The sequence below is a fragment of the Pipra filicauda genome, unplaced genomic scaffold, assembly GCF_003945595.2.
Source record: "Pipra filicauda isolate LSUMZ 115617 unplaced genomic scaffold, ASM394559v2 scaffold142_size1944046_pilon, whole genome shotgun sequence".
Taxonomy (NCBI): Eukaryota; Metazoa; Chordata; class Aves; order Passeriformes; family Pipridae; genus Pipra; species Pipra filicauda.
This window is the reverse complement of record NW_024103907.1, coordinates 25,430-93,270: the sequence shown is the minus strand read 5'-3', so window position 1 is coordinate 93,270 and position 67,841 is coordinate 25,430. Positions and strand designations below refer to the sequence as shown.

Sequence of the window (67,841 nt, the reverse complement as noted above, 5' to 3'; positions counted from 1 at the left end):
GGTCTCTTTGTAATATTTCTCTGTCCTCAGAGAGGCTTGCAACATTTTCCTGCCCGGGATCCCTTTCAAATGGACTGAACAAATGACATAAGCTTGTACCATCCTTTCTCCCCTTCCCCATCTACACTGAATGGAGCTGGTTCCATGAGATGCTGGCTCACAGTGCCCCCCGTCCTGTAGCAGAACACTTAATCCCTGTGACAGTATTTCTGTTGAACCTGAACAGACAGATAACACCAGCCACTGGTGCTGTAACACTCCTGTGCTGTAGCCTCCTGTGCCCCAGCAGTGGGAATATACCCATCACGCTGGACCACTTAGCACAAAATACCCATGGGGGCTTCACCAGCGGGAAGTCCTCACTTGAGCCAACATTTCAGTGTGGCTGCTTTGCATCAGATGTTGTTGGCTTATCTGCAGCAAGCTCTGGAGGCGAGGCTGGCATGGGTGATGTCTTGCCTCAGAACCTTAGGGTGTGCCAGTGCCCCCATCTCCTGGGGCGGACCTGGCCCAAGACACAGCTCCCCCCCACCCTGGGAAGCCACTACAGTCCTGGTACAGGGCTGGCTTTTCTCTCTCTGCTGCAGAAATCTCCCTTCCTGTGCTGACTCTTTACTGGTCTTGAGATTTGCTGACAAAAATGCTGTCCTGAGTGCTTGGCTTCATTGTACTTTATATCTGGAAAATCTCAGCACACTGAGCTGACCCCAGGCCTTTTTCACCTGGGTTGTGACACTGCAACTCTCACCTTCTCCAGCTTCTCCATGCTGGCTTGTTTACAATGCTTTCCTTGGCCCTCATGTCATGTCCATCTCCTGCTTGCCCCCATGTCATGTCCAGTGACCTGCAGGGAGCTTGGCACTCCACTGTGGTGACTGCTGAGCCAGACCTCTTGTGGGGGCAGCTGTGCTGGATGGGGGCAGCTGTGCTGGATGGGGGCATCTGGGGCATAGTGAGTAGAGGCACAGCTTTGTTAGGAAAACACCTGCCTGCTAAACATCAAAGGTGATATCTTCCAAATACCAAGAAAAAGGTAGCAAACATTCCACTAGGCATGGCTGAGAAGTTGCTAGGTGTGTCAGAAGCCAACTATCCTCTTACTTCCTGATTTTCATTAGAAGAGGGGAGAGAAACGTCTCTGGAATGTAACATGAGTCACAGCTCTCAGATTGTAAGTGCCTCCAGCACTCACGAAGCTCAGTGTCCCCACCACTCTGACATGGCACCCTCACAGGGGCAGCACCTAATATCAAGGGGAATGCAGAGGGAAACCAGGACCACCTCTTTGGCCATCACCCCACTGTCCCATCAGATCAGTCATGGCATGAAAAATGCAAAATGAGTTCCCTCCTATCAAACTTCCTCATGGTGAGTGTCCTGGCTGACTATGACCACTGCAGCAGGGTCTCACCAGCACTATTCACCATTCCCTCACCTGGGATATAGCCCACTCCCCATTTGCCCTGGAGCTCCTTCCTTAGTACAGACAGCCAAGAACCAGCAGTGGATTTCAGTGATGTTTCAAGCCTTAATTCTCCACAGCTATGTACTTCTGCTGAGGAGGGAGTAGGACACTCATTGCTCCTTGCAGGTATCCGAGGACCTGCTGCACCCCAAACGCTGGGAGAACTCAAAGAGGCACAGGGCTGTGCTGGAGGGAGGGCTGGTTCTAGGTGACTGGGTACTGCTGCAGCAGTGCTCACAAAAAGGGATTATGTTTCTTAAATCTTCTTCCTTAACATTCCTCAACTGGACCTTTCTCAGTTACACTTTTATTTTTTAATGTTCCCATTTCAGACTTGAGCATTAATCTACAGGTTTAGGGACTTTGATTCTCCTTTGGTCTGGTATGAGGCACCCAAGAGTGCCATCAACACTTAGCAGCTGCTCCAACAAATATTTGGCTCTGGGACATGAGCACTAGACTCTCTCACAATCTTGCCTGTCAAACTGTTAAGAGGGAAAGTCTCTGAGGTGATTAGTCAACTAATATATCTAATAAGGGGTTTAAGGAGCAATCCATTACATTTAACAATTCTGAGAATCATTTCCCTTTTCGTGTGCTGTACAAGAGACGACAGTGCAGGGAGCAGTTGGCTAAGCATCGAATTCTCCCACCACCAACTGAATAAAGCTTATGTAAGTTTATCATCAATTTTACTTTGGTGTAATTGATTGCCCAGATGTGTGAGAAGCTTTTACATACAGTGCACTTCCTGCTGCTACATGCTTGCAGGCTGGACTGCTGCTGTGGAGGCCCAGAGAAGGAGCAAGCATTTACTGCAGCACAACAGGGATACGCAAGGAGTTCATCACTCTCTATTTCTTTGCAAAGGAAAAGCATAAACTAGTTCTGGCTTTTGGGATAAAAGTGTTTTGAAATGTGCTCAAGCAATGACTTGTAAAGGGAAGAGGGGAAATTTGGCTTACATCTTTTTGTTTCCTAATTTAAAAAAACACCAGAAACTTGTTTTAAAAAAGTCTCTCTATGCTCTTAAAAGTGGTTGTCAGCAATCTATAAGGAAACAACCTATTCACCAAGTTATAGCACCCTAAGGAGGGAAAGTTTTAGCCAGACTATATATAAATATGCATTTTGCTCCTGATAAAATCTGTTTAACTCCAGCATCTAATAATATTTGGACAAAAAGATCTCTTTGTTAAAGCTCATACACTTTTACTTTCTATAGGGATCTTATAATGCATGTTCCCCCTGGTCACCAAAAATCAGGTAAGGCTAGCATTTTCTGCAAATTTATCTTCAGCCGTTACTTGCGTTACCCCTCCGAGTCTGTGCAGCCATGGTGGTTTTCTTCAGGAGGGGTGATGCTGTGCTTCAGCTGGCTGTGCCCTCAGGTCTTACGGCCCAGGCTCACCCAGCTGAGCTGCTGAGGCTCTCTGGTGTTCCAGCCCCCTCACTTCGCAGCAGGTCCAGCACAAGGGACAATGTGATTCACAGCTCACTATGAAAAAATATTTGTTAAATGGAAAGAACATATTGTAGTAGAGAGGATCACAGCTTGTGTCCCCCAGAGCATATGGATGCAGTGCTGCTGGGGAAACGAGAGCCTTTGTGTGGTGCTTCATGCTGTCAGTCTTGCTTGAGGCAAGTGAGCTTGAGAGTTACTCCTCCAGGTATGGTAACATGAGTTCAGCAGCATCAGCCGAGCACCATCAACAGAGAGTAGGTGTGATATTCCTGAGCAGGCAGAAGCAGGAGAGATCCTGTCCCCGTGCTCAGGATAGTTTGGAGGAAACCAGTCTGCCACAGTCTTGCCTCACCTCACATCTCTCTGCATCATCAGACCATGCTCCCCCCTCCAACACAAGAGTGTGCAAGCCCAGTATTAAAAAAGCCTCTTGCAAATTTAGCTGCAAGTAAGGAGGCAAAGGAAGTTTTAGGGCTTAATTTTCCTCTGCTGTGTCTATATGACCTAGTTGGGACAAAAGACTTCCAAGGTTTATTTTGGTGAAGCCTTGGTGAGATCGAGTGTATCATTTGGAGGAGAATCTCTCTCCATCTAGCTTATATAAGAAGATGGTTTTCACCCTGGAGATAGTATTCAAATACCATGCACCTGCTGTAAGCTCAGCAGAAACATTCTTATTTTGCCATATTAGTCTTGCTTTGGGGCCTGATTTGAGACCCATTAAAGGAACTCAAGCCTTGTCCTAGGCACTAACAAGCAGGCCCTTAAAACACACCCAAAAGGCCACGAAAAAATAAAAATAATCCATTCACCAGCTTTTCAGGCTAAATCTCAAATACATTTAGCACTGAACTCTTGCTGCAAATCTTGTGGGGGGATAAAACAAACAAGCCTTGGTCCACTGGATTGCTTTAATAAAAGGTTTATTGGAAATATTTTTGTGCAGACATACAACAGTCAACAATGCTGTTCAAAGCTACAAATTGTCTAAGTTTTTTGAACCTTCTAAAAATACAAGTAAATGACCTTCATTTGTATTCAGTCTGGAAGGGAAACAAACTTCACTGTAATGCGATGCTGTATTTAAACTACCAAAGGACATTAATAGGACCTGAAAATGGTAACACTTCTAGAGGAAAAAACACACACACCACTGCTGCTCTGCTGGGAGCCAATTAAACATCCCCCCACAGCATCACTCCTCTCTGCATATCCAGATTAAAACGTCCCCATCTGAAACAATATTTAAGCAATTCGAGTACAGATATGACAGACAAGTGGGCACATGACTTGGCTCGCTGATGAAAAAGATGCTGTTAAGATCCTGTCACTCAAGACGCTGAGTATTTGACCTCCCAGTGCAATAGGCTGCACTTTGGGGGCAGGAGGAGGGACAGGGGGAGGTTTTCAAATCAGACAGTTCTTCCAACACACACATGCACACAGTCCCAGAGGGCTTGGCTGCCTCGTTGCTGTATATCTGGAGTCCTTTCTTTTTTTTTTTTTTTTCTTTTTTAAAGAGTTTAGAAACAACTTTGAGCAACTTTCCAATCTATGAGGTCTTGACCGTAAGAAAAGCAAGTACCCTCATTCCCTTCCTGAATCAAAATATCAACCAGAAGGGCAAAGGAGAGCATATGCACAGTCTGGTAAACTCCATGTTTTCTAAGAAACCCTGTTTTGAAATTGATTAATTTATGCCAAGATGACATCTGGAACATCTTCGCAGGGAAGCCACCCAGTAAAGTAGTTAGAATCAAAATAATCATGTCTTTCTGTTAATGTTGGTTTTTTCCCTTGGCTTCATCACTCCATAATTACAAGGTGCTGACCTTCCAGCTATGCATAGGGACAATTTGGCAATGTATTAGACTTTTCCTCATCATTAGACCTCTGTTTGACTGCCCAGAGCTCGGCTTGACCACACAGAATTTGTCAATTACCCACTTCTATTTCTCTTTAGTAACTACAGAGATGCTGAAGGAGAACGAACCCCTTGTGGCAGACTTCAGGAGAACTTGTCTCACCTTCTTCATATATAAAGGTAGCCTTTGGATAAAGACCAGTACTCAGCTGCTTTACCTTCTGTCCACACCACAAATGAGCAGGCCATGAATACAAATGAAACAACTTCTAGGCTTCACACTCTATCACAAAAAGATCCAGGTCCCCAGATTAACAAGTTCCTTGCACTGGCCTGAGGGACAGGAACCTGCCCAGGAGCAACACCTAAGAAGTCCCATTAACTCTACATGAAGGATTCTCAGTCAGGACTGAAATAATTTCAGTGCTCAGTTCTGGTGGGTCCATGAGGAAAACAGTAGTTGGGAAACAATTTAGCAATCTGTCATAACCCATGAAACAACCCACTAGAGCCAAAGTATGCTAAGCAGGGGGCACTTCTGGCAGGGACACCTTTCCTTTTTCCAAGCCCAGGACTCAGCTTGGTACCAGAGAAACTCAGCTTCAGGAAGGAACCAAAGAAGAAAGCTTTATCACAGCACTTCAGGGAAGCCTGAGGAATTCCTCCCTTCTCTAACCTCTAACAGCAGCAGTGGTCTTGGCCAAACTATTCTGTTTCCCAGTACCTTCACCTCTCCAGACAGCCAATCCGAGAGCACATTCCTGGCCAGATAAACTCAGTCAGGCTGTCAGGGCTTTCTGCAGGTCACCGAGAAGTGATCACCTTTGGGATTCACTTGTGGGGCCAAGCAGCACAGGGCATTTTCTGGTTTTCATTTGCCAACAAAGCTCAAAGCCTCCATTAATCTTACTGCTACATATGGAAAAGGTACAGAAAGAGTTATTTTCTGTACCCATATGGACTTATTTTGATGTCTCCTATTGTACTGACCTGTCCTGTGGCTTTCTCCAGACACACAGCTCTGGTCACAGATGCTGAAAGGTGGTGAAGGCTCTCTTGGGTGTCTATAGGATACTGAAGATGAGAGATTTGAGCTCTTTCCTTCCTGGAGTTATTCAGTTTTGAGAAGTCAGTATAAGCAATATTCTAAGAGTAGGAAAAATAAAATGGGAATAGAGTTGTATTAACTGTGTTATCAAGTCTACAAGATTTGCCCCAACCCCACAGAGGACAAAAAAGCTTTTAAGAAAAAAATCAGTGTGTATGGTTTCACCAATCCCAAAAGCTCAGCACCAGGAAGAATAAGCTCCAGAAAGAAACTGCCTCTCTGAAAGCTCAGGTCATGTCAAAGGCTTCACCTCACCAGCACTAACAGGTAACTTCCAAGGAAGCAGGGGCTATGCTCCTGGAACAGTTCATTTTACCCCTGCTGCTGCTGGCAGAGTCCCACTGGCCACTGTCTATGATACAAAAACAACTATGCTACCGTGCTGTGGAACAGCCAGCTCCCTGTGGCTGCACCTCTCAGCCTGGCTGAAGAGCCACACTTCAAAATGGGATCTCCTGCACAGAGAGCTTTTGAGGAACAGTGACATGCCTGCAGATAAGCAACATGCCAAAGAGAAGCATCACTGTCTGTCAACTCGCTTGCCCAGTGACATGATTGCTCACACAGGGTCTGACCGGTGGGATGAGAGTGGGCTGTGTACAAGTCCAGCCATCAGATTCATGACCTCCTGAGCAGCGTGGAGGGACAGTTATGAGTTATGGCTAGGAACAACACTTGGATTTGAATTCAAATCTCATTTGATAGGCACTTTAGCTGTGCCTCTAAGAGCTGCCTGCTGGACAGCCTCAGGGCTGTGCCCAGGGGACCCTGCAGGTACAAGGTAGGGACAAGGGTCTGGATCTACTTGGTGCTCAGCATTCTCGAGGAGGCACAGAGCTGCAGCATAGACAGACTCTGGAAGAAATGAGTAAAAGGGTCCTTCCTGACAGGACAGAAGGAGTCCAACTGTCTAGACATTGAGGAACATATGCAGGGTCAATGCTGTGTTTCATAAGCAGAAGCAAACTGCTACCCAGATATAGCAGTTATACAGCACAGGTATAGCACAAATTCTCCTCTCCGACCCCTCAGGTATTTCATAACATCATTGTTTCTTATTAGACTCAATAAGACACAAAGAGCTTTCCTGCAAACTGGTTGAAGTTTAACGCATTGATACTGGGTGGATCCAAAACTAAGGTAAAATTATCCTCAGTGCTTAACACTATGAGAAATCTGACAAATCTGAAGTGCTTCTTGGGGGCAAACACCCACTGAAGGGCTGCTCTGCTTCAAACTTGAGCTGTGAGGTGTAATAGCAGAAGTACAGTCAGAGCATTTAAAAATGAAATTAAGTAATTTTTTACAAAACCAAGGGACAATGTAAATAGGACATCACTAATTTTCACTGATGACTGGAGGCAATGTGAAACAGCAGATTTAGTGAGTTAGCCCAAAAGGACAAAATAAGCTTGTAGGACAGGGACAGTGTAAGGTCCATGCACCTCTCAAGCTCTTGGGTTCTCCATACAGGGCCAAGTTGCACCCAGTGTGGACACTGACTACGTCACATTCCCTACATTTCACACATTCTGGTCCACCTGAGCTTTCTTATTTATGACTTTATTATTATGACTGTTTCCCAGCAAACACACTCCATTACATGCTGTAAAAATAATGTAATCTTGGTAAGAGGAGACTTCCCTGCAGCATCTGCTATTAGCTGCTGGTTGAGGCAGGGGACTGCACAGTTTTGGCATGCACTGAGAGGCGTGTGGTCTAGTGAAGCGCAGATTAGCGAGGTTTGACTGTTATCTTAATTTACAGCCCATATAGTTCATGTTAACTCTACACACATTTTTAGATACATTAGCAGTTTAGTTTGACCTAGATACTTTTATTGGTTATTCGCCATTTCTCCTTACTGACTTCCCATGCTTAGCTCCCTACAGCAAGACCTGAAGCCCTGTCAAGGAAAAGAAAATGTCAACAGACTTCTCAGCAGTGCTTAGCTCAGGCTCCCACTCGCTGGCTTCAATTTGCTACTAGGCAGTCATTAAAGGAACAGCAGTTTATATGCAAGCAGTGATTCCAGTGTTACAAAAAGCAGCAACTAGATCCACGTTTAATTTAGGTAAATCACCACTCCCTTCTGAATATTCAAACCCACCTCCTTTTGGTCAGTGCAAAGAGCTGCCCAGGAAATCCTTTTCTGATCAATCCTAGGTAGTTAAGCCTGGACGGTAATGCAGAAATCTCCCATTCCTTCTGCTCTGATACCCTGTCTAGTTGATAACACTTTCACACAGTGCTTTCAAAGGCTGCTGTTACTGCTACATGCATTTGCCTTAATGAACAAGGAATTCTGTTGATGCAGAGCAGCTGCCAGTCTCCTTTTGCTGGAATACACCTCATCATTGTTCATGAAGACAAGCAACTCCAACAGCCAGTCTACAGCATATTACAATACATTAATTCCCATAATGACTCCAAAGAACAAGAAGAATGCCAGGTCTTGACCCGGGTGGGTTCTACAGAATTAACTCAGCTAGAGATTAAGGCCTTACAGTGATGATAAAGTCTGACCCACTAGCCCCAGTGTCACATACTGTATAGCCCTGCGACAAATCCCATGTGCAATTCCCATTGAGCTGACAACCAACACACGTACCTCAGTCTAAGCCACCATTCACTCTGGGGAGGGTCTGTGTTTGTGACACACACTGACCTCAATTTACAGGGAGGTCAAAATGATACAGCCCATAGTCTGCACTAATAAAATAAATCACATCAGATGACAGCTTCTCCTCCCCAGCATTTCCCATTATGTTCTGTAAATTTTATTGCAGTAAGTTAAGAACAGAAAAGACTCCAGGATCCCTTCTATTCTCTGCTTAACACGTTTACTTGCCCTTCTTCATTACCCAGAGGTTTTTAAAAGTTTCTTTCTGCATCCTCATGAAAAGCCTCCAAATTGTTTACATACCAATGTTTGGTGTGTGGCTTAGAGTACAAAGACTAAGCTGATCTTATTTTGTCTTGGTGGGAAGTTAATTTTCCTTGTGTTTTTACAAAAGGAAGAAACAATTAGCAGTTCTGAGGAATGGCTTACACCACACATTTCCTAAATAGATTTGGGTTCTAAATAAAAGGAAGTGTTTAACAGGTTATATCAGCATTAAGATTTAGAAGCTCCTGGGATCAGGTTTACTCTCCCCTTATTTATTCTATGCACTAGTATTTGTGCCTTTAAACAAAATTTATCTCCCAGAAAATACACACATCCACACTTGGCCCCTTGACATTCATGCCTATGGCAAAATTATTTGCACGTTTCCCCTACTACATAATTGTCTCATTAGCACTGCAGAAAGAAGGTGATGACTTTTTCCTCTGTGCCATCAACTTAATCCAAGACCAATCCTGACTGGTGCTGCAGGAGCAAAATTTGCCTTTTTTAACACGGAAGAGGACTCTGAGCCTTTGAGGTGGCACTGGGAATTGAATTATGACACTTGAGCACTGGCATTTACTCACAACCCTTAAGGAAGATTAAGCCAGTTGGCCAGTCTGGTGCTTTCCTTTCCTTTGCTAAACATAAATATTCATATTCAAATTGCTTTCGGATATATTTAAATTAATAAAAAAATCTGGATGACGGTCAATAGGGCAAAAAACAACGCCAACTTTCTAAATACACAGATGTAGTATATACATTAACCACAAAACCTGGCTTAAACACAGCAGTATTTACTTTATACTATTCAGAAACGTGGCTTGGCGACTAAAATTAATAGAACTTGTCTGGAGGACAGCATAAGCTTTCTAAGAGCTCTTTCAGCTTTAACTTATGTGCCAGTTTTTGCCTTTTTTTTTTTTTCCCCCCAAATTCCAATCTATGCAGCAGCACGCCTGTCCCACTGGCACAGCAAGGTTGTGGAGCCAGCATTTCTTCCAGGGCTCACAGGTCTGAAGCCTGTGAAGCCTGTTGATGGATCAGATCTAGAAGAGGGACTGGTTTGGTTGAACAAACAAACAGCAGGTCTTCTCTTCACAATGACCAGCTCTGTTTGTGTACATGTGTGTGCACACATGTGTGTAAACCCTTCCTAACTTTTCTTCACAAACCTATCCTACCTGGTCAGGGAAATGCTTCTTTAGGGTTACAGCATCAGCCTCTTGTGTGGATGCATATCTTCATATCTGACAAGATTATACCTTTAAAGTTCTCGCTGTTTTGTTCTACTATTAAAGTGGGAATGGGATTATGGAGGGAAATCCCTAGCTACATTGGAAGTGCACATCCAAATACATCATGAAGCGTTAGGAGGCACCTATTTGAGTTAATCTTTGTGTACAATGCCATGCACTCAAGACAGCTGCCCTGCCAAGCTCTCTGACTTCCACATCTTGGCTTTGTAAGTAAGCTATTAATTGGGTTTCAGAAAGCTAAGACAGATCCCTAATAAATCTTGTAAGAGGGCATGAAATATTCTAAGTAATTGTTTGCTATCTTGTGTTATTCTGTCATAAGAAGGCAAATAAGCATTTTTAGCTACAAACTGTGTTGCAATCAAAAATTTTACACCAAGTGGTCTGTTGAAAATTTCAGCCAAATTAGTAAACAGTGAATACCAGAAGGAGTAAAGTCTGCATGCAGTCGTGTGCACTTGGTCTGTGTGTAACAAAACAGGAAATCTCAGCACCCCGTTCCAATTAAGCAAAGGCTTGTTTCTCATGGAACATAAATTTTCTGCTTTTCTCCCAGAACAACCTTATGCTGATGTTTTAAATAGTGGTAAAACATTGTTTTTAATTTCACACCTCACATAGCACAGTCAAATGCTTCATAACAACATAAACAAAACTTTAGGCAGAGCTTTGCAACTGAAGTCAAACAATGATTTCCCCCCACATTATGTACTCAAGGTTTGCAGGGAGAATACAGAAACTTGTTGGCTAAGGCCACAGAAATGAGTTCTCTGGTGTTCTGACTGCTGCCACCAATTCTAGTCAAGAATGTGTTAACAGTGGATGCATTGATCCAAATCCCATTATTCCCACCACCCATCAAGTAAAAACCATTTATTCTATTTCTGTTCTCCTTTTGGTTGTATCGTAGGATCGAACAACTTGCGACTGGGAAACAACACCGTGTTCTTCTTGAGAAAATGCATACCCATCTGAAAAAGCAAAGGAAGAGAAAAAATTAAATCACTAGAGTAGAGCTCAAGGGCACAGCCCATTTTTAGAAACAGTTTTAGGCATTACTAAAGTTACATGATTGAGACTGCAACCATCTTCATTTCTGTGCTGCGCTTCTGATGCTTACAGCTGTGCATTGCATTGCCCACGTGGCATAGAAAGGATGACTGCTGCCAGCTTCATCCTGCTGCTCCCCTCCCCAGACCAGTTAATTTATACAGTCATGACTCCCTCTGTGTTAGCCTTGAAAGCTACAGATTGATTTGAACACACGTGTACTCCTACAGTGGCAGAGCTTCTTTAAAGACTTTAGAGAGAAATAGAGATCTGCATTTCAGCTCGACTCTTCTACAGTTTGCTTGATATCAGCAGTTCCTCTGGAGAAATATGGAAATGTCTAGCCTGCAACTGGATCTTTGTCACATCCTCCTCTTAACTCCATTCATCCATATTTTGCATAGAGCAAACAAACATATTCTGGAGGTCTTTATTTTGTTAATCCTGCTAGCTAGCACAATCCTTTGGTCTCCCTAGAAATTACTCAGATGAAAATAACCACGCGCATGATTTCTTTTAAAGTACTGTGGACAAGGCAAGTGACATTTTTGACATCATCTGCAGAACACCACAATGCTGGTACTACAGTCACAAAAGCTAATGGGCCTACATGGTGAAACACCAGACAGACTTGCAGACATGACCCTACAGAAAATTCTGAATGAAAAACTATAGCAAAGTACAACAGACTTTGTGATGCCAAGGAAACGTGGTTTTCAGGTGTAAATGGGTAATCATAAAACATAAGAAGGGCAGATTAGCATAGTTACAAAACCAAAGAAATAGGAAAGTCACAGGCTACACCTAACCAGATAATGCTTGGTAGTAGAAAAGCAGGCAAGACTTGGGAGAATCCAAGAATTAAACCATGGCTAACTCTCCATGGGCAACAGTCCATTTCCCCTGAGGAGCTCTGGAAGCAGGAGCTTGAGAATTCTCAAATCCTGCCTGAGATTTATCCCAGGCTAAAAACCACATAATCAGATAAGGACACATCCCAGTTACTAACCAGAGACCTATCAAATGCCTTTCAGAAGTCCTCCCTTAATTCTCCCCCCTACACCAGGTACTGAGGTAAGGCTGGAGCACAACAAAGAGGGTCTGTGTGACAGAAAGGCACACAGGGCTGAACACCCTCTTAAGACAGGAGGGATATGAGGCTCCCAAGAAGTTTGCTGCTATAGACTAGACTTTCTCCCCGTGGGCCTGAATGCAGCCTTCTTTGAAGCAGGTGACCAGTGCTGGTAGCCAGAAGCAGTCCAGAAGACCAGAAATTAACTGTATCCTGTGAGGCTTGTTAAATCTTCACCTTAACAACCAAGTTGGGACCATGTGACTCAAGCAGAGATGCTCAAGCAGTCCTAGATCTTTTCTTTGGCTGATGCCTGTACAGGGAGGGTGGTCAGCAACTCCTGTACAGCAGTAAGCTGCTGAGAAGAGAATCCTGCAACACTACGATTGACCACTAGATAACGTGTAGGGTTTTTTCTTCCCTCACAGAATACAGGGAAATGTCCCCTCTGAAGCCACTGGTATTCCACTGTAGATTCAAGCTCTTAAGGCAGAGGGCACGCTCCCTTAGCAGGAGAGGTTAGCTGACCTGAATCACAAGTACAGCAGGAAATCTTTGCCACTAAGTGGAGGGGATTCAAACAGAAATACATCACTCCAGTCACATCTTCCTCTTGGATTGATTGCAGGACAGCATGAACCTTGATTTGATTACATGATTGATCATCCCAGTGTCCCATTTTATTTTCCCTGACCAATTCCATGCCAATATACATACCCCTACAGAGGCACAGGTTGGTTTTTCCTGCCTCTCGTTGAAGGTTCACGAAGTGTAAACAGTCTTTTGGAAAAAAGTACGTCCATGCTGGATCATTGCAAAGGAAATACTACTTATAAAAGAGGCTTTCATTTAAAAAGGAGTAGATTGACACTTAAACAAATACCTCCAGTGGGTTTCTTCCATGTTAAGGGCCAGCATCCTGTTAGCTTTTTTGGCTAAATTCTCAGTGGTAAGTCAACTTAGTCAAAGACTGTAAGCTTAAGCCCTAAAGACTGAAGCCCATGACCCATAACCTGATATTTGCATTGAGATGGCTTTCCTGTATTTACTTATCCAGTAAGATCATCCAGCACAGTGAAGTCTTCCATTGCTGTGACTACTGCAAATACAGCACTGACCACACAAGTGTGTGAAGACCATCAGGCCCAGGTATCTTCCTGCCTATTTCCTGTGCTAGCATAGGCCTGTAAACAGCCAGGTACCCCAATCACTCCACAATGCCAATGCAAAAGGCAGTCAAAGAAACAGGTTCACCACTCTCACATCAGTAGAAAACACCTTGACGTGACAAAAAAATTTCAGGCTACAATCAGTTGTTAAGAGTACCAGGGGTATCCTTACATCTTCATGTTCTCCACCCATCCTGAAATACCAGCAACGAGAGTTTTGTGTGTACGTCATGGGAAAGACTGTGACCCTTGCACATCACCTACTTAGTTGAAGCTCAACATTTGGCAGTTCATTTAAAACTTTTCTGTAGATCTCCATACAGGAAGATGAGTTCATATTACATTTTTCTATTCACATTACAATTAAAATTGAACTTCAAGCTGTGTAGGCAGCTTACTGTGCCTTGTGGAATCAAAATGCACACATTTTGATTCCACATCCACACTCCCCAAGCAGCTCTACATTTCCACTATTTTTAGACCCCATCCAAAAACAATGAAAGTTTCCATCTGCCAGTTACTAGGGAACTTTCCGGAAGTTTGAACTTTTCCCCCAACTCTAGTTTTAAAACCACACCTATAAGCCTGCCCTGGGAACAATGCCCTCATTGTTCAGCTGTCCTGCAGCAGCCCAAAGAAGGAGCACATTTCTTTGGGGCTTTCTGGGCACAACCCACTCATGGCTGTCACAGGAGGAAGGGTCTTTGTACTCAGAGACTTTCTATTAATGGAGAAAAGGCACACTTTTGAATATCTATCAATGGGGCTCACTTGTTAAGAGGAGATTCACATTCTCATCAAATCTAAGGTTTCATTAGCACCAGATATTATCAGACAACCTACTCAATTTTGAAAGCATCCTGTTGGGTTTTCTTAAAGCTTTGATATTCTACTAGTAGATCAGAATCTAGTCTCCCATTAGGTTTCTAATTTAACACACTCTTTTTCTGTTTACTGCAATGGCTATTCTGGTCTGTGTGATGCTGGACTACAGCAACCATCTCCATTGCATGTGCCTTGAACACAGACAGCAACTTGTGGAAGCTCAACATACTCATATACATGAGCATACTCATGTGCAACAACTTCCAAGACTAGGACCAAGAAAGGGTCCAGGGTGGTCTTTTTATTCCAGAAAATCTCTCCACAGAAGGACCGCCTACAGGTCTAGTCACTTCAGGGATTTATTTTCGAGGCCTTCTACTCCTTGCACTCTCCTCTGATACACTCAAAGTGTTTGTCTCAGGATTTCTTTAGGCCAGCCGGTAAAAGGGCAATTTTCACTGGCAGCCCATTAGAACCTTTGCCTGCTGCAGCAGTTCACTATTTCATACATGCTGTGGTATTATGGTTTAGTATAGTCCAAAGTATAATAATGCCCCCTTTTGTTTGCCTTTGGAGAAAAATGCCCAAATTCAAATCCACTATAATTTTTAAGTGGTTGGTGAGGATGGGAGGGACTTAAAAAAAAAAACCAAACAACCGGACCCTCTTTTAGTAAATGTTGCTTCTTAGGTAGCAAAAATCTCTCTGATATAAGAAAAATCAATGTTAGGGTATCAATTGACCAGCCAAATCTCTCTCAGGCAAATGTCTGGTTCTGCACAGTTTTTAAGGATATTTGCTATGATGTCACAGTTCACATTTACCAGTTAAACAGTGAATGCTAACTCAGCTTTGACTTCTCCAGCAACCCACTCCCACTTAACCTGGGAAAGGGAGAGCTGCTTAAAATCTTGAACCGTTTGACTAATGCTTTCAGAAATTGTTAATTTCTCTCCTGATAAACTGTGCCTGTGTTTTCTAAAGGACTGAAGAGTAATTCCTGACAAATGACCCCATCTCTTTCATCCCAGATACTAACCTACTGATATTTGCATGTAGAAAATAGAGTCAGATGCCACAGCATCAAATCTAAACTGATTATTCCTACTTCTTTTTCTTAAGTTGATTTTAGAAAATTGAAACTCCACTTAACATCAACAAACATGGAAAAAGCTTGGAAAAAATAAAGAATTCAGATTATATTTCAAACACATGCAAGATAAGAGGAAAAGGAGTCTAAAAACATCTCAAGTAGCTACCCCTCTGTTTTTCAAATCAAAATGCATCAGCAGAAAAGTGAGAGGAAGAAGGTGTCTGCTAGTGGTGAATAAATAGTGGGATTAGAGCCCTCAGCATGAACATATTATTATTATTTATTATTTGTCAGCTCCCATACTGTGAAATGAACCTCAGATGACAGGTGCTTTTTCTCCATTGATTAATAAGGTGCAAACCATATGCTCTGTGTTCAGATTTTCTCTATGCAATCACCATATTCTGTCAAAGGAAGAGGGATTTTCTTTGCTAGTACAGGAAATCTGGGCCAAGTGCAGTAATCCTCATTCAAGCACAGCTATTGGCATTTCAGGGGGAGTTCTGCCGAAGCTGTGCTTTAATGGGAGTGAGATTCAGATCTATTTTTAAAGAGCATGCTGAGACAAATGATAACTAACACTGCCAGGGATGTTACAGGAGGGAAACTGCACTAGAGAGATGTTGTCGGACTTTCCTTATAGATGGACAGGTCTGAGGGTACCTGAGCAAGATGGGAACATCGCTCCTCCCATCCTGCTGGTGAGGCTCTGGAGGCACAGGTGATACAGGTCAGTCACACAGAAGGAAAGGGGAGGTCAGAGGCATCTTCTGAATCTACAGAGCTTCTCTAAAGGAGGTGCTACTTTCAAAAAGTCACAGCAAAAAAAAGACACAGATTTGGATGGAGACCTAGAGAAAACTTCGTTGCCAGCAAACCCTCTGAGGGAGAGCTTTTGTAAGTCATTATTGCTCGTTCCCCCAAGTGTGAACCCTACAGCAAGCTAAAGGGAAGGGTCCAAAGACACATCTGGGAGGAGCCTGGTAACATTTCCTGCTCAGTCTTAAGAGGTTTCAGAAAGCAGATGGCATCAGGGAATTCCCGATTTCACCAGACACCTTTGCCAGGAGACAGACCAAGCCTGGGTACCAGCATCGTCACTGCTGCCTACGTGATTCCACTAAGATGGTTTTATGTTAGCACATGGGCTTGACAACCTCAGAAAACTCTTCCACTAAAGTCTCATGACAATGCCATCCAAATGGGAGCTTCACTTTTTTTTTCCTTTTTTTTTTTAAAGTAAACTTCCCAGACATTACACTGGTACGAAGAAACCACATAATTTTTGATAGTACAAGCTAGTAGACAGATTTCTTTCATGCTTCTGACAGCTCTACACAATTCAGGAACACACAAAACAAAGTCAGACCAAGCAAAACAGCCATGAAGGTTTTACTTTAAGGGCATACCCTTCCAGGGGTTACTAAACTGGGCCTACTCTCCAAGGTAGCCACTCTGAGACAGTCTCTTTAGGGAGGGAAGCATTTAAGAGACTAATCCTGGCTGGTACTCCTGTACTGACATGGCACTGTCTGTGTGGTTCTGCTACCCACTTTGGGGGCTGGATCCACAAGAGCCTCGTGCCATATGGGAGCACCCCAGCCACAAATCATCAAATCATGCCTGAAAGTCTTGTGCTGTGCTAGTGCTTCTGTAGAGGGGCTGACTTACCAACAGAGAGCTAATGAAACACACGCAGAATGAGCTTCTGCCTTTCTCACAGGGCTGTGCAGACTTAACTCAGTCAGCTCTTTCCTCCCACCACAGACCACTAGTAGTAGCCTGGAAACTCTCCATAAGATTTTTCTCCTTTCCATGTGATTAGAAACAAAGTTATTTAGGTATTGCTTCATCTCAAAACATTTGGTAGTGGTTGTTGTCAAAAATAAAGTGATTCTCAAACTAGTACTGCATCTTCGCAATCTGTGCTAGGGGAAATTTAATCCCATTTTCATTCCTTGTTGGGACTAAGGCAATTCATTTGCTTAAGCCCTCATCAGCGCTAACTAAACTAACCATTTTCCTGCTTTATATGCAAGTGACAGATTCAGAGTGGAAGTCACACAAGCAATTTTTGGTCTTCACAGGCTGGTAACTTATGGCCTGGTAGAAACATGAACAATTCAAGACTTCAAACACAGTGCTTGTAGCGTGATTTAAGATACTGGCCTGGCATGTCAAGGCTACTGCCCCATTCATCAACTCTTTGCTTTGAAGATTTCTAGCATTTAGTAAACAGTTTAGGGTTGTGAAAACAGCACGTGTTCACTGGATTTCACACGACCTTGTACATATAGCAGCTATGCAATACTGGAAAATAATATTTGACAAGAGATGACAGAAGTCATGGATACACCACAAAAAGCATCTTTCAGTCCCAACAGTTTCAAAATCAAAATTTATGTTCATGTGAAAAACAGACTGCTGATTGTAACCTGTCCTGACTGGTCTGACTCATTTAGCACTTAATCATTTGCATTTATAGGGAAGTTGGTTATCCAAACTAGGATTTATTTTGATCTCATTTTTCTTTCCCAACAGCTATTTACCTACTAATAACCTGATGATGTGTTCTATGAGACTAAAAGCACATATTAAGTCTGTCTAGTCACCTCTGGTGTATCTCTCTTCTGTACCTTGTTAAGGCTTTACAGCAGACTACTTTGACAGTAATTTATTTAAGCATTTTACAGATTTCTTCTGCCAACCATAGCTTTTGCAATCTTCTCAAAGATCATGTTTGCATGTCCAAAGCTGTGTTGCTACCAGCATTCTCGGCTGCTTGACACAAAGGATTAAATACTGGCAGAAACATATGGTCCACAGGACTGCTCTGCACACCAGCCTCTCTTCCCAGGAGCAATGGGATTGATGGTTGAGGATCTATATCCCTTTAAAGTGATGGCCGTGCAACAGATCTATGAAGGACAAAGACTATCAGATCCATCACTGTTCCACCCCTTCTAGTCAAATTCCCTGTGGAAAACAGGAATATCTCAGGTATTTGGGTTTTCAAATCCCAGTCCTGCCTCCATGACCTGAACCATAACAGTTCTGCTACAGAAGACGACACAGCTAGCAATGAGATTTGATTTCAGTGATTCTTTAGTCAGAGGTGTCACTTCTCACTGCAATGGCAATACGAACCTCAAATCCTGAGTGCCTGCCCCTTGCCCTGTGCGCTGCAGTACTGCACACTGGGGGGTTGTTTTCTTTAGTAAGATGAGCATATTTTGACCACTAGTTTAACCACAAGAGAGACTGCATTTTACCAATACAAGGGGCTGACTGGACTTCCTAGTCCCCCAAGACAGCATGGTCCTTCAGTGTATCTGGCCTACAGAGCTGTTAACAATGATTTTTAATACTGTGGAAGCCCTTCTAACACTGACAAAAACCCATCAGGTCCAGCAGATACAAGGTCTATTCCTCTAGGAAGATGAATAAATGTGATTTATTCGAAACAGCAGCAGTAGTGAGATGTGATGTTACTACTCTTCCCCCAGCAGTGGTCAAAGTGGGAGAGGAGAGAGGCAGCTCTGCAGGCCATGGCTTTCCTCATCAGCAACACACAGAATCCCAAGTGGCATTACTGAAACATGGTTGTATTCTCAGCTAACCACAGATAATATGATTTCTCATACAGAAACCACTTCTATCTAAGCTAGGCTCTATCACAGCATTTATTTTATGCAGAGTTTTTGATTTTTTACAGTATCCTTAAGACTATCAGCATTCTACCTTTAGAGAACCTGCTTACTGGGGTTTTGTCATTTGGGCCTGTTGATTGGTTCCTGGGGAATTAACCGCATTTGAGCTCCACTTGCCTACGGCCAAATACACTAATTCCACTTCCAAATGTATGTGTCTTGCTTGGCAGCTCAGCCTCTGTGCTAGATTATCTCTACCTACAATTTAATTAAAAAATAATCACCCTTTGCTTCACTCATCTGGGACTGACTGCTGTGAAATACACACGCATACATGATCCGCTACTTACGTGATATACTTTGCTGGACAGAATGAGCACGGAAAAGGCTCGGAGGAGTTTTCCTGCCAAGCCTTTTTAACAAATGATCACGTTCGTTCACGCTAAGGGAGAGAGGAAAAAAAAAAGAAAAAATACCAGTGAGTAACTAGATAATTTCAAGGTAAAAGTCAGCTGTATTTAAAGTACTTGGCAGCTTTGACTTTGTCAATATTTGAGATGGTTGTAGTACGAGAAAGAATTTCCCTTTTTTTGTTTAAAACTGCACATTATTAAGAGAACCGTCTAATGATGGAAACTCATCCTTTCTAAGGACACTTTGTATAAGTCTACTTTTAGTCAGTCCATCTCTAATATTACCGTTATTGTAATTTCTGAATGCTTGATGCCTCTAAATTATTACAAACCATGTTAGAAGTCTGATCAAGTAATACAGAACATTAAAAAGAAGATTTCTCTTTAGTTTTATATACATTAATCACAGCGCCCACAAATGGCCTTAGAGAGAAGGAGCAAAGCATTGAAGCTTAGCACAAGGTAGAAGGCTTCTATCACACCTGCAAAACGACCTGAAGCAACAAAAGGTGGGAACCATAGTTAATTCTATCTCCTAAAGAACATTCTCATTTTCCTCATGAGAAAGAAAACTTTCTATCCTTTTTTAAAAAAAGAACACAAAACTTTGTTTTTCACAGTTCCTGTCAAAGGCCTGAAAAAATTATTGTTGAATTTACAAAAAGTAAAAATACAAACTTGAGGTGAAAAATACAGTATGCTTACACTAGGTTTAACACACATACACAAATCATTAGAGATGCTCTCCACTCTGATTTTTATTAAAAACACAACATTCATTTAATCAAGAATTTTACGCCCAGAATTAACAAATGATGACTAAGATCCTGACCTTTCAAAGCATTTAATTATGTATACAAGTCCTATTAAGTCTGATGAGGTTTTAAAATAACGTTATCAAATCTCTGCACTGGAGCCTCAAATAACTTCAACATCAGATTATTTTCAGAAAGATATTACAGTCTATTTTAGTTCAAAGTTCTCCACAATTGGGCTGTTTTTAACATTTCACCCTTGTTCCTAACACCGAGATGGAGCTAGTGCATAGAAGGAAATCTACTTGCTGGAGCAGCTCCCTGCAGCGTCTTTATCCCATTCGCACCACATTTACACTGTGTCTCCATTTTCACAGTCTGCTTTTTCTTTCACATCTTTATTCACAAGCAGTAATTCCACTAGTTATGCTGAAAACATGGATACACACCTGAATGCCAATGCATTACAAATTCACATGCATTTGGTACATGAAATGGAAATCCCAGCAAGCACAGCTGCTGCCGGCAACAAGCTTACAACAGATTTAAACAAACAACTCCCTTTCACTGAAGCAGTTTGCTAACTTCAAACAAGAAAGTAACTGAAGAATCTCTGCGATGCCTATAATATGTAATCCAGCCATGCAGGCTTATATTCCACTTAATAGTCCATTAAGGTAACAGCCAGGCTCAGTCCTCTGTTCAGTGCATAATGAGATATCCACAAAAGAAAGGGAGGAATCCTTCTCTTTTTCCTGGGGTCTCTAAGCTCACACACCTGAACTGGAAGCTTGTAGAGCCTACAGACTCCTCCTTTAAAATGTTTACAAACTGTCAAGTGTTTTCAGACACTTGGTCTCTTCCCCACTCCTTCCCTTGGCACCACAGAATCACACCTGCAACAGATACGCCAGGTTGCTTTCTCTGCCTGCAGTCAGTAGTACTCCCTCAATATAAAACAGAAGTTGATAAAAGATTCGGAAGCAAAAGTAAAGATTCCAACCAAGTTTGTCAAACAATCTCTAAGAAGATCATGAGATCTGCATGTGTTCAAAAAAGAGAGGGTCACAGGTTTCATTAAAAACAGGGTTACTGTATGAAAGCTTCTAAAATCTTGGAAGACCCAATTGCTTAAAAAACCAAAGACTGGTTGTTGTCTGTAAAAAAAAATCAAGTACATACAGCAAGAAATTTCTAACCGCTCCAAGCAGGCAGCATAATAGTAAGTATGTACTACAAAGAAAGCACGTACTACACCAGGTAGGGGTGATGCAATGGAAGGCATGAAGCAAGACACAAGACTCCTCTAACCTTTAACAGCTTGCTCACAAAGTTGGCAGCCTGCAGAGCCAATCACTGCTAGTGCACGTGCAAATTAGCGATGCTGTATTGAACAACCTCCTGCTGATTGTAGAGGACTGCTGGGTAACCTGTTGGTGTAGTGAAACACTGTCTGAACCAACTGCTGTCCTGTGAATGATGGAAGTGGAACACTCGTTCACCTTCTGCAGGTGAAGAATATGCAAGAAGAGTCTTTCCCGTCTCAGTGGGAGAACTGAAGGGCAATTTAAAGAAGGAAATTTAAATCGATCAAAAATATTTATTTTAAGGGAAAAATAAGCAATATTTGCCACAAAATTCTTACACTGAGAATGGAATTAATCATAGCAGCAAAAAGTGTGAGGAACAAATTCTTCATCTGTCTGTCTACCACACAGCAACAGATGAAGTGCAGGCCAATAATGCTTAGCTCCTCAGGCTTCTCCATGAAATGTGTGGAGGAAAGTGTGTTGTCAAGGGACTTCTGAACAGGAACCACACATTGCAGCTTTAAGAAAGCCAAAGCTACACTATCTTTGATATTGCTAATTATAATCAACAATTTCAAAACTGAAGTCACATCTGATTTTCCTATTTGGGAAATTATATTGCATTATATCTATGCAGAGAAAGAAAAACTCATGAAGAATTAGAGCATTTGTGGCTTAAGTAGAAGGGATGACTAAACAGACTGCAAGTCAAGACCAGTCAAATACTATAAAATAAGCTCTTAATACACAGAGGTTAATGTGACACAGCTCTCTGAAATGGATGAGTATTTGATTTATTAACAGATACTAGATCTCCCAATACAAACCCTGAAAGGAAAGTGAAGTGGCTTTCTTAAAGTGTTTGCACTCATACTGAGTCCCCACTTTCAGAAAAGGTTTTTGTCTGCTGCCAGCAGGTAACAAAGTGAAGACCTCTCAGTCTCCCTCACACTTTGATGCAAAACTAATAACAACACTGGACTCACAGGCAACAGGTTAAGCCTTGTTCACAGAAATACTGCTTGTTAACAATCCCAAGCATTAGCCATGATTTTCAATTTAATTCTGCTTTCCAGTGACTCAGAGTCAGTGCCTAAGCACCCCCATGGGGTCTAAGGATAGCATCTTAAGATGCCTTGAGGCAAAAGGATAAGAGATCATAAGATCATACTCTGAATACAGGATAGTTGTGTTCATATTCAGGACCTCAAAAATTGTGTCAGAATGGAAGAAATCACAAACCTGGACATTCTTATGGAAGGCAATAGTGAGATATGCTTTGGTTGGTGACCTCTGAGGGGGTAAGGGAGAGGCACCACCTATTTGTAATTATATGAAGGACAAAGGACACAGACAAAATGCTTTGAACTAAACAAACAGTAGATTAGAATAATAATTATTAAAATGTCCCAACTCTGAGGGTTACTATGAAAAAAATGATTAAAAAAAAGTCAGTATGCAAGTCAGCTAAATCCAGATTCAGTTGCTATCAATAATGCAGAATACCTGGGGCCAGGAATACTTTTGCAATGGCTTCATAAGAGGGTTAAGACAACTTCTGCCTGCCTGGAAGTCTGTGCTAAAAACATCACACAAATCCATTAAGTGAATGACAAATCAAAAGGTAAACTAAAGGTAACACATTATTTCATAACAATGTTTTCAATTCCATGAATAAAATGACTCTTCCATCTTCCTAACTGAATAGCCCTAAGGTGTCAACAGAGACCTTCATTTAATCTTTGTGTTCTCTTCTTCTCATCCCTCACAAAAGCAAACAGCCCTTAAATCTCGGCAACAAACATCTGGCTTTACACATTCAAATGAGGTGCATCAAAACAAACAGAATAATTCAAAGCTGACCACAAGGTTCTGCTGTCTCATTTGCTGAAGTAATTAAAAAAAGATGAGCTTCACCACAAATTAGCTCTACTGAGCGCTAATTAGCGTTAATGAGGATTTGTAGTATTTGGTATAGCTTGACCCAGAATGTCCTCCTGAGTCCACTAATTGGCTGGTGGGAAAAGCAGGGATCACAAAACAGGGATGGAGGTGTTAAGGTGTTAAAGTGGATGCAGGTGTCTCTTAAAATTGAATCTTCCCTGAGAAAACACACACATAGTCCAGTTAAAAAAATACAAAATAAAACATCAGAGCCCTCCTTCTCTTACAAGATCTGAACTTTTCGTTTGTGTTTTGTTACGATGTACTAGAGGAGACAGAGAATAGAAGCACACCAAATGTGCAAATACACTTATTGCCGTTGGTTTTAACTCACTGCCCCTCTTCAGTCAGATATACACATATGAAATTACTTTCTTTGTTTCTGCTTTTCCACTTTGTAGAAGGAAGAACTGATGTACTAGCGAAGCCCTACCAGGGCTGCTAGAGATGACACAACTAAAACGCACAAGCACACTTCCCAGCTGCTACCCCCACCTCAAAAACATGCAAAGAACCTGTGGCAGAAGCACGGCTCTTCAGTGCAAGATACTCAGTATCCGTGGGTAAGCCCAGAGAACAAGAAAGCTGCAGCTGTTTTCCCTGTCATCTGAATAACTATGAAGCCCTCACTATACTGCCTGCATGTGCAGCATCACTGTTTCTTCTATCCTAAAGTGCTGCTGCAGCACATAGCAACAGGTAAATAATTGTACAGCTTGGTTTAAAATAGAAAATCCTTCAAGGCTGAGACTGAAGTTTTGCCCTTAACTCCACAGCCATACTCCTGACCACATGCATTTTCAAAAAAAGCAGCAGATAAATCCCTGTTCAGCCTCTTTCCTTCCACTGCTACATACTCTGCTAAACACACTGTTGCCCTGGCTGGCCTGCATTCTCCTCCTATTGGAAGAAGCATCTTGCAATGCATTGTCCATGACTGCAACAGCAGGGATGGGAGAGAATGAGGGAAGGGAGAAGTATTTGCAAAATATCCTCTGTGGCCACACACAGAGTAAAAGATTAGAAAGTTTCTATCCCTGCCATCTTTAGCTGTGGATTAGATTTTGAGGGGAAAAGAGGATATTCTTCTCTCCCTTTTAAAATTTTAGAATTAAAATATAATAATTCATTGCCTCCATACCAACAGTAACTTACACAAAAGTTTGCTGTTTCTTGTTGACATTTTTCAGTCACTGAAAAACACAACAAAATAAAATACACAGAGCGAGAAGAAAGGTCTAAAGCAGACTTCTCCAGCTTTGATCAATCCTAACCACCAAATCCTTTACAAGCAGATTGTTGATTTTCACTTCATTCTCTTGGCTCTCAAACTCCATTAAGTGTCTTCTGAAGAACAACTAGGGGTTCAAGCACTATGGCTTCTTCCTACCTATTACCTGGCAAAGAGGACTCACAGATCCCTCTCTGGCTGCTAGGACATATCTGAGGATTTATTCACTACCTCAGATATTCCTGAGGATTTATTCACAAGTTTCATCTCTCACCTTTAGTGAATTATTTAAAGGCTTACAGAATCAATCATGGTCCTGGCAGACAGAGAGCAAGTACCATACACCAGGAAGAGTCTGTGGCCACACCTTTGTAATTGGCCAGAGGAGACCTATTTTTCTTCTTCAGATACTCCCTTCTGGCTGAGGGTACTCCCCCAGAACAGCCGCAGGCCTCAGTTTAACTTGTTTTCTTTTAGTTTAGTCTCAAGTGCATTACTTGAATGTGCATACAGGAACTGTTGAGAGTTATGCAGTGGACAGAGAAATAACTAACACAGGCTTGGCATAAGAAGAATGTAAAAACAACATTAATGCAGACCAGGAATTCAAAATTAAATCATGAAAGTCATCTCAAATGCAAGTCACACTAATGTTGAGCGTTCAGCAAAACTCTGTGCTCAAACACCCAGAACAACTCAGGGCAGGAAGAAAGGACTGACTGGGTGAGTGAGCAAATACACCTCCGTCCTCTGCGCTTCAGAGACATCACAGAGAGGAATCACCTTCCTGCAGAACAGCACAAGTGGCAACTATGGGCATCTGCTGGTTTTTTGATCCACAAAGAGGAGATGTTATTTTTTGTTATCTAGCATTGGATTGCAGGAATGTTTTACTCTGAGGTCAGAGGAGGAGGTCTTTTTAATTTAAAAGGTAAACAGGCATTACTGATAATGAATTTGCAGTGTAATCAAAGGAAACCTCTGGAGCATTTCACAAGGAAGTGTCTGACGCATATAAACAGTAAAACAAAAATCAGCATTTTCTTTGCAGAGTCAGCGTCTACACACACTGGTCCTTAATCACTCTGGATCCAGATGAAATAGGCATATCAAACCGTCCTCCTTTTGCATTCTACTGTAAAAATTCAGCGAGCCATCACCAAAAAAACTCCAGCCCACGGCTAGGAGATCAAAGGGTCACCAGCACAAACCACAGAGAAATAAAGACAGAAGTGTTGCCTGTGTCACTTGTAGGTTGGGAGGTGCAAGAAGTAACCTGTAGAAGTGATTCCTGCAGCAGACAGCCGTGTTTTAAGGAGTATCAAGTCCTTGCTGAGGGCTCAGCAGCAGCCAGCTTTCCAGGGAAGCAGAGCCCTTATGCCTTGCCATAGTATAATGCTTTCAGGCCTTTTTAGTGCAGCAGCTCCCCTCCAGCAGGCTTCCCAAGCACATGTGACAGCCACAGAAGAGAAACTCCCCTTCCCCAGACAGGAGGCAACTCTTTAGGGAACCTTCCTTCTTTATGAACTATATTTGACATTATCCAGCCAAACGTTTGCCTGTTAAGTATCTGGATGTGTGGCCCTGCAAGGATAACTTGGAACATACTGAGAGCAGCCATGTAGCAAGCTCTCCAGGCCTGATGGGGTACTGAGCTCAGCCCAGGGGTGGTTGCAAGTTGTTTATCCCGCCTGGATGTGAAAAGGTTAAGAGTGTCAAACACCTTCAGCGACAGCTCCATGGATGTCCTTCGTGGTGACTGATGGCTAAAGCAGCCCCTGCCCTTACCAGTCAGTGGGAGAACCTGACAGTTCTCCCCACACCATATGACTTCCTTCAGCTCACTTAACATGTCGACCCCACCAACAGTGGAGCTGATCTAGCTGAGGAGCCAGGGTAAAGATGGGCCCATGTGATCACGGCTGGTAACGAGTGGTTTGCAAAATTATTAAGCCAGACTTGCAGCCACATCAACAGAAACCCATGGATCCATGGCCGTCACCCATGCCCTGAAGAAACACTGTTGTTACAGCTTGTGATTTGGCTTGGCAGAATGCTGCTTCAGCCAAACAGCAGCTTTCCCATTGCACCCCAGAGGTCTGGATGAAGGAGCACCTGCAGCCAGAGGGCAGTAGCAGCAGCAGGCCCCACAGCAGGTGCACACAGGTCTACCCCTGCTGCCACATCACCTTGTACCCATGGCAGAACCATCCTGCAACAGCAGAGGCCAAGGCACGTTGTGAGCTTCAGCCAGCCCCCATTTGCAGCACCCAGATCGTATACAGAGTTCTAGAGCCAAATTCTCCTCCACTCTAAGCCCACACAATCTTCTTCAACTTGGTTCTTAAAGAGGAATGGATAAAAGTAGGACAAAACTTTTCCTTTTGGTGACAAGCAAGGATGATTTACATTTTCTTTTGTCATTAACAATGTCCTAAGGCAGAAAAGCTAGATTCCTTTTTGACTCCTAGAATCAGTTGGACAGTCCATTCTTCCCTTCATTTTTGAGACTTACTCCTAAACTTCTTTCAAAAACTACTACTTAGAACAAAAGGGTATAGATTGGGTTTGCGTAGCAAGGTTTTGGCAGTAGGGGTCTACAGAGGCGGCTTCTGTAAGAAGCTGCCAGAAGCTTCCCTCGTGTCCTACAGAGCCAATGTCACTTAGCTCAAAGACAGAGGGTGAGTAACAGAGCAGCTTTGAGGGGAACCTGGTGTCCAGTCAGGGTGAACCCACAATAAGACCAAGCACATTTTAAAAATACCATCTAAAAAATCGGACACTAAACATCACATTCCTCTCTGAAATGCAACAACTCTAAGAAAATAATTGAGATATCTCTCTCCTTAAAGTACCTTCCATTTCTAAGCACTGCAAACACTATGCACGTGTTTATACATTTCCTTGGGACGGGGGGGCAAACACCCTTGTTAGCTGTCCCAAAGGCAACCAACTTAACACTGCCCAGTTTTGCCTTCAGCCTTTCCAAAATGTGGGAATTGACTCAATTTAAACATTTCAGAAGCAGAAAAGGCAAAGTGTGGCTTGCTGCTTTTCAGCTATCCTCCTTTTGGTATCAGTGCTGTTGACTTCTTGTCCCTAAGTGCTTCATTTGCACTTACTTTACTGGGTGCTTGGTCATATCCCTTACAGATAAGGTGGCAATACAGTTGTAACTATAACATTCTTTTCCTAGTCATTCATTTTTTCAGAACTAGTCACCTTGGCAGTTGAAGTTTTCTGTGCTTGGTCTCTATGAATAGATGTTTTTTTGGTTTGGGGTCTTTGTGTGTGGTTTGGTTTTTGTTTTTTTTATTTATTCCAAGTTTTCTGGATTTTCCATGTAAGTCCACTTACATACTCTCATTTAAGTTAAAGTTACTTCTGTCTTCAAAAACTCTGAACTCCTCTTATCAGCTTTTTTCTTCCTTTTCTTTAGAGATAAAATAAAAGCTTAAGAATAAAGCTTAAGAACAGCTCAAGGCAACAACGAAAAATGGTGAACTTTGAAAGTGTCGTGATACAATTTAGAGCACAGCCCGTGACATTTAGCTGATCTGAAAAAAAAACCAAATTGCCTTTCTGTAAGCTTTTAAGTATTTTGTAATTGTCCACTAAATATTTAATACCTAATACAACTTGTGTTTTCTTGTTCTTGCCATGCATAACTTAGCACTTTATTCTTTACCGCAAATCAGAAGGGTGAATGCTGACTGTCCTGCCTCTCTTTCCAGACCATGTTAACCAGGAGGGGAGCCACGGTCCAGGCAGACTGCTGAAGCCATTAGGCTGGAACAGTTGTTATGGAGCAGTTCTCCTGCTGTGCAGCCTGAAGGGGAAGATTTCTTCTCTCCCCTGCAGAGTTCCCCAGTGCCCAAGCCAGTAATTTAGGATTAGGCATCAGAGGGATTGGCCCCTTAATCAGTTTTAACTCTCATCTTGTTATGTTCTCTTTTTTCTAATCTTTCTTTTCAATTTACAGCTTCATTTTGGCCTTTGTGCTGATACTGTACCTCCGTCAACTTTGACTTTGGTAGCAGATTTGATCACAGTTGTAAATCCTTCTCCATGTCACCAGGTTTTAACCCTATTTGTGCAATGGATCTCCCTCAAGGTTACATGATAGGTACAATGACGATGTGAAATAATTAATTGCACCGGGGAAGAGGCATGTCAGCTCCAACTGGTTTGCACTAGCAACCAGGCACTTGGATCCCCAGTATCAGTGGGAACATGGTAACTCTCCCCCTTCAACACTCTGGCCAGGTTCCAAAACCTCCTCTTGTCCTCTGCCCCTTCCCAGCTCTGCCCCACAGCCTCCCCACAGTGGAATCAAACCTAGTGATTTCAAGTGCCTCACACACATGGGTTAGAAATGCCAGAAATTAATTGTACATGTTAAAACAAGGAAATAATGTGATGATGCCTTACTTATATGGGACAGAAGGGAGAGAGAAAGGGTCAAGTGTAAAATAAAACAAAATTATGCATTTTCCACCTACCATACATGAATGTTTACCATATGGAATCAAAGAATTTAAAAAAACCCACTGATAAAATTTTATGTGCTTTTTGCTAGTAAAAGGAGTCTAATATCTTTTTACTAGAAAAGCTGCAAGGAAAAATCATAAATATGCCAGTCACTTTCTTGTGTATGCTGGTGGAGAAATCTCACCTTTGCTTCCCAAAAATGGTGTGAAGAACATCTGGAAAAACTGATAAAAAGGATGCTGAAACCTCAAAACCCAAAATACACCTCTCCCTCTTGAACCTCATTTTATGCTCAGCTGCACTGGATGGGCTGGATTCAGATCACAGTCATGCGTATCCTGAGCAAATACACTGAAGTCAACACATTCATGAAACAAGAATTCGGCTCCAAACATCCAATGCCATTTAACCAGTTGAAAGCACCAGACTAAGTCTGAATCAAGTAAGATTCATTGTACCTGCTGATGTGAAGGGGCCTTACTGGCATGGTCTCCCATTTCAAGCAGATGTAACTTGAAATGCATCAATAAAGAGACAAAGTGCTTTGAAATATAATGAGCCCAAGCCTCAGTCCTGTTGATCTTAACGAAAAAGCTTGCAGCTTCCTCAGGAACCATTGGACCAGGTCCTCACCTTATTCATGTGTTTGTTAAAAGTTAAGTCTGTTTTGCCGTTTCTGCTTCTGCTGGCACGAGGTTGAGGCCTCTGCTCCTCTCAGTTCTGTGCACAGCCACAAGCCTGAGACAGGTTCCCGATGTTTCCCTCTTGCTCCTCCCCAGGGACCTGTGGAGTGGGGAAATCTCCACGGGTACCTGTGTCAGCTCACCAATTACCCACTAGGTCATGCAGCTTCTGAAATGAGATAAGCATCTACTCTCACACACCAAATAAAACCCAGGCTAAGATAATTAAGACAACTTGCTCTCAGGGCGAGAGCTGGTCATGCACGTTTCACTAAAGCAACAGAGTTAGATTTGGTGAGAAGCACGTAAATGAAAGAGAATTTACACCAGCATGCCTCCTTGTTGAAGGCAGACAGTGTAGAGCCTGTGGGGAGCTCCTGTTTTAGGTGTACCAAAAAAAATCTTATGCAATGGAGGTAAAAGAGGCACCATAGCCATCCCCAGTGGGTGTCTGAGAGCAGCAAGAGGAAAGAGGCATACTGAAAAACGCTGCACAAACACACACTGCAGCACTTCCTTACTGCTCACGGCAATACCTCGCTAGGTCTGTAGTTGCTTCCTTTCACCTTTGTTGAAGACAAGACACTGCCTCTCAGAATTCCGAACTGTTTGAAGAAATTCTTCCCAATACTTCAGTGATGTGGGCGCTTTCCTGCAACACCCCGTACAGGCCCTTCAGCTCCTTGTAAAGTAGATCATGAAAACCACGTTCTTCTTCAGTATAAAATAATCTTCTAATCCTGGCCACCAAGCAATTAATAACAGGACAGAAAAAACAACCAAAAAGCTACTTTCAAAGGGAGTTCTCTGGCAATTCTAAGACAGAGAAACCCTCTGAAACAGGAAATCTACTGCCGCAAAGAGGGTGCTGCACAGCTTTGCTCACTCTCCATTAGCTGGCCAGTGGAGCAATAAAGTGACAAGAGTTTCCAAAGTAAAGTTTGCTTTGGTGCCTAATCAGGCTTTACTCCACCTGAACTCCTGCTGACTTCAATGAGAGGTTAGATGGAGTGAAAAGTGAATGAGGACTTGAAGGCTTGGCCCTTTATGAGCCAAGATTTAAGCTGTAAACTTATTTAAAGACACAAGAATCTCTGCAGCTGAACTCAATGCCACTTTTGAACACAAACCTGTAGAAAACTTGTTTTTCTTTGTGCAAATCTCACATGTTAACATGATTAAATCTGCTGGGCAGGTGTCTTCTCATGTCCATGTTTGCTTTGGCACACAAGCTGCCCCTCTCACCTCTCTAAATTCAAGAAAATTTAGTGTTAAAGCCTGCCTTTTGTTACATGAGCGTGCCAGGGAGCCCCTCTGCCTTCCCACACCAAGGCTTGCTCATGTCACAGCTGGGCTGAAGTTCAGCCCAGCGCTGCCAGGTGCCCAGGCTGGGGAGAGCAAGTGTGGGTACTCATCTTCCATACGCAGGCAAGCGTGGCATGGGATCCACCACCAGCTCCTTACTGCAAAATCCCTCTGCTGCTTCTCAAGCTGTTTCTTGAGTTGCCAGTTTTCCAGCTCCTGGAATCATCTGACTGATCATCCCAGCTTCCGTGAAAATTAGTTTTTAGCTATTCAGATGAGATATACAAAGGAATCAGAACGTGACCCTTTACAGCTCAAAACTATACACTTGATGTAATCTCCAAGCCACCACTGTAATGCTATTTGCAAGGGTTTTGGGACCCAGCTGTAGTGCTCAGAGTGCTGACACTCTGCCCTGCACAGACCGGACAGTCCCTCACCTACCATTTCCCTTGCTGTTTGCTCCCTGCCATTGGTACGGCAAAAATTTGCACCTGTTTTTTTAGATCAATACAAGCAAGTTCCATTTTAGAAACTGTTCAAAGGGGCTAAGATTCAAAAGCACGTAGCAAGCACTAGTGAAGACATTTTTTATTAGCCCAGAAAAATGTGTCTAGCAAGAACAGTTGGCAGGGTGAAGACCCTCTAAGACACAATATGCATATTTAGGTATCAAGTGGCACATGCAGCTCTCCCAGCACTCCTTTCCCAAGTGCAGAGATGACCCAGGTGTTATCTGCTCACATTTTATAGCAATTTAGCTGAGCCACAGCAAACTAATGGCATCCTGTTGTGCAAGTCTAGATGCTTTTTGGGCTTTGCAAATTGCTTTTTGTTTAGCGGATTAGTCCTGAACATTCAAATCTTGCACCTCATTTTTTGTCTAACGTCTAGGAAATTATAAAAGCAATTAGCTCCCTAAATCCTTCTCTTATCTGTAATTGGGTGTGATTTTTTTGTTGTTTGTTTGTGAAAAACACTGAACAAAAATAGTGTCTGCTATATGGGCCAGGAAAATAGACCCCGATGACAGCCAGCTTATCTTCCACAGCTGACTGAACAAACCAATAACTACTGGGTATGTTTTCAGGAACACTCCCAACCAAGAGCCGAGGTGACAGACAGACCCGTGGAGGTTTTACACAGCTCTACACTTTCCATTAGAAATGAGAAGACTCCCATTACTTTCCCTTCCTGCATAATGTCACATTGCCAGAAATATTCCAAGCGCAATGGGGCTATGGGCAGGAAGGTAGAACAAAGCATGTGCCTTAGAACACATTTCCACCAGCTTCAAGGAATTTTTTAAAAAATAAAGAACATGAACCAGAGACTGTAACTGTAGAAAGTTCCAACTCTGTTTCTTTCCCACCCTCACCCTTCCCTTTGGACAAGCACATGATTTCCAGCAGGTGTGAAAGAGCCAGGAGACAAACAAAAGAGATAAAAGACAGAAAAACTCTGGAGAGCACTCAGGAGGCCACAACACAAGCACAGCACACCAGCTCCTAGCAGGCAGAGGTACTCTACCATTATCTAGTTCACAGATGGACCACCCAGAAAATCTGGGAGCAATTAGGAATGAGAACAAACAAATGCATGGAAAGAAGGGGGGAGGGAAAATGGGAAGGAGAGCCAGAAGGGATTCCTTACATCATCTCCATGCAAGCGTTTCGAGAATGAAGTGAAGCTATATGGAGGAGGAATGCAGATGAAAGAGTTTGCAGTGAGAATGCAATAAAGTAAAAGGCTATGAAAACATGCAGCGTACGAATGAATTACAACATGGCCATTAAATTTACAGAAAGTCAGGACAGTGTGTAAACAGAGAAGAAACCCATCAAGTTCTTGGAGACACAGACACGCACATATAAACAGATCAAATGCTAAGTGTCTCTTGCTGTTAACAGCATGTCAACCCGCCTTGCAACCCAGGGATCTATCAGGCAGAAAGTGGACTCACTTTCCTCTTCAGCTGTCAGTAACTGGCATTAAATACTGGCAGGAAAAACACAAATGCTACAAACAAACACCAATGCAACCTCACATACTATGCATGGATAGGAACCATAGCAACACCCAAGGGGCTTATACTACCAGAGCCGTGTGCCTGGGAACAGCCAAGTTTCTGCTCGTCTTGTTTCCACTTACCTGGCTGGCATCTAATCTCACTATTAGTCAGCACCTCCCAACACCAAGTTATACCTTTCTTGCTTGGGAGGCTGACCTGATCATGGTAACCAAGTGCTTTGGCCCAACTGATTTCAAAGTGACTGCTGAGCACTCTAAAAACAAGGCCCATTATTTAATTAAATGCCTGATTTAAAGCATCTTTATTGGTTTTAATTGTGGCATAGAAGGTTGCCTTTGTTGACCAGTGCTGCAAAGTTTGCTTTCTCTTTTTAAATCATTTGATATGCAGTTTTTGACTTTTGCTAGTGAGTACAACTTATGAACTGTGTTCTGTGGGATCTAAAAGTCACAGCAAAAAAATTACTCTAAATAAAAACTGAAGATACCAAGTGTTTTGAAGTGATCTTAATCAATAACACTGTGTTTACTTTGTCTTGGCCTCTGAGAAGCGAACTCTGGTCATTAAGGACATCTTATAAACACACTGAAGTTCACACAAGCATTTTTTAAAGCTTTTCAGTTTATCATAATCTCAGTAAACTCACTCCCTGATAATTTTCTCTAAAAACAGTCCTTATTAACTCACAAGTTCAGTTGAAAAAAAATCTACTATCTGCTCGTCTTAGCAGCAGCTACAATATGGCAATTAGTTTACCTCAGAATAGACATCAAAGGCTCAAAGGATGACCCTGCCCCAGAAGAACAAAATCTTTTAAAAGCCCCATTCCACTCAGTTTGCTAGTTTATAAGGTTTGCTAAAATCCAGTTTAATGATCATGTAGTTTCTTAGCAAGTCATGTGGTGCCATATTGTGTAAGAAACAGAAGAGTTAGTTCTAAAACCTTTTTGAACTTGGAGAGCTTTTCCGACCAGCTGATGCAGAACCCCATTCTGAGATGGTAAATGAAACTGTTGGATGTAAAAGCCTGACCATGATTTTCTTTAGCTTCTTTCAGAAGAGACAAAAGTTCCCACACAACACATACTCTCCCCATACAATGAAAGATTCAATAATAGCAATATATTCAAGTCCATATGGTGCGGTTATAAGGGAGAGGCAAAACAAGAAACTAAGAATCCTGAAAGCAAGAGGCCTGTAAGCTGTGGTAGAAAAAGTAAGAGCATGAAAAAAAAATTAAGGTGAAACTGGATGAAGTAGTAGGGTACACTGGATTAGACAGTTCTTCTTTTAGCTACAATCTTTATATCCTGAGCTGCTGACAGTTCCCTCCCCTAACATGGTTATCATACAATTTAATTTTTTCTGGATGATATATGACAAAGTGCTTTCAAAACCAGTCTGGCCCAGTAGCCAGGTAATAGCACTACATGTTACCAGGCAGGGTGACTGAGCAGCAGTTTCCAATACAGCCTCACAGCAATAATGCAGAAGAAATGAAAATGGAAGGGCTGGTTTCAGTGAGGGGGAACAGACATATATGAAAGGGAATAACAGTAAATGAATAATACAGGAGAGAAGTCTTCTTACCCTGTCTAGAATCAGATTTGAATGGTGAATGAGAAATAGGGAGGGGAGAGGACAGGAAGGACAAAATGTTGCTTTAAATATTTAGCATAGACTTGCCCCACCTCTTTCCATTACTATCACGAAGCATGGCTTTTCCCAGCTCTCTTGTCTTCGTCTCCAGCTCCTGAACTTGTTCCAGCAAAGTTTTATGGTAGGTATGCTTAGCCCTGTACCACAAGAAAAAGACAAAAACAAAACAAAAAAGCCATGTGAACATTTGTTTTGCTACAAACCCCCAAATTTACCTGCCAGGGGAGAGGCACAGGGCCTTCCCTTGAAGGATTTGGAAAAGAAGGCACAGTGTTTCCATGTTAGTTCAGGTTCACAATACCTGGGAAAAAATACGTAAGAAATGAGAAATCAGGAGGACTTCAAATTCAACAGAGTTTGGCTGCTTCAACAGAACACTCAAAACCTAACTAAGCAGCCAAGCTATGGGACCACAGAGATCTGATACCGCTGCCGTGGAACTGCTCAGGACCCGGGCATTCAGACAAAGGGCTGGGATTCATTGAATATTCATGGCAGTAAAACGAGATTCCACCCTGTCTTTTGAGCTATGTGTGGCACTGCTCTGAAAACCCGAGGAAAGTCTCAGATAGTAATTGCCATTCAAACCCCTTGATTTTTGTTTATCATTCTCACATGACTGGAAAGGAACTTCTCTCCCCAATGAACTTCCAAACTGACAGTAACAAGACTGGCTGTGACCTACTTCCTCAGCTTGAGGATTGAAAGAGCAACCTATGTACAACACCTGTAACCAAAATTTAGAGTGCAATTCCCCCCACAAAGAGACTTGACCTTTTTAGCCCCAGTTGTACCTATTGCTCCAGTGCTATTATACTTAAATTACATTGATCTAGGGGAGAGAATCTAGTCCCCTTCGTCTTGACATGTACAAAGCAAGAAAAAAAGAAGCAGGGATCTTTCTTCAATGGGCAGTTTTTGATCAGCTTCCTCTTTTGTGTCACTTAAAGGAGGATAAATGTCCCATGAGAATATAATGATTTGCATGTGACTGCAAAAGAAGACAAGATGGAGCCAAGTTGGCTGAGACAGTACTTGCTTCATGGCATTAAAATAATATTCTTCAACTCTAGAGACGGCAAAAATTTCTTTACAAGTTTTATAAAAATCTTACATGCAGACACTAAAATCTTTAACCAATGATATAAAACAATGTCAAACTCCCTCTAGGAGAAAAAGAATGACTGGTGTATATGTAATTAAAATATAATGAAGATGCATTTATTTTTAAAAGGTACTTATGATACTTATAGCTCCTTCCATGGGGAATAAGAAACAAAGACCGCAAAATCTTTGCTGATACTATTTAGGATGACACTGCCTTGATATTAATACTAAGATATCCAAGTTCTCTGGTCTTTGTGTTGCTGAATTAGGCAAATGCCTAAAAATGAGAAGCTAAAATAAAAACTACTTTCAAAACATATCTGCATTTAAGAGAAAAAAAATAGAACAACGAAAGATGAAGCATAGAAAAATCTGGAAGTAAAGATTATCAGGATGTACTTAGAAGAACATACTGTTAAACCAACAAAGGTGTATGATTTGCAACACCAACATACTGTGTAGAAAGAAATGAGTAGCAAGGATATTTTTAAAATTCATAATGCTTCAACAATGTGAGATTACCAACAGCTGCACAGAAGTTAATTAGACTCAAGTTGCTGTAACTAGTTAGGCTAATGATTAGACTGGTCTCCTCTTTGAGGAAGGGAAAATATAGCTATTAAAATGAGAAAGCTTTGAGGCTATTAATTCTTATAATCTTTCTGGTTGACTTCATCATCGCAGTCTTTAATTTAAATAAATGTATTGAAATTTTGACCTTGAACTTCTCTCTTACCTTTTAAAGAGGCCATACCTACTATTGCAAACTTGAAGACTGAGCGCGTTTGGAGTTTTTCAAATCCTTTATAACCAGTTTTCCCCATAGACAAGAACACATATGTACAAGTTACTCAATCTCTCCCAAGGGTCCATGTGTATCTTGCCACACACCATGAGAGATGATGTTCACCTTTAGAACAAATATCGAATCCAAAACTTAACAGATCTTGAGCAACAAGTCCAATTTGTGCAGCACAGCTCAAGGAGGCTGATCCGGCACAGTACAGAAAAAATACTGTTGGCCTGAAGTTGGGAGTACTGAAGTGTTTTGTAAGTAGTGTGAAACAATGAAACACAAGGGCTCTGCTGGGGCTGGGTATCCATAAAGCAACAATAAACCCACAGGTAGTTGTTATGCGTTGAGTCACTCCTTCACTTGGAAGCAAGAACATCCATGGAAGGGTCAGTAATCAAGTATTTATAAATAAATAAAAAAATATAAAAAGGGTCTGAGTTAACCTATCCACATGTTCCCTCAAAAACAAATATTAAAATATGGTACTACAATTGCCTCAGAGTCTGGGCTTGCTCCTATCAAAGACAACTGCAAATATTCCATGGACTGCTGGCAACAGGACTTGAAACTTTATGACTTTTTCACTACAGCACATTATAAACTTTTGATACGCAGAAACACAGGGAGGAGTCTTAGCTTTTAGCTTAGTACTTTACAAGTGGCCCTAGATGCACAATCTCTCAATAAATGATGAGATCTTGTGTTCGACGTTACTGTTCAGCTGCAATTTGATGCATTACATAAAGACAAACTCACCTTCCCCTCACACATTGGGATATTAAGACCAGAGACCATAAGAACGGGCAAAAGGTTAACTGTATTTTGTATGGCCCTTCCCCTTCCAAGCCAGGGAAGTGCATCCCTTTGCTGCCCTAGGAGGATATTTAGGGAGGTCAGGAGGCCAGAATCTGCCAGGGAGAAGCATGGTAGCATTCACAAATGTTTCTCAAACACGACACCGCCTCAATTGTGGGCCGTTATCCTCACTACCATCTTACAAGTCTTGCACTCCAGGGACTGCAGGTATGTGCAAGGATGGGAAGAACTCTTTGTACCTTCTCTTACTTACACAGCAGAACTGGTAAGTGCAAAATGCTTCTTCCCCCACAGTAAAAAAAAAAAAAAAGTACACGAAAATTTTGGTAATTGGAAGGCTCAGGAAATTTTTCACTGTAATGTAAGTACTGAGATACCAATTATGACTAAATTCTTGCCCTCTTGCCTGATTTTGCTGAAATACACTCTGCATTTTTATGATTTCCACGTAACTCTGTGGCTCAGCTATTTCAAGACTTCCTAGCGCTGGTGACACGTATTCAAGTCACAAGTGCCAACTGTGAGGAAGCACTCACCTTATAAAGCTCTGTTCATTCAAATGGTTGCACAACTAGAACTTTTATAAGGTAAACCAAGGCACTGAGTTCAGGGTAGTGGACCAAAGTTAATAATGTGGTATTTCAACCAAATATTAATAATAAGCTTCCCTCTCTTTAAAGAGAGTTTTCCACATTTCCTTGATTCATTTAAAAAAAAAAAAAAAAAAAAGGAAAAAATAGCCTGGAGCTGCAGAGAACATGGGAGGTAAGTGATGTTTTGACAAATGTAGCCTGTGTAACAAAGGGAACACGTAAAACTAGTTCTTGCTTCCAGCACTAGAATTTTTGATAGTGCATGCAGCACAGCAGTTTAGAAACAAAAGATTTGTATAGGTCTTTCCAATCAACCTTTTTCCAGACAAAAACTCTGTAGCACGTGTATGGTATTCTGGCAGTATTTTGTACTGCAATTAGGCATGTACCTTTTGGGTCACATGGATGCTCCTCCTGCGGACATACGCTTCACATCCAAAAGAAATCGAAAGGGATAAATTCCATGATCATGAGAAATCAGAGTTGCTGTAATTTTATAGCCAAAACCATATTCTGTTGAATTACAGAGAGCAATGTGGTGTAACCACTGCTATGGAAATGTGCCGGCAGATTTCCAGAGGCCTTAGGCTCCAGTTTTAAATGGCAAGCCTCTTGGAAAGCAAACAGACCTTTACTCCTTCCATATGGCAGTGCTGATAGCTGTGTCATTTCATTTATCCTAGTTAAAATGTTAATGGTGTTAATTTTTCAGTGATGGGTTAGGGGAAAAAAAAAGTCCTGCTCAGAGAGCAGATTTTTTGCTTAATGTTGATAGGAGCCTCCTGTTTAAAATCTGTTGGGAAAATATCTAGCATATCAATCATACACGTTTGTCTTGAGAGCTTCACAATCTCTGTACATTCTTGGTCTGAACCACTGAAAGGATTATGTTGCTGAGATTTCTCCAAGAAATATTAAAGAACAGGCTGAGTCAGTAATAGAGTTTAAAATGACTAATAGCTGAGGATGAGCCTGCCATGGTCTGGCCTGTTTTAAAATTCATGAGTCATTTTTTGCCAAGAACTGATAAGAACAGAGGACAACTTCAGGACACTCAACTATCATGAAAACATTTAAAAAACTGAAGTGTAATCTTGGACATCTATACATAAATTTGATCCCTGATGCTGCAAACAGTTCATCTCCTATTTAGGTTTAATCACAAAAGTTCCACTGACTTCTAAGCAGATAATTTTAAATAATGCCTGACACAGGAGCAAGGCCTGTTATGCTAAATGAATTTTAAGATATTTTTTTTTCCCCAGAGTTTTAAGGAGCTGGTCACAGACACAGTTAAGTATCTAAATTTAAACATTTTGACTTCACTTTTAGAATTTTAAAATAATTTTCAATTGAAGAAGTTTAGTGAGTGCAACAAAAAGCCCTCTGATATGCTGGACTATTAAATCATAGTTTGACCCTGAAAAGAAATATTAAAGTATGATACCTAGTTTTAATTTTAGCAGTAGCTCATGAAAATTAAGCTGAGGGAGACAACAGGAAAGCATTTAAGAAGTACTTACTGATTGGCAGATTTGCCTACTACCAATTTAATTTAGCTGCGCTATCAACCCCATATGAATAAAACCCACATTTTTCAGATCTACGCATATGACTTGATTTCATAATGATGTTTGAAATTTGCCTGTGTTTGGGAAACTTTCTGCTTTTTGTCAGTATTTTCTGCATTTCTCCGTAAAGCAGATTGGTGGACTTTGTAGTGCTAGGTTTACAAATGGACTTGATGCTACTAAAGGTCCTTTCCAACCTAAATGGTTCTATGATTCTAAGAATCTTCCTTGACTGACCAACAGTTCATTCCTGGAGCTAAGTGTTATGTGTTACGATGCTTCCACTTTGAGCCTTTGTGAAAAGTGACAAGCTAACATGTATTTCTCCTTCACTCTAGTTAGGATCTGCCTTTTGCCCAAGAATGTCCTGGGTCCTCCTTGCACAAGGTTATTACATATCCATGCAACAAAACCTTCTGAGTTGTTTTCCAAGGGAAAGGATGAAAGGTTTAGTGCTTAAGACACTTAAAAGCATGCTGAACAAAACACCAGAAATTCTAAATGAAAATATATTTCTGCATTTCAAATTGTAATGGTAGAGAAGGTAAGTTGCTTCCCTTTGAATCCAAGTTCTTGAAATTGCTTGCCTCCTGTAATGCTTTGAAACCACAGAGTTTTGAGAGAAGGGGATTAGACCAGCTTCTATTTCACAAATTTTTTCCTCCTCTCTGGTCAGGGAAGGAATCATTACAACTTCAGACATAAAGTGTGGAGTATTGCTCTTCTCTCAGTTAAGTTTTGGAAGATCTGCTGCTGAAGGAGAACCTAAAAAGCAGCTGATGAATAACTTACTGAGACAGCTTACTGAGAATGGATTAGAGTGTGACATTTTTACTTTCTACCTAGGCTTAGACAGGTTGAACAAATTATTTGCTCCTTTTTAGGAATAGAAAGTCTCTAATGTCCAGTTTAAATTTGCCTTTAAGTAAAGGATAGACAATACAGATAATCATAAGGTGACACACCTTCATTACTCAGACAACGCTTCCTCCTTCAGATTCAGGACTAACTATTCATTCTCTCACATTGCTGGTTGCATTGACAGGTGAGAAATCATGCCCATTTCACCTTTTTTCCCTTCCAAAGGAGTACCATTTCACATTCACTGAAAGACTTCAGAGTTCTTTACAGAACAATACTGAACTGGACAACACGAGAATACAGAATAATTCCTAAAACACCAAGAGGACTGGTCTGGGACTTACGCTGTCCACGCCACATCTTTAACAAGGCACGCAGTGGGCACAAGAAACAAGCCAAACCAGAAGTATCCACATCTTAACACCATTCCAGCCTGTGAAGGAAACAAACAAATAAATCATGAGTATTTTCAAGCCATTACATGTTAAGTAGTTGTTTACAAGCAAAAAGGTAGAGTGATGGCATCAGACAGGTACTGGGTGATGTTGAAATTTGATGGAGGTGGTAAGCCTCATCAACTCTTAACAGAAGATAGGCCTTCAATTAACAAATACTAATGGTATTTTTCACTGCAATGATTCCTTATGACCTCAGATTCCTTAGAATTTTTTGAAAACAATTTTTTAAAAGCATTTTGACCAAATCCTCCAATGATATTAAGTTGTGGATTCAGGCAGACACATTTTAAGTCATGGAGAAGAGCACCATAAGTATATTTAACTTGCCCTTCTGACTATCTTTTGTGCCTTTTGCTTACTCTGTTTCTACCTACCGTCCTGGATCTCTAAGCAGGATCAAACTGACATGAAAAAAACACATTTCTCACTAAAATGTTTCAGTCATATTCCACTTAAATACAGCACTTCTTGTTCTAACTACTGCTGCCTGAAACCCAGGGTGGGAAAGATTCACTCCTGTCCTGCAAATGGCTTTTTTTACAAACAAAGAGTTCAAAGTTTATCTTTGCGTTTTTCGCATTGTTGCAATGCTTGAAGAAAAAGCTTGGTGGGATTTGAGAAGGAAGAAACCCTGCACAACCCAGCATATACACATAGTTACGGAACAAAGTTGAAATACAGCACTATTTACAGAAACGCTACTTTAGATCATTAGAATCTTTTGCAGCTAAATTAATGGTGATTAAGGCCCAGGTTCAGTAAATGGAAGACTTGAGACGTCATCACCTCTTGCATGCAACACACACACTTCCCATCAGAATCATTAAGCTCTCCAGCACATTAGGGACAGAAAGGATTTTTTTTTTTTTTGGTGCGAGGACACAACTGAAATAGAGGCTGAAGGGTTTCAACAGGATTTCCAGTGTCTAGACAGATTTTGTTCTCTTGCCAGTTATGGACACTGCTGTATCTTTTTCCCAAAACATTTACTTCCCAATATTTTGTATGCTCCATACACACATCTACCGACATTCACATGCAACGCTGCCAAAGGCAGGGAGGCCCGTACCTGCGGACACAAAACTGTAGCAGCTGCCTCACCAGTGGAAGGCAGGCTTGGCTGGCTCAGCTTTGCCTCACTACTGTAGCACACAAGCATTGCAAGCCTGCAATGCTAGAGTGCCAAGGCATTGCACAGATAAACACAAAGCTGAGCTGCAGAACATGGAACTACACAAAATATCTACTAGCCTTTGAAATATACTGTAAGAAGACAAAATTTGTAATTATACCCTTAAACATGACTGATCACAACAAAAGACTTCTACCAATCACTACAGTAAAGCTTTTAAACCGAGAAAAGCCATCACAGTGCCTTGCTGGAATGTTCATCAAGTATGTTCTCCTGGTGTTGATCTCCATTTAAAGTTGTTCACCTAACAACTACGTCACATCTAGCAACTTCCCTGTTATCCAGGAGGAAGAAGTTAGTGACCTGCTGAGCCACTTGGATCCTCACAAGTCTATGGGACCAGACGGGATCCACCCTAAGGTGATGAGAGAGCTGGCAGAAGAGCTCGTCAAGCTGCTCTCTATCATTTATCGCCAGTCCTGGCTCATCAGGGAGGTCCCAGATGATTGGAAGCTGGCTAATGTGACACCCATCCACAAGAAGGGCCAGAAGGAAGACCTGGGAAACTACAGGCCTGTCAGCCTGATCTCAGTGCCTGGCAGGATGATCTGTTCCATAACCTTAAGTGTGATCACATGGCACCTACAGGACAGACAGGGGATGAGAGCCAGCCAGCACGGGTTTAGGATGGGCAGGTCCTGTCTGACCAACCTGATCTCCTTTTATGATCAGGTGACCCACCTGGTGGATGAGGGGAAGGCTGTGGATGTGGCCTATCTGGACTTCAGCAAAGCCTTTGACACCATCTCCCACAGCACACTCCTGAAAAAGCTGGCAGCCCGTGGATTGGACAGGGGCACTCTGTGCTGGGTCAGGAACTGGCTGGAGGGCCGGGCCCAGAGAGTGGTGGTGAACGGGGCTGCATCCAGTTGGCAGCCGGTCACTAGTGGTGTCCCCCTGGGGATCAGTGTTGGACCCAGTCCTGTTTAATATCTTTACTGATGATCTGAACAAGAGGACTGAGTGTACCACTAGCAAATTTGCAGATGACACCAAGGTGGGGGGGGAGTATCAACCTGCTGGAGGGTAGGAGGGCTCTGCAGAGGGACCTGGACAGGCTGGATAGATGGGCCAAATTCAACAGTGTGATGTTTAACAAGACCAAGTGCAGGGTCCTGCACTGTGGTCACAACAACCCCATGCAGTGCTACAGGCTGAGGAGAGAGTGGCTGCAGAGTGACCAGGAAGAGAGGGACCTGGGGGTTCCAATCAACAGGAAGCTGAACATGAGCCAGCAGTGTGCCCAGGTGGACAAGAAGGCCAATGGCATCCTGGTCTGGATCAGGAATAGTGTGGTCAGCAGGTCCAGGGCAGTGATTCTGCCCTTTGTATTCAGCACTAGTTAGGCCACACCTTGAGTACTCTGTCCAGTTCTGGGCCCCTCAGTTTAGGAAGGACACTGAGGTGCTGGAGAGTGTCCAAACAAGGGCAATGAGGTTGGGGAAGGGACTGGAGCATAGGCTCTAAAAGGAGCAGCTGAGGGAGCTGGGGTCGTTCAGCCTGGAGAAGAGAAGGCTCAGGAGGGACCTTGTCGCTCTCTACAACTACCTGAAAGGAGGTTGTAGCCAGGTAGGGGCCGGTCTCTTGTCCCAGGCAACCAGCAGTAGGACAAGAGGGCACGGTCTTAAGCTGTGTCAGGGAAGGTTTAGGTTAGACATTAGAAAGAAATTCTTTACAGTGAGAGTGATCAGACATTGGAATGGGCCACCCAGGGAGGTGGTGGAGTCACTGTCCCTAGAGGTATTCAAGAAGAGACTGAATGTAGCACTTAGTGCCATGGTCTAGTTGACAGAGTGGTGGGCTGGACTCGATCTCACAGGTCTTTTCCAACCTGGTTGATTCTGTGATTCTGTAACTTGCCCTTGGATTGCCCAGTAGCGAGTACTTCCAAAAGCATTTTTCATTTTTAAATGTTAAATCTGCTATGCCATTGCTGGACTGACAGACCAGTGGTAAATCTTGTACTGAAACCAAGAGCAAGCTAGACAGTGCTAAAACATTTATGGACACTTTGCCACCCACACAGACAGTAAGCAAACACATTTCAGTCCCAGAATCAGCTCTCAGTTATTTGGGAGCCCTTATGCCTGCATTCACATGTGAATGCCAGAAGCATCCAGGCAGTTTTGATCAATGCTTATTTAAAGAAAAGGATGCGCAGGAATAAGAGAGAATTCATAACTTCATTGTTAGCCAAAAAGCAGAACTGTAATAACAGTGCCAAAACTTAATGAGATTTATTCTCATGCTTTGCTCTTCTTTGGCTGTGACCCTGCAAGTGCTAGCAGTCACTGAACCACACCAGCATTATTTCCACTGACCATCCTTATGCTGCCTTTGCTAATAAAGGCTAAAAAGGGTCCATAGTATTCCATATGCATTTTCTGCTATTTTTGCTCTGAAATATTTTACGTTCCACTTCTTGCTTTTCTAGCTGAAAGCAACTTGACACACTTTCAAAGTGCAGAACAATCTGAGTATGCGTTCAATAGAAGTTTAAATGCTATTATTGTTGTTATAAATGTTGACATCTCAACCAATGGCTATGAATTTGGACATGTCTCACATAAAAAAGAATCAAAGCCAAATACTTTTTGCCTGCAATTATGTATTTTACTCAAGTATTGTTCTTCCAAAAACTTCACCATAACAGTGAAACTATTCATCTCATCTGAACCCTGTCAAACACTCATTTTACTACTGGCAAGCCTTTTTCCACACAATCCTTACGAAAATTTTACTCCATTTCTGAGCTCATCTGGAAGTTTTTTTCTTGCTCACCTCTAGTTTCCCCTTGGAGTTATTCTATGCTGCTTGACAGTGAACTGGTTTGTCTTGCATGCACAGCTCTGTCTCTGAACACAGTCTCCTCTCTGGCAGGATCACACCATCTGCTCACAGGATGGGGGGCTCCTCAGCAGAGGATTCACTGGAAATCACCTAGCATGTTCTGGGGACATCCACAGACTACCCACTTTTAGGATAGTCTCCAACTTGCAGGATAGAGAGCTGGGCTATGAACAGAAGCTACAATAAGAACACCTATATATCCCAACAAAGCTTTTCTCAGGCTTCCCAGCTGTTGCTGTGCTGCATTCCAGTTGCTCAGCTATTCCTGACAGCAGTGAAGACAGTACTACGTTACATCTTCAGTGAAACAGGGCATTTCTATACCCAGTCCCAGTGAATAACATCCTTCAGCTATCAGTTATACCCCGCTAGATAGGAAAAGTAGAGCTACCAAACAGGAATGATCACTTTTTCTTTCTTTCTTTTTTTTTTTTTTTTTTTTTTTTTTTTGGTAAAGATCACAAGAAGCAGTAGAAATAGGTTGTTTTTTAAAAAAATTCAGAATTTTGAGCAGCTCTGTCATCACACAAGCCCCACAGTATGCAACTAAGTAATTTTTATTCTGTCTACTGATGTAAACATTAGAGACTATCCCATCCAACTCTAACTACCAGAGATCATTAATCACAAGGCACCCCCCCAAAACACTTGAGACTAATGCAAGTCCTCCTACTGAGGACATTGCAACTTAAACTGCTGCCACCAGTAGACTGCCTTTCAAGCACTGATTAATCTGCCACAGACAAAGCACTCATTTTAGAGAACTGGTAACATTTGTTAAAAAGAAAGAATGGGAACAAGAAAAGAAAGAAAAAAAATCTTGGCTCCAGCTATTTCACAACTGAGGAGAAAATAATTTAGGCCCCAATACCTTTAACCTCTTGTAAACAACTTTTGTAAGAGTGAGTAGTTTCTTTTTCTTCTTTTAAACACAGTAAAAAAGTGATAATACTGGCCATTCAGAATGACCAGGAAGATCTGCTTTGTACTATTATTTTACAAAGCCTAGGTTAAGCTGTGCTTTTTTGGTTTTTGGGTTTTTTTGGAGTTTTTGTTTGCTTATTTTAACTCAAGGACATGCTATACACAAGCATATCAAATACAGAATAGGTTGTTTTTAAACAAATTTTAAATTGCAATATGGAATACATTTTGAACTTTTTTCTCTGTTTTACTACTTTTCCTTAGTATGCAAATAAGCATCATTCCTAGTTGTACTATTCCACCAATAGGTGATGCCACTATTTTCAGCAACTTCCAAGAAGGACAAGGCCAAAAGTGCCCAGGGGTGGGAAGTCAATATGCAGACTGTTTTAGTATTCTTTTCACAGCATGGTTAGACAACTGGGAACCAGTAAATGACTCTAACAAACCAAACAAGGATCTCAATCATCTTCTGTCATTCTAGAAAAGTGAGACAAAATTTAAATTTTTATTTTGAATAACAAAAGTTCTTTATTACTTCATTTTCTCATATATCCACGCATCTTAACTCTGACAAAAAATGAACAGCAAAAGCATAAGAACATGATGGAAACAGCTGGCTTTATATTTACAGCACGATAAAAAGTATTATTGGAAGTGCACCTGGAGCCTGATCATAGCTCTCTCCACGAGACATGGGTAAGGACGCGATAAGTCACTCAACTGTGGTTTCATATTTGTTCAATTCCAACTTTATAAGCTAGGGATTCAAGTCTAACCTGCAGTCAGGTGATGGCGTACCATTTAAGTCACCAGTAGTCACATGTGGATGATAGCATGGCTCTGCCTTTGGCAGCACTTGGGAAAGGAGGAGTGAGGGAAAAGATGGTCACGTGACTATTGTGAGGGATTCACATATGGCAACAGCACAAGATATATTCAATGCCATCACTGAGATACTATTGATCTAGACTTCTAAGACACTGAAGGATCCTCCTGATGAGATATGTGGCTGAAGCTGCAAGTGCAGCTCTGGGAGCCTTGGCCCCGCTGCTCCATCTGCATTGCCTCAATACCCAAAGCAGAAAGCAATGCATCTCCAGCAGCAGACAACCCCACCTCAAATAGCCAACTGAGATGCATGAGGTAGACATCTCTGCCAGTACCTCTCCTCCATTAGTTCTAGACCAGTGGCTTGGTCTGAGCACACCATTTGAGAAAGGCTAAAGCTGGGGCAGGGGAATCCCAGTTGGTCACTCTGCTCCCATCCCATGTTAGGCAAGTCACTTGCAAGCATGTCTGTTATACAGTCAATGAAGACAGTTTTCTTCAAAGCTTATCTCTGCCTCAGCCCACTGTTGTGAAGTGCTACTCCTAGGGCCTTCATCACAGACACTTTCCCATTAGTGCTGCTAGCTTGGGCAAACAATCCCCCTCCATTTATCTTTAAGTTCCAGTGCCTCACCCGAAGGCAGGGTGTATGGACAAATATATTATTCTCCTTGAGAAGCTCAGGCATTAGCACTGGGACACATTACACCAATGTTCTAGAAACTTCCAGATTCCTGGGAAATATGGCCTTCCATTTGCTCTATAGATTCAACAAGGCTCTATAGATTCAGAGACTGCTTTAAATGTCTAGGAAATATTTGCAGTAGAAAGTAAAACACGTGCTACCCCAATTTTGAAATTATTGCACTTCTAGTAATGTTACAGCTTAAACATCTTTGCAGCAGATTTTTTTTTAAATGCTTACGTAAGAAAATTTAAACCCTAACTTCAGTAGAAACAGATTCCATGCATTAAAAAAACTATCACGGATTGTCAACAATATCACTGTGCAAACTCCCCAACAAATATATATTTATAGTTTGCAGACCATTACCCACACCTGTTCTAGAGAGCTCTCTTCCTTTAGAGAGCTGCACTGTGCATGCTCTGCATGTTTTGGGTCCTCTTAAGCCTGAATGTTTCAGCACCAGCACTAGGCAGTATTCTTTCAAAAGACCTGGAAGTTTAACCTTGAATGGGTAAAAATATTAATTTCTCAACAATCAAGTAACTGAACAGATCTTAAGGAGACACAAGACTTGCCATATACTAACAGTCTAAACACATGCCATGTAACAACTGGAAGATACTGTGCCATAAACCAATCCATTTTTCATAAATTACTCTGAAAGCATCAACTATCTCACACTTCAAATGATAAAAAGGCATTTATTACATCCAGTCAAAACCTCCTGCTACTGCTATTAGTTTATGTGGAATGGTCAGTATCTTCACCCCCATGCTGTTAATACTGTATTAGACAGACAAATTGTGTTAAAATTACTGTATTATACAAGATCCTCAAAGTGCTACAAATATCAGACTCACCTTAAAGATCATATACATTAAAGCTGAAAGTGCAGAGGGATGACAGGGTCAGCTCCTACTCACACAACTCAATTGCAGTGCTGGGCAGACTGCCCAAGTTCCTCAGTTAAATCACACTACACAGAGAATGAGCCTCTTGAAGCCCAAATATGAAATATAATCAATACCCAAGAATGCAGTCTCAAGGATTTTCCCTGTGCACAGTGGAACACAGTCTAGCTTCAACATGAGTTGGTGCTTAAGGACTTCCCCACAGCTTAACTGTAGCCAGCTCCAGGCTGGACAGCTTTACTAGATTCAGGGCTGAAAGGTCTGATCAACAGATTTACCAGCTCCCTCTTCAACAAGAGTCTAGGCTGGAAAAGTGCCTAAAGAGTAACTCCTTTGGGTTAGTGGCAAAGTGTTAAAAAATGAGGCAGAAAAATTTTATTTCCCCTCCTGCTTGCACCACTGGGAGTCAGGAGTACCTCAGATGAAATCAGCGGAGCTCTGCCACTGAAAGGCTGGCTGGATATTTCCATGTCTGAAATAGATGTGCAATGTTTTCCATAATGTAAGAGTTTTCGTTCTAAAATGACTCAGATGAAAACAATGACCTCACTGGCTGGCTGGATTTAACACAATGATACATTGGTCCAGTCTCAAACCTATTTCCTCCCTCTTGCAGTGTCTGCTCATATAGCCATATCCCCTTGAGAGTAGTAGGAGGAGAAAAGAAAAAAAAAGAAATCAAGACACCTTACTCACATATTTTACCCCTTTCCCTTAATTTTGCCAGTCAAAGACATACGGAAGCCTAGAGTAAGAAATCTCTCCACTGCGTAGCTTCCATGACATAGTTATCCAGTTTATTGGTAATTTTAATGTAGCACCTGGATATAAATGTAGGGAGGGACAACAGGAGCAGTACTTTGAGCAAAAAGAAAAATGCCAACACAATATCACAAAGGCATATATTTGGCATTCCTAGCAAAGCCCAAGGAATTTTGAGATACAGGTCTCAGGCAAGAAACTTTTCATTAAAGAAGTTGCTGGTTATGATGGATAAAAGAAAGCAGGAAAATACAAACTGAAGTACAGAAGACTCAGAAAAATACAATGGCAACTCAAAAAAGACGAATTGCTTCCTTTAAGCTATTTCATGATCAGAAAATTCCAGGAATTAGCAATACAAAACTACAAACCAGTAAATTAGTATCTTCAAGGGCAAGAAAAAGCTCCACCCAAAGTAACTTGACATACACAGCCATGATTTTGGAAAAAATAGTTAGCGTTATAACACTACAGGAGCACAGTGAAATCCTCAGAGCTCCTACATGCTTTTATTTTATTGTCAGGAATTCTTATTCCATAATGGAGAAACACAGCAAGTTAGCAATCTATTTCTATTTTATTTCTTAATGTAATTCACAGAAATTAATATTTGATAGATGAATGAATATATCATCAACTAATGTGTCCCAAAGGATGTTAATAAGCTCTGCTTTGTGTTAACTAAAAATATATTCTACATCTGCAGCCTTACTTAAGGAAGAAATTATTGTATCTCATTATCTAATTAGTATACAACAGTACCAATTAAACAAGGAGTCTGCCCATGCTACTTTCTATTATTACTCTGATAGCAAAAAATTAAGAAAATTAATCAGATGGTGCTTTAATTTGATTTTATGGTTCACTAGCAGTGTAAACTCTGATGCAATTTCATGCAGCCCATCATTTTTATCATTATTGGTTACAGTAAGCTCAATAAAAAAACCCCTAAGTTAATGTTTCTTCAAAGTCATTTGGAGAAGACCGTTTGTTAAAACTTAGTAGTAAAATCATATTCCATGTAAATGGATAAGTGGATTCCTGAAATTTTATTAGGAAACACAGATCTTGTCAACCAAAGAACTTCTCCTTAAAGTGGATAAAACACCTCAGTAAAACTTTACCTAAATGGCATGAGACGCTAATTATTCTTCCTGATTAAAAAACCTCAACTATAAAATATAACTTTGTATTAGTCTGAGCTCCCCCAGCATGAATTAAAATCATTGAATCAAAGTAATTCTTTCCTTTGCACATGTTCGTGAGGACTACAAACAATTTGGGGAAAAACAACCAGCCCCTGACAATGTTTATGTCAAGATTTCTTTTTCCTCATCTGCATCAGGCTTGATGCTATTTTGAATCATGAGACAGTTTGAGTTTTCTGAGATTTACCCAATTGGACAGTTGTGCAACACAGTATAATCTTTTGTATTTCAATTTAAAATGAACTCACCCTTGAAAATGTGGAAGAGCAGGTCCATGGGAAGCTAGCTACTGGTGGGCAGAGACCTGCCACGGGGCTGTAACTTCACCAAGCCAAGGTAAAACATGTAGGAAAGTGTCCTTCCCAGTATGAAAGCAAAGTCAATCCTACAGACACTTTTTTTAGAATCCTTGTATTTTTTCTCTCCTTCCCTTTCATATTACACCAAAAGAGGCATGAATAGAAAGAACAAAGTAAATACGGAAGACTAACTTTGACAGACCCGACAATGTAACAGTTTGTCTTATTCACTTCTTCATGCACTTCAGTATAAACTTCTACTCTGCATATAAAAAGAAATTTATTCTTTACATTATGGTCCTCCTCTTGAAGTAATGTTCAACATGCAACCACTCTTGTTAGCTGCCTGTAACTTTCTGTGAAGGTTTTAGGAGCAACCACTCTTGTATAGTAGCTGGCCTTATTTAATAACTGTGCCTTTATCACGAAAGCTGCAGGGGGGAAAAAGTGAAATTTTATAGAACCCACCTTTGAATTTAAAACTCCAAGAGAGTAATTATGTTTAGCAGAAGCTGCTGCTTGCTAGCCAAGATACAAGTTATACCTACGAAGTTATACCTACAAAGAGTCAGAACCCTCGAATTTCCTGGCTTTGTGTGTTGAAATCTTCCAGCTGTGCTACTGCAACAGCACCGGCTTCCTCACATAAAACACATCCTCACTATTAGCAAAGTAGCATTTCTAAGTAAAAAGATGCTCTGCCATAAGCAGAAAGATCACTTTCAGGAACCCTGGTCTTATTCTACCTCTACCATGGCTTCATGGTATGAATGTGAGCATACGTCCCAACTTTAGAAAACACAGAAAACAGAATCAACCTCTATGGAGTGTTTCAAAAACAAGGTTTTAAACAAACAAATACTATATTGAAAAATAGCAGGTTTTATATTAGTATCAAATAACACTTCCTCATCTCACATGATTGTTTTATTAACTTTAAAAAAAATATTTGAGATGTGCATTTACTCTTTTACTACCTGTTTTGCCACAGAGTGTATCCTTGTGCTAAGCTTATTTGGGCTTTTATAGACCATCTTAAGAGAGTGGATTAAAAAAACATAAAAACATAAACCACATTAACTACACTATTAAATATTTCAGGTAAGTAGAATCAGGTATCTATGCACTTGCCTGAGCCATTTAAACAATTCTATCTCCTGACTGAAGCTGCTGACCAAAACTCAAGTTCTATGGCACGTATAAAAATCTGGAATGGCCAGTGGCGACACTTCTATCAGTATTAGTTCAAATTAGACTCAGCATGTTGTCCCCAAATCTGGCAAATGTGTTGACTTTAGGAAGACTGCTGCTCTCCAGCGTCCTGATGTAGCAATTTCGATGGGATAGGCAGACACCTCTCTTGCAAGCAGCTTGTTGGAGAGTACTGCGAACCTACAGATTTGCTGCTTGCAGTGTATTAGGGCATTGAAACCCACAAACAGAAAACACTGTTGTTCATATTCCGTTTTTACTTATTTCCTGATACGACTTGAGATTAAATTTACTAGGATAACACTATTCCCCATGTCTTACATCCTGTGGATTCCTTAACAGCTCAAGAATTTCAGAAAATGGCTAATAATCATATAGCATGAATTAGATCTGGTAACTGCAAGGCTCAGAAGTAGATCTTTTCCAAGTTTTTTAAATTGGGGCATAGGTTTATAAATCAATGAGCAGGTTAAATTCTTACCAAAGTCAACAGCAGTTGAAAGTACATCACTTCCAATAGAGGGAGTTCTGCATTCTGAAAAACTGTGGCCTTTAAACTCAGTTCTAGAGATTTTAATCTGTTCTTAATCTGTTACAGCAATGGTTGACTCACATTAGATAAGTCATTACTTCCCCACATCGTATTTCTCCAGAAAGAGTAATTTACTAGCTCATTTTTATTTATTTATAATTTACTACATATTCACCTGAGATTTTATCTTCACTCAATGGCTATATCCTTAAAGCATATTCTAAATGCAGCTAGGTCAAAGTTTTCTTTACTGTCATACTGTCTCTCTCTTGGAGGCCACAAAACCTTGGGGTTATTTTTAGCATGACTGCAGTTCATCTCAGATCAATGGAGCCTTACCACAAATATGTACTTTTTCCCATAAAACCTTGTTCCTTCTCTTAATTTTCATTCCCAATGAGCAACTTATGCCATTGCTTGAGCACATACAACCTCTTCATAGAGTCCCATGTCTCTGTGCCTTTAATCACCACATACAAAGTACATCTACAATGATTCCCACCACACTCTCTTGCCAAAGCCTTCTCCCTTCCTTTAACCCTTTACTGAAACCTTCATAACAGCATCATCACAGTATAGTAACAATTTATACAAATTCTCTTCTCCACATCACGAATCACAGCTACAGATACCTGCTCTGAATCTACAAATAAATGAATTGCAGCCAAAAGTTAGGTTCCCAGCCCAGAGAAATGCCTGACAAGCCTCACAGGAATGCAGTGCAGTATTTGATGTTTGTAGGAGACACACAGTGCCACGGCAGATCTTCTGCACTGCTCAGTCTTGGTCATCTTGTGCCACCCCTATGTTTCCACAGATGGTTGATTTCTGAGCATATAACATTCCAAACACAAGAGCCAGTGACTGCTGAAGATAGGTAGTCCCACAGGAAATGCTCTGTTTATCATAAAACACTGACAAAATGACAAATTGACCACAAGTGCTAGTCCAAGGTGCAGAGAATCTGCTGGCCACCCGGCCTCAAGTCAGGCAGCACAGCCACCTCCTGCCTCACACCCCTTCCCAGCAGGACAGATTGGGCAGCCTTTCCACCCACAGCATGCAAGGCAGAGCGACTTTAGGAGACCCATATTGCCAGCTTCTTTGCTGGGAAAAACACTATTGAAATATAATATCATTTGCTGCATTAACTTTATTTTTTGGTATTGATTTATGCTTTCCCTTTAATTAAAAGGTACCAGGAAAACATTTGGTTTTGATTCAGATACTCAAACACACCAAGACCCATTTTGGGTGACTCCTCAGCACAGGCCCAGCAGCCCTGTCTGCATCTCCACAATGAATGACTTCCGCCAACGTGCAGCCTGAAAGCCTCCCTGGATCCTTCCTCCTAATCCCCGACATCTGTTCTGCGTCCAGGCCGGGCAGCAGGGACCCACCAGGGCCTGCTGTCAGTATGGCCACAGATGAGTAAACACACCAGTGCCCGTGTCAGGCTGCGTGTGATTTCAGCTGAGAACTCCGGACATGGAGCACGGTTCTCATTTAAAGCATTCGCAATGTCGAGGAAACACCTGTTAAGAAACTATCCAAAATAAATTTACCATGAGTCTTCTAAGAAAGAGAAAACCTGTGATCGACAGCAGCAGTACAAGATCCGACAGCAGCAGAATTAAAAGCCCCATTGCAAACCCTGACCAATTAAATACATAAACAGCATGATTTTTCACTTCAGGGTAACAGTAACTATATCATTTCTCATCTTCCACTTAAAATAGATGCTTTTCACACTGGAAGACTGAAGTTTGACCTGTGCTGACCTGGTTTATTTTCTTCTGTATGCAGGAATCCTACAATGCCATGTTTTGTGTAGTTTAAAAAGAAACACTCCCATACGGCTGTTCTTTAAAATCGTGTCAGCTGCATATCATCAGGAATAGTTTTTAAATAGTTTCTGCCTGACATTCTGCTTAAACCCTACAAGGTACAGTAGATGAAGATCGGTAATTTTAGAATTAACATTAAAATAGTAGAAATATCAAGATCTTCCAAAGCTGTATCAGTGACATTGGAAACAAATCCCCAAGTCTGTAAGTCTCTTAGTATCAGACAACTGGCATTTTTAAAAGGCTTGCCAGCGATCTTTTAATTTAAACCACTGTTTTTCCCCTTTAAGGACTTTGGAGGTTTATCTCAGCCTATAGGGGTACCTCCCCCTTCTCCCTGTGCACACATCTGACCAGCAATTGCACTGCAACCTGCTTACTAATGATTGCGGCATTTTTCAAGAACCCTTAAGTGACTTGGAGCACGGGTCACACTGATGCTCAAGTAGAATTAGATCAAATATTTAAAATATTTTGCATTTCCCAGTTTCTTACTATTCAGGGCTCTCCAGCAAAAACTATGCTGCTTACTAATTTGAGCACTATACCATGTCTGTGAGGTAGAAAATTTTATTTCTCATACTGCAGTGTGCTGGTTTTGGCTGGGTAGAGTTAATTTTCTTCACCATGGCTAGTATGAGGTTGTGTTTTGGATTTGTGCTGAATACAGGACTGATAATATAGAGATGTTTTTGTTATTGCTGAGCAGTGCTTACACAGAGCCAAGGCCTTTTCTGCTTTTCACACTGCCGCACTGGTAAGGAAGCTGGGGCGCATGGGAGATTGGAAGGAGACAGAGCCAGGTGACCCCAACTGACCAAAGGGGTATTCCAGACCAGATGACATCATGCTCAGTATATAAAAAGGAGGGGAAAAAGGAGGAAGGGGGGTATGTTTGGAGCAATGGCGTTTGTCTTCCTAAGTAACCATTACGTGTGATGGGGCCCTGCTCTCCTGCTGAACACCTGCCTGCCCATGAGAAACAGTGAATTAATTCCTTGTTTTGCTTTGCTTGTGTGCTTGGCTTTTGTTTTCCCCATTAAACTGTCCTTATGTCAACCCATGAGTTTTCTACTTTTTACCCTTCTGATCCTTTCCCTAATCCAGCTGGTGAGGGAGTGAGTGAGTGGTTGCATGGTACTTGGCTGCTGGCTGGGGCTAAACCATGACATGTAGGTAAGGAAAACCAACACTCACAGCAATTAAGACAGCTTTCCCTACATCACACTGCAGTTTTGGGTCAAGATCAGGTGAGGCCACCTCCACCAGCTATTTCCTTGGGAGGCAGAATGCCAGGGGCATCACTCTGTTGCTGTGCCCACACCACCCAGTTCTGGGCACAGCACTTCAGGTTGCACAAGCGGTCTCTTCGCCTAAGTCATACTTCCTCACTGGATGACCTCTGTTTATTCAGATTTCTAATTTCTGCTTGGTCCAGCTTGATCAAGTCCTTTATCAGAGCGTCAGAAAATAAGGTACCACAGGGTAAGTGGGAAAGTCCCTGCACAGGAGAGTAGCCAGTTAGGTAACACAAAGCCAAGAGCAGGACAACAAATTGGGTGTTCTTAATGGAGACAGATCATCGGGGGAGTTCTACAGAAGGCTGCACTATGATTTGTGGCAAACAAGATAATCAAAGAGTCTAGGAAAGGCGTGAATATCAAGGCAACAGTTAGAGGAAATATTGTCTTCCCTTTGAGAGACTATAAAATAATACAAAATAACCAGAAAGAACATCAAAGGGACATTTTATGCAATAAAATAAAATTCAATGTGTTTCAGTAGAAAGTGATAGACGTAGAGGAAAACAATATAAGTAATAGTCAGTTGAAGGCCCAAGGATGCAATCCTGTTATCCAGCAGTCCAAAAAAATGAAATTCAGTGTTAGGACTTACTAGGAATGGGATTGAAGAAACTTAAATATTTTGCTGATATTAAAAAACCCTAAACCAACAACCAACTGCGCTTCATCTGCATGTTGCCTTCATTCCAAAAAGGACACTAGAGAATTAGAAAAGGTTGAGAAGAAAGGTAACTAAAATAATCATAGTATGGCTTGGCTTCATTATGAGTAATGACTAATGCGATGACTTTCACTGAAGGAGAGAAAGAGACTATATAAAGGCCTGTAAAGGCAAGAATGGCAGAAAGCAGGTAAAAAGAATAACTGTTCCTTTCTTTTTCTAGTACAAGAACTGGAGACACCAGATCAGACAGCCAGCAGCAGGTTCGAAACCATTTAGAGGTAATATGCTTTCACATATAGAGCATATGACTCATGCAGGTTGCTGTGGACCAGAGAGTGATCACACTACTTGGAAAACTTTAATTTGAACTTAAAATTACACTGCTTCCTGGAAGAAAACCCCATTCAAGTTTAGTAAAAACAAAGGTATTGTTTCTAGGTGTTGAAATCCCTGAGCTGCTTAGAGCTAGGAGACTACATCACAAAAGTACCATTATATCTGTTTCTATTTGCATACTCTTCCTAATCTTCTGCCACTGGGCATTGCCACAGCCAAGACAATAGGTTAGGTACCTATAGTGGGACTGAAGATGCATTATTTAGATTGTATCAGCTGGAGGCTGCAGATAAAGGCTCCAGGGATAAAACATTTTTTCTCTATCATGAAATCAATTGAGCAAGACTGAGAGGATACGTACCATTGAGGGGTCCAATCCCCTTGACACTGCAGTGACCCTTACCCACCTTCTTACTCCTACATCTCCCAGATCCCCCTACTTCCTCTACCTTCTAAAACCCACTCTTCCATTACTCTCAAATTAATTTTTGTCTCATGAAGTCTCATAATTTTGTGTTCATCTTTCAAGTGATGACACTCTGTGAGACCCAGCCTGCTGGGAAGTCTGACTTGAGATGAACAGAGTTGATAGTTCTCTGGGACAGTCACCAATCATTATCAGGGACGCTGGTTTCCAAAGACAGATGCTGATAAAAAAACATCTGATCCATTTCTTCTAATGCATGAACCTAGCATGCATAAGATCTTCTGCAAGGGTACCTAACAGACATTACAGTGAATGACCCCATTGTCTCAAAATGATAACCATGTGGCATAATTTCACACTACTCCTTTATCCCTCATTCTCAGATGTGAGAAACTAAGTACCTGCGCACACAGAAGCTGGAATTTGACTAACTCCTCTCACAGAGAGGCAAGGCAGCACCAGCCTCAGTGATTAAATCCACTGCAGCAGGAGTGGATTTAAAGCTTTTAGTTTTGCTTAAAGACAAGTAAACCAAACTGATGATAAAGCAATGTGTATTTCAATCAAAAAGTGAAAGGAACAAAGATAACTCAATTCAGATAGGTATTATGGAGAGCTCCTTAATGAACATTTTTAAGAGAGTAAAACTAGTACCAGAGTGCCCAGCTCTAGAGTTCAGCTCCTTCAAAAGTGACAAGCTTTCAGCCCACAAAACCACACATTAGGGCCAGCTTGCACCTTCCTATTAAACTTGCACCGCAAAGTGAGAACTACACACACCCCAGAACTACATCCTTTTCCAAGGCACAGACATGAACAACTGCACAGACACATTCTCAGGTAAATATTCAAAAGAGCATCATTGTATCACTTCCTCCTTACAAGTACTTTCCAGCATGTCTGAGGGCAGCCTTATATGAAATAGGGGCACATGGAGCATATTCTGGGCCCCCAAATCATAACCTAAAACTCCTTTTTCTCCTTCTTCAGAGACTGGCACACATGCACAGCAGAAGAGAAGGATGCTGAGAATCTGCACCACGCAGTAAAATGCTCACAAAACAAATCCCCCAACCATATATAATTGAGTAATCCAGACTTTGGCTTACTCAGGTTTATGAGAACCAAACCAGCATTTAAAATTCTTATTTTTGCTTTCCTTTAAGTTTAATTAAGCTTGCCTTAGGCTCACAAGCCTACTGAATTTGAGACTTATTTTTGAGGTAACTGACCTGGAGAGTTTTCCTATCTGCTCTGCCCTTAAAGTATGTTCCAAGTGCATTCGCTCTCTTACCACAAGCCTGACAGCAACATGAAAATCATATCAGAGGAAAAGAGTATTTTTTATTTTTTAATATTAGCTGATAAACTTTAGCAACACAAAATAGTTTCAACCTCACTTGTAGCCTCAGGGGGTCCTCCTGTAAGATTCAAGATTAGGAGAGATAGGAGTCTTTACTTACAGATTGTGCTCTCCTGTTTCTCTCTGAGCTCTGAAATTGGGACTTTCTGAAAGGGTTACTGGCTCCCACAATAAGCCCATTTGCTACAGGCAGCAGAAGCATTATCAAAGACCTCATTAAAGTTGTCAAAAGCTGGAGCTATTCTGCAACTGACAGAAAAAATGTGGGTTTGCAACACCAACAAATGCATCCAAGAGCTTCTCCAGTCTCAAAACAGGCAATCAATTTGCCAGGAAAAAATAATCCAGAATGTTTATGTTAAAGCTCCCCCCTTCCCCTTCCAAAACCCCCTTAAATCAGCAGGGAAGAATTGTTGAATAAGAAAAGATTGCTAAACTCGCTACAGTAACAAGGTAGCACCATGCTAATGAAGTCATTCTGCTATTCTGCTTTTGCACAGGCAAAAAGGATTATGAGCCTGTGTAGCAGGGGGGAAAAAAAAAGATATAAATATAGCTCTGAAACCAAATATTTCAAAGAGGGATGAATCTGTAACTTTTTTTTGCCATGCTGTTATTACATTCTAGATCATTAATGAAACAATCCAAGTGAAAAAAATAAAGGCAGTGCAGTGTGGAAAGGAGGATATAGTTAGAGGAAGATTTAGACTGTCAATTCCCTGTTAATGGTTCAGACTAATTCAGATGGGGTATGGTCATAAAGCTCTAGGGATTTGCACATCCCTGCCTCAATTCAAGGCACTAATAACCAATCAGTATTTTAGATAAGACTCTATAAATATTTAAAATTTTTAATCCTTCGAGTGCCAAAAATAACATTTCCCATCATGTCTTTGCCTTTCCCACAGCAACAACAATGAGATTTCTCAGCTGGCATTGCTGGCATCAGCACAATGTCAGGTGGTTTTAGTAGTGGCACTCAATTAACTTAAAACGTTCTATCTAATTGATCCATTTCCTGCACTGATAAACAATTGTAAACAAATACTTCTCTTCAAAGGAACAGCTTTGTTCACAAATTAAAAAAGGAAAGGGGCCATCTGAATCACGCTAGTCATGGCTGTGTCAGGGGTTTTATTATAAACACTATTTTTAGGGCTCTAAATGAGTGATGTGACATTAAATATCACAAGTCAAATTCTTCCCCAAGTTAATGTGACAGTGGTGCTTCCTCACACAAGAATCTTTGCTTTTTCTTTTTTTAACCTCTTCTGTGTTACTGACAGTACCATCTGTGTATATTTACATTGTTTTGATTTTCCTAACCCATATTCAGCCTTTCCAATTTATACTCATTTTTGGCACAGGAACCTCACTACCCCCCTTCACTTATACTTTCATCAGGTTCGGTGTCTGATTCCTGCATCTCAGTGGAACAACAGTCCCAGCAGTAAAACAAAAGCCAAATCACTTCTGTTTCTGCTTGCAATACTCCTTATAGACAGATGCCCACTCCCACCATTTTGACAAGCATGCATTTTGTGGTCTTTTTCCAAACCTTTCAAAATGTAGCCAGGAAAAATTTCAGCATAAACTTTAGGCTTTTTTGCTGATTTGAAAGAGGCGACAACACAGACAGTTACTTGCAGCCTGTTGTCTCCTCTTTTACTAACAAGTCCTGCTACTGGATGTACTTCACTCTGCCCATTCCCCCCATCTATAATTTTGTTTCTCTATCCACTTGATGCAAATGACAATACAATCACAGGAGGGTTAAAGTTGGGAGGGACCACCGATGGGGTCACTTGGTCCAACCTCCCTGCTAAAGCAGGGTTTTCCTAGAGGACATTGCACAATGATCATGAAGATATTAGCTTGCCTCTAATGATTTCAGATCCATGCTAAAGCATGCTACAGAAATGCTAAATTATTTTTGCCACTACTATATTCTCCTCTGGAAGTGAGCCAGAAATTCTTAAATTTAGGGCATTAAAATTGCCACTGTCATTTCATTAGCAAAAGCATTTGTAATAAGTAATTAGGAAAAGGAAGACTGTTGCATTTTGGATCTTGGTATGGTCACACATATTAGCTCAAGAGTTCAAGCCTACTGTTATTAAAGTACACAATTGACACATTGCTTCAACAAAGAGATCAAGTGATTGATTTCTACACACTGTCAGCTTCTGTGTCTGTTTTGACAGATTCAGGGTGTTACCACATTCAATATTGTCCTAACATGATTACAACCTAAGACAGCTATTAGCCACTAACGTTTATGAAAATGACTGTAGCACTATATATTGATTATGCATTTTCAGGAGTTAGGTGCCTTCTGCAAACTTTTCAGTCCAGACACCTGTGGTTTACCTCAAACAGTTTAAAGACAGGAAAGCAAACCCAAATGCAAATTGGCAAAGTAAACCTTACCCTGTGTGCCATTTGGCAATCAAGTTCTAGGGCATGCTCACAGGAACAAGGTGCTGACAAGGCCTGAAAAGACCATATCCAAGCTATTATACTAATCCATTTTTACTAATCCATACTTAATTATATTTTTCAGGACTGTCTGAGACTGCGAGTTCAGATTTATGAGTATTGAACGTCTAGAAGAAACAAAACAACAGAGTTGCTTACAAAACAAGTGATTCTCTGCAAAGTGGATTCAAACCAGCAGGATAAAAACAAAGGTTACCCATACATAGTGAACCTGCCCATGGCGGGGGGGTTGGAACTAAATGATTTTTAAGGTTCCTTTCAATCCAAATCATTCTATGATTTGATGCTAAATATACATATACATGTATCCAGAATCAATTATGAAACATAATGAAAATAAACAAAAAAGAAATTAAACATTACAGTAATTAGGAGAGGTCAATCAACTCCAGGAAAATAATACAGTAACACAACTCGGTGACTCTTGACTGCCAGTGTTAGTCAAGTGCAAACAAGAGGACTCACTGTCAGGTCAAAGGTAGGGTAGTATCATGTCATTACTACTACAGTAGTAATGGTCCTTAGAAAACAAACAGGAAAGTGTAATGTAGGGGAGCTCACCTACTGAAAGGAATTGGCAAATGGACTAGAAGTGAACCTGGAGCTCTCCAAGGCTAAAACTAACATGAAATACCCAGAAGACAGCTGCTTTAACCTCCTTCAGAGACATCACTGCTTTCAATCCCTGGAAAAGTTACTGGTGTTAAAAACATACCAGTTTTGAGTTCAGTCCCACTGATGGAATCCAGGTTTTCTTAACCTTCCCTTACTTAGAGCAGACTCCAGTGCTTGCTTAGATGTCACTTTGAACCTGATAGGCTTTCTTCTTAGGCCGGTTTACAACACAACTATTAGTGTTATAGCCTTTCCATGCAACAAGACCTAAATTAGCACATTCGAGCAGTAGAAGCTCATCAACTGAGTGTTCACGTGTCCATTGAGTTTTCTGTACCTGAAAGTAAGAGAGATCCCAAGAAGCCATTGCCTAGGGAAGCCAGACTGCCGAGGGTATTTCCTGCCACATTCACACTTCAGCAATCTTGAAGTAAGCTCCCCCTCTGACAGGCCTTTCTCCAGAGTGCCTCTCTTCACTGATGTCATGTATGGCATTATTTTCCCAAGACCACTTTTACCCTTAGAGCGTTCAGAGAAAAACTTCGCATATGTATGGGAAAGAAAAGATTTTTTAAAAAAGTGGGAATATCTAAGTTATAAATCGAAAAAAAATACCAAACAGAAGAGCTCTATTTTCAGCTAAAAGCATTATCCCTTTCTGATGCACGGCACTACAAGAATTTGTAGATCTTTTCTATGAAACCTGTAAAGAATCCAGACTAAGAAATAAGGCATCCCAGTAATATTACTGTCAACATCAGAATATTTGACAGAAATAAGGTGAAGATCTGAACCACTGGATTTTCCTATCTTTAGAAATCTTACTGACCTGGCCATCTCAAACCACTGAATAGTTCACAGAACAGTAAGTACTATGCTCAGTTCTTAGAAAGAAGTAATGCAGACATCCATGAGGACTTTTAATGTATTATCTTTTTAATACATTGGGTCCAAAGGAGGTATATCTAGGTATGCCTATAGGAAAATTAGGTCTGGAAATTCAGATTGAATGGAAAGAGGGAGACCTCTAAAAATAAAAACCCAAGTGAGACTCGATACATGCGTCTGAATGCTGGTGCAGGGGTGCCATTAAGTTTGAGGGTGTGTCTGGGCCATATTTCAAGTCCACACAGGGAAAAGACATGACTGTGAAGGTAACATTTCCTACATTACAGTTTTCATGGAAGAGAAATGCTGGTGTGCATGGGCTGGAATTCAGCCATAGCTTATTTCAACATGTTTCTGATGTGGACAGTTAGGGTTCCCTGCAGACCAAGAGCCTGCTTAGACATAGTCAGTGAAATCAAAAAATAGTGGAAAGTCACACAGCTGCATTCCCTTCAAACTGCAGTACCTCTTTCTGTTTTAACTTGTGGATCCCCAATTTGCATTTTTCGTAACAGATACAGTGAGACTGAAAGATTTCCTAATGTAGGATCAAATTTAATTTGCATGCTTTTAAGGCAGAAAATACGTTCTAGTTTGACTGCAATGATAAAGACTTAAATTTAAAAGCACTGCCTAGGATACTATAGAAGAAATACAGTATGGAAAAGTAACCCAAAGGGAAAAAAATAAAAGGAAACTATATAAGAAATTAACACAGGTGATCAAATAACTGGAAGAGCTGCATAAAAGAACTGGTCCAGAAGGATACTTATAAATTACTTCCCTTTCTCAGAGAGCAACTTCAGAAAGAAATGAAAAAGCAGTCAGATGATGAAACAGATGTGTTATGAAGAGAACTAAAACTAATAAACTCCTCATCTGCAGCTTAACAGAACAGAAGGAAGTGAATTACAGGTATTAAAATTGTAAAACCAGAAGTTTAGTATAAAAGCCAGAGAAACTGCTGCATATAACTGGACAGCAGGGCTGGGGGAGTTCCAGACAAGCCTGGATGTTTCCTGGTACAAAGATCCTGTGGAGAGATATCAGTGAGGCTAAGAACCCACAGAGCTTGAAAGGCCAACAGAGGAAGAGGGGTCAGAGAAGCAATTAAATTAATGCAAACACAAAAAGCCCCAAGACCACACAGGTTTTCAGTAGAGCTTTATAGTAGGAGACCTGACATTCAAGGTACACAATCCCTACTCGCTCTGACATATCTAGAAAGTGCAGAGGTTCCCAAAACCAAAAGTGAGGCCAGTCTAACAGCAAAAAAATAAACCGACTATTATGAGTATTGCACAGGCCAATTTAGTCTCTGAGTGGGAGAGAAAAATCCCTTCAAAAAAAATCCTCCCCAGAAAAACAAAAAACCATCCTTCCTCAGCCTATATGGTTTAAGTAAAAAGGAATCCTATGAAATAAACCACTGAGGCTGAGGCACAGGCAGACAGGAGCTACGTAAGCACAGAAATGAACTGGTAGCAAGGCACACATAGTATGGAACTAAATACACTAAGATTACTTCTAGACTGGTGCTGGCTTCTAACCCTACATTTAGCTGTTGAACCCGCAGCTGCTCTACTCACAGCTTCAACTACAAAGAGGAGAAAGACACACATGTCCCTGATTTCCTCTTCTGTTCCTCACCTTAAATGAATTCCTGTTCCAAAAAGCCCCAAAAGAACAACCCACCACCTTCAAAGTCCCAGTTCCAATGTCACAAAATGTACAACTAACAAAATATAACAAACTTGTGCTCTAGTCACATAATCTGATACTTGTGTTAAGCACTTTCTCTGACTTTTATTATGAAACCTGTAGATGAATTTTAGTAGCACGAAGCTTTAAGATTTCCAGTTCTACCATAATTTAAATCCAATGCTGAAAGAATCTGTAATTAAACAGCTCCAAAACAAACTAGAGTTTGTGTGGTCTGAACTAATCAAGTATGCACTGCTCCTAACCTCAGTCAGCTATATAAAATTAGTTTTCCTCTTACTATTTTGAAAAGATTTGCAGGATATTAAAAAAAAGCCTACTTTTTTCTTGGCTGTGCACTATAAGAGTGGTTAAAGGAAAAGGACAGAAATTGCTAAAAACTGCTCTTCTGATTTGGTATATATCAACATAGTTATCAAAAAGCATTCTAAATACCACTCTAAATGGAATAATCAGATTCTGCTGTAATAGCGAATAAACCCCTAAAACCAATTGTAGTTCCTGGTTGCCCCCTTTGGAAAGGCAGGATAACACGATTACCTATCAAAAGATAATCAAAATTGTGCCAGCCAGTCATCACCTACTGGGAATCTTGCTGACCATGATTTTTTAAGTAAAGGCTGAACAATAGGATATGACATACACGTGTATTTAATGGTTTATTCCATACTCAATATCCAAGTTGATGCAAAAAGGCAATTACCAAGGAAATACACATCTTTCACATGTGGGATTTATTATAAATAAGAGATGTCTTGGGTCTACTAAATCCAGAAGAGCCTACTCTTGTAATCACACTACTCGGGCATATAATGCACAGGAGAGAGTGTAGAACTCTAAGCCAACTCTTCTAAAATGATAAATCATTAAAAATTAATACCAAATATATCATAATATTAAAATGCCAAACTGACTTATCTGTAACTGAAAATTTATGACAGACTAATGAGAATTTCCATGAGAATGGAAACTATCTTGCTGGTCACCGAACTCACAAAAGCAGCAGAGCATCATTCAAGTACACATTTACAAAGTTTTGTCTAAAAGCTGCAAAGTGCTCTGCTCAGTCTCCTGGGGCTCCTGGTGCACCACCTGACATCATCTGTCAGGTTTTTTTGCAATACAAAATTACCGTCAGTTTGTCACCTCATGAAAATATTAATCTGCTTCTTACAAAGCAGTTTTTTTTCCCTCTTGCTCTACTACTGCCATTATCACTGGAAAGCTCTACTGGAATTTCCTCACTCTAGAAAGCAGCTCTTAAGAAATACTCTTCAGCTGAGGTTATATAGAGCTTGTTTCGATCCCTTTGCATCAAACTATCCTTGAGCATTTTCGCTTATTACGTTTGATTATTTGGTGCCCCATCTCCATAGATATCTGTATCTACATATTTTAAGTAGAACTAATAATAGTAGAATTGTATTTTAAGTAGTGTTTCCCCCCGTGTTTTCACCCTTGCAAAGTACAAGGCAAATTCTTAGTTTCTCCTGCCTTCCCTAAGTATTTCATAGAAACACTTTGCAGCCTAAGAATTAACTTTTCTTTCATGAGACTGCTCAGAACCACGAACAGTATTATAAACTGAAAAAGCTGACACTTTCTTCTGGAAAATTTTTCTCTGATTTTTCAAACTTAAAGTTAACCGCATGATGACAGCATCGGATGTTACATTTTCCTTCAAAGACAAGATGTTTACTGGACAGTTCATTCTATCATACAAAGAATAAATATGTAGCAAAAGAGATCATGTCCTTTGGTGGACATTTACAGCAAAAAGTAGCTTTACTCCCTATACCTCCCTATCATCTTGACTGAACACTACCAAAAACACCCCTTCCACAGAAAGGTTAAGGAGGAAGCAAGTGGTGATGTTCACAAGATGGGCACATCATGGATATTAGCATTGGGTTAAGATCTTACAGAGAAGGAACAGACAGAAAACATTTAGGGGCTCAGTGAACATCAACCTGGCAGTATGTCAGAAAAAGACCTTTCTCTCTGCGGATGCAAAGCACACTCTTAACTGAGAAATAAAATCTCTTAATCCAGTGAAAGGTACTAAATAAAAGGCAGTATGAAAATCCAGCCTACTCAGCTGCATAAATGTATGCAGCAGAGCCCTTTCGGCTACTAATGGGAATATTCTCCATTGACAAAAATCTTGGAAATTTCCATCTTGACAACCATATATCTGTCAAACTCTATCACAAAGTAAATGAAGATAAGGCTCAAATAATGGGCTTGGATATGAATGTGTCATCGTGAGAGAGTCTGAGAACACAAACAGGATTCTTAGTTTTTTCCAGGGAGTCTGAAAACAGAACAAGCTCATCTCCATTCTGCAAGATCACCAGCCTTGTGTTTCCCATTGCTAATTACCCTTGGCAGAAGGAAAGAAAGGACACGGGGTGTTCCAAGTCACGGAGGGAGCAGGTTTAAAAGTGAAAATCCATGCCACAGAGCCTGAAGAATGCATTTCAACAAGATCACTTTGAAGCCAACAACCTACCAAACTGTGGAGGAACCGTCCTGCCTCCACTGGCTCTTCTGGTATGAGACTGTGGAGCAAAAGTGAACCCTCAGATTTCCTACTGGAATGCACTGTGCAATTAGAGGGACTACTTAAAGGGGGCAGCTCCTCCCATTTGTAACTCTGTGATGACTTTTTACAACTACTCAGTTGCTTTCATGGTAGTAGAGTATTAGGAAAATATCTGATATATTTTTAGCTTTCTTCTATTGTAGCTTAGCAGCTGGATTCAAAGAGAGCCAACACTGTGATTGAGCTGGCCTGTGTATGGATCAGTAACATATGCCCTCTAAAACATGACAAAAAGGGCCAAGGCAGGGATTACAGTTTTTAGGGTATAAATCCTCATGGATCAGGGCATAAGGTACTCCCCACTGCCATCCAGATTAGTATGGTTAATTAGCAGCTTTTCATGTTTCAATCAAACCTCGATAGTTCAATTCCTGTTATTTGAAAAATACTACTACTACATGTAACCTGAGAGAAGACAGGACTAACTGGATTAGTGACCTGATACAGCAACAATTTGTATGGCTTGGCTTGCCATAAATCCTGTTTAAACACTATCCTCTTGCTTAAAGCTGGACAGTCAGTGACCCTCAGCCTGCTTGGCCTGTTATGGAAGTGACCAGAGCAAAACACTTCTGAGTAAACCAAATCCATGCCTGCTGAAGTGACATGCCTTCACTTGGCAAGGTTGAGAAGGGCAGTGAAGAACATGGCTGTGCTTTGGGTGGAAATTTAATCTGTGCTGGGGATATTACCAACTGTGGAAATATTTGACTTAAAGAGTTACGCATTTCCATATATTAACATACTTCCCACACTTGCTCACATCTGCCCAAATAAACTATGAAATAAATATTTTCCACATTGTAAATATAGCACATATTTCTAATGCTCAGTGATACATCACTTAATCCAGAAGCCAGCTTTTGCAACTAAGTCTTTCATGGTACAGATCAGCAGGCAAGTAAACAAGTTGAAAAAAATTTTGCAGGCAGTTTACTTACATTTCAGTTTGTACTTCTCTTGTACATAGAATTTGTTTTATTTCAAAAAATAACTAGTGTCAACAGCTTAACAGAGTAACACCTAGTGCACTTTTCTTCTAAAGGAATACCTGTGACTAGAAAAGCAACTTCCTTAATCCCATCTGCTTTCTCAATATCAATGCAAAGTCTGATGCACAGAATTAGTGAGATAGAATATTAGTATAAAAGGTGACTTGCAAAGCAATTAGCCTCTTCATTTCATTGTATTGTATTTTAATGTTCTTAATTTATCCCATTAAAT

At 41.1% G+C, this 67,841-nt stretch overlaps 1 protein-coding gene across 1 annotated transcript; it reads right to left on the bottom strand.

Annotated features, from left to right (window-relative positions):
- Positions 1 to 7,449: 7,449 nt before the first annotated feature.
- On the bottom strand, positions 7,450 to 40,910 carry LOC113984010 (phospholipid-transporting ATPase IB-like). Its single transcript, XM_027713683.2, has 4 exons — positions 40,825 to 40,910; positions 34,769 to 34,873; positions 19,264 to 19,355; positions 7,450 to 11,025 (listed from the first exon to the last, which is right to left on the bottom strand). Exons 1-4 carry the CDS (start codon positions 40,905 to 40,907, stop codon positions 10,928 to 10,930), a joined length of 378 nt encoding a protein of 125 aa, XP_027569484.1. The 5' UTR covers positions 40,908 to 40,910; the 3' UTR covers positions 7,450 to 10,927.
- Positions 40,911 to 67,841: the final 26,931 nt, after the last annotated feature.

Bases quoted from the DNA above. Each gene is read 5' to 3' on its own strand.
- LOC113984010 (XM_027713683.2), bottom strand. From the start codon at position 40,907: ATGGTGTTAAGATGTGGATACTTCTGGTTTGGCTTGTTTCTTGTGCCC. The intron at 19,356-34,768 runs GTGGGGCAAGTC...TCTCTCCCTTAG, and splicing joins CGTGATAGTAATGGAAAGAG to CGTGAACGAACGTGATCATT. The intron at 11,026-19,263 runs GTAAGTAGCGGA...TTGCTTTTTCAG, and splicing joins TGTCCAGCAAAGTATATCAC to ATGGGTATGCATTTTCTCAA.